Here is a 72089-nt window from a genome sequence, read left to right on the forward strand (position 1 = left end):
GTCAGGGTGGAAATCTGGGCAGAGTTATAGGCTCTTGGAATGGCCTGGAGGTGCAGAGGAAGAAAGAGACACAAAGAGAATCCTATAATTTGGGTGCAGAGAAAAGAGAGAACCACACAATTGGGTTACAGAGAAAGAAGTGAAGGAAATGGCAGTCATTGTGTGCATTTGTGTGTTGTTTTTATAAAATGAATTTTCTCTATCTATCAACAAACAGGGTAAAATAAATGTTCTCTATCTATCAACAAACATGGTTATATCAAGAAATAAAATTAAAATGATTTGAAGAGAAATCATCATTTCTATTTCTCTACTTTTCTAGAAGGCTCCAGACTGCAACAAGATTTAATTTAACAAACAAAAGGAAGCATATTTTAGAGTGGTCATACTTTTCATTCGAAAATCCTCTGAGGCTTTACCTGAAGCTCTGAATAGAGAGATAACTACTGTACAAAAGAAAAATTAAACTCCATTGTTTTCTATCTCCTGATAAATTTGTCTACTATGAGTTTAACTATTTTTTAATGAGGCGATTTTTTAACCATTTCACCGAAATCTGATGATACGATTTTTGGTGAGATCACAATGTTTCATTGTATTTTTGAGCACAAAAATGGATTCAATGTCCTGAAAAATCCCTTAAACATTTGGATTGTGCAAATTCAACAACTTAAAGCTAAAATTTCCCCTATTTCTAATCAGAAACTATGGTTTTAACAATTTCTACTCATATTTTGGGCAAAATCAACCAAAAAAAAATCAAAAGTGGTGTCATTAAACAACTGTGTTAATGCATTATCAGGTGACACCTTATTTCTAATTTTATCAGTACAAGTAAGATATTTAATATCACAATGTAGGGTTTGATTAATCTATTTCTGTACAAAATAAACCAGGTGAATATACTAAGTGAATACTTGGACGATGTAACTCTCCTTTTTTGTAATTATATAAGCCAGCATTTTCTCAAGTTCAATCAATCCTGTCAAACACCTAAACTGATTGTACTTTCAATGAACATGGAGTAGACTAACCTGTGTCACAAGGGCATAAAGTGGAAGTGTGATGTAACTACATAGAAACTGCACAGCAACCCTAGACACAAACACAAGCAACCCAAAGTAATCCTTATGAGATGATAATGGTATTGTCACCTAATTTACCTAATATTTATATACGGAAGAGCGACACATTTAAATATTCAAATCACAGAATGTGTCACCCTCAAGGTGGACAATGAAGGCTGGGTTTAATAAGGAAATTAAAGACTCAGTACAAACTGAGAGATAAGGTTCCATTTTTGCTGATGTCGTTTGACATTGAAAGTTTTGGGCCGAAAAGAATTCTGAGTAGACATAGAAAGCTTCAAAACCGCGTGAGTCTTCCAAAAAGACTTTTCCATAAATTCAGGGTTGAAAAACCTTTTCCATGCTAGTTCTTACATTCATTCTGATCTTGCATACTGTTTTTAAACATATCAATATTTATTGTATGCATACATTGCTTTTAGTCCATGAAAAAATAATTGCAGTCCTACTCTGCTTTCATTTGCAAAGCCATCATTCCAGGACTTGATGTAATGGCCATTTGATGATGTGGTAGAGAGTTAGAAGAGCAGTGTTGACACTATAGGTAGTGGTTATATGTGCTGGTTATAATGGACAAATCTCACAATAATGGTCTTGTATTTCTGTAACTCTGTTCTTGACATATTTAAGAACCTGCAGTTTCATGGCAATCTCCAAATTATTCTCTAGAATAGAGGTGAACTAAAGTCCATCTTTCTATATTCTAAAGAAGGAGGTCCTATCCCAACTCGGTCAGGGGGTGACGGCATCAGTTCAATGGTCAGGGTGGAAATCTGGGCAGAGTTATAGGCTCTTGGAATTGCCTGGAGGTGGCCCTATTGATTCAGCCTGGTCTTCACATGGACCAGGTACGACTTGAGAGTCCAAATTATACCCAGCAAAGTACTGCTATTAAAAAGTGTTCAAATTATACAAAATAGAATAAGGATTCAAAAATCTCCTTAATTGCTAGCAATAATAATCAAACTAATATGATGACTGTCACACCTGACTTTCATGACAATATGTAGTAGTGGTCAAACAGTGAAACTTTGTTACCTGTAAGATCTCAATAGCAGGCCATATACAAGTACTTGAAGACTAAAATTACCAAACTGGTCAGGAGAACCAACATCTAGAGCAAAGTAGGTGACAAGAGATTGTCCAAAATGATTGGCAGGATGGGCAATAACCACCAAAGAACGAACACTTCAAGCATGGGTAGATAACCAGGGCATTGGTCTATTGATGAGATCAAGCGAGTGTTAAGCAGAATCCACAGGGCTTGCATTTTTGCCTTGATCTGCCCCACCAAACTGTATCAGTTTCAAAGGAGTAAAACCCAATGCAAGGCCCAGGCCATTTTGGTAGAATAGCAACCTCTTGGACTGGGCAGCCCCTTTTGGTGTATGTTTCTCAAATCACTTGTAGAAAACACATTCCAAGATGATGGTGAAAAATCAAGATCACTCAAAAACTCGGGGAATGGTACCTAATGGGATCAAGGGAGTGTTACGCTGTCAACCAGCGTTATATTTTCAACCGGATCTGCAACACCCAAATAGTATTAGTTTCAAAGAGATAAGCCAACTGCAAGCCCTGCACAATTTTGGCAGAATAGCTACCTCACAGACCTGGCCCGTAGCACCTTGGCAGAAGGAAGTCTGCTCTAAACAGGGCAAAAACCTTTGGGAATTGTTTCTCAAAGCACTTCCAAAAAAAAAATCCTGGATGAGGGTGTAAAATCAAAGTACTAAGAGACTAGAGGAATAATAGTCACATCAAACAGCAGTACAAAGGGCCTATTAAAACGAAGTGGTCAACCAGCAACTGCGATCTATCATGATGCCAGAAGTATATAAACAAATTCCTAAAACCTTGAACTGTATTGGGAAGATATGTAGATCACCAGATAATGCAAACATATTTTTACAATCTAAATACTGAAATGGGCAGATGGATAAATCCCTAACTCTGCAGCTCGAGGTGTGTGATCAATGAGGCAGTAGCTAGGATGAACAACGCACTCAAAAAATGACCTTCAGTGAACCAGGACTTACAGCTCTGCCGCATTGACACAGAACCAGAGTTTATGATATTAACACGATTTCTCACACTTCGGGAAGACTTGGTTGATAGCAGGACGCACGCCACCTCTCAATTCGCGCGGAACCAGTGCTTGAAGATTTATATGGGCGTTCTCCCTAGCAGTGGCCAAGAAATCGCAGTAGCAGTGGCCAAGAAATCGCAGTGAAATGCATAACGAAAGTGTTCAGGTAGGGAATGACAGGGTTAGTGGGACGCATGTAGCACTGGAGCCCGGTTCAGCTGCGCGGATGAAACTATTCGACCCGATGCCAAATGAAATGCCCAAACCGTTTGGGCAACCCATTTGAATCAACGATCAACGGCTGAAATTGTTGCAATCGTCTAACATATAATCGTGTGGCTTACAAGATGACAGGTAGGCAAAGAGGGGAGTTGATTTCAGAGGGAAACGCCTTACGACGTAAATATATATAGGTAGGTATATGTGTTAATCCATTAAAACCACAAAAAATCATCAAGACTCATGACATGAGAATGAAGTGGGCAAATGAGCAGATACGTCCTTTTCCATATTCTTGAAAGGTGTAAAAATGTGGGACATTAAAAGTAGAATAGGGAGGAACATTAAATGCACCATGTGTCTGAATGCTAAAATCCCAACAAAGTCCCTTTCTTCTATGCGGAGTGGATGTTTTGTATTTTTTCAAAGCATTATGTGAGGGACAAGTAGAATCTTAAATCTGGGTGCACTTTCAATATATTAAATTTATAGTATTTACACTACGTTATCGTCGATAACGATCGAGTAAGGATGAATTGCAAAATAGTTTGGAAAAACAAACACTTACTAGGGTAGTTATTTGGATAGATGTTCACTTTATAATCCTTTTATATATATATATATATATATATATATATATAAGTTTTTTTAATATTTTATTTATTTTTAATTTTATTAATGTAAATAACTAATATAGATTTTCATACTTTTTGCTTAAAATATATGTAAATGGTTTGAAGTTAATGTATTTATGTATATTTGATGATTAATGTATTGATAACAAGTGATGAACCCTCTTACATAATGTGACATACGACTAGTTGAAAATGGCATCACCTTACTTTATGAGTGAGGGTGATGTACTTTCTAACCTAAATTAATGTTACTATGTGGTATGAGCTGAGGTGTTGTAGAAATGAAGGAGAGTGGTTATGGTAACATTTCAATCTGTATTGTGTTGGGCTATGATTCTTCAACACATGGATGGTGGGTTGGCAATGGCCATGATTCCACTTCCATCATTCTTTATGTCGACTTGGTCCTTAGAATTCATTGTCCTATACCTCTTAGCATTGATTGTCCTATGCCTCTATTGATTTAAGGCTTTAGGCCTATCGTTCTTGTTGTAGTGTGACTACTTTTCCTTTAGTGCAATTGTTTCTATTTGATCTTACTCTAGCTTGCCAAAGACGCTTTGAGTCGTGAAGAGTTTTTGGCACCTTAGCTTATCTTCAACTCTTTGGTCTACAACCCAGAGAGTGCAGTGTAAGCACATGGTCTAGCTCCCTAAGTTCAGAAACATCATTCCATAGAAGGAACAGTGTAGACACAATAGTAGTAGTCGCATAGGGTTGCTTGTATATCGAGCTCATTCACATGGCAAGACTTTAGGTTTTATTTTGAGAGAGTAGATCCTAATGGAGGTCAAAGAATAAATTCATGTGTTTGAGGTGAATCTTAGAATTTAGAGAGGTTTTCTATTAGATTTAGAATTAATATCAAATATTACTCATTGGGTGCTTGACCTCATGCATATAAATTCATTATTTGTTGATAATAGATTTATACTTGCGAATGCCAATCCTATTAGGTAGGGTAATCACAGATAAAAATTATCCAAAAGAAGAGATATAGGATGGTGCTCTACTAGAACGAAATGGGGGCACATCTCAAGAGAATTGAAGCCAAAATTTCTCTTTCTTTAGGTTTAAGTGGTTGCAACCAAGGGCACACCAAACCCATCGAGGTGGACACCTCCACTTCTACCTAGTTTTATTATGAATTTAGTTTCTTTGTCTATCTCGTTTGGCTATTTTTCTAGAAATTTTGAGTGTTCTCTTGTATGATCTAGTTAATAGTCAACCTATAGCTTCTCTTATGCATCAAACTTTGTATAATCAAGTCCTTATTGATCACTCTTTGTTTTGAAGATTTGGTCTAGATATAAAATTTATTTATTCTTGGATTGATAGCCCAATGTTTTTCTAGTTGTATGGTTTCCCATGTGGCAAGCAACTATCTAACAAGGTTTTGACATAATTGTAACTTTGTTTGTTTAATGGAATATTAACTTAAAAAAACAAGTGATGAAACCCATAAATACTAGTATAATATAATTCAATCGTTCATTTTATTAGTTAATTCTTAGATATTTAAAACATTTGCATTTAGGACATTCTGAAGAAAAAAATCATACCCTTTTGGTAATGATAGTGCACGAAAGCTAAAAACAACTCTTGAAAGTAACATTATCAAGTTGAATATCAAAATGAAAATAAAAACACCAAGTAAGTTACATGCCTTGGTATTAGTAGTGCACACAAGCTAAAAGCCAGCTCATCACAATAATACTACCAAATTGTATATGACCTTGAGAGTGTGGTGGGGTTGGTGTGTGTTAAGGAAAAGGGCAATGAAATGTCTAAATCATTAAAAAAAGCTGGGAGTGACCTAGGCTCAACCTAGTGAGGAAAAATAAAATAAAAACATAAGTGGTAAGAGGACTAATCACCTCAGAACAACTTTATCTACATATTGAAGTGCCCATGGACAATGACATAGAAAGTGGAGGAGATTGTGGGGATAGGAACTTTACTAAAACAAGCAGTATAGGTTGACCATTATGAGAGGACAACAAAATGTTTTTTTTGTTTTATAAATTTGTCCATATAATTTCATTAATCAAAAGGAGATTACATGGGGTTTACAATACCCCTGAAGGCTAGGTTTTCAAGAGAGACCAAAACCAAATTGTAAGAAGACATCTAGGTAAACATATTAACAAAAACAAAAGTATCACCCAACTTAAACCTGGTTTTAGGATTTACTTTTTTTCCTTCTCTTTTTTGTTACCTTCACCCACCCATTTGGCTAAGGAGTAACAATGGCTCTTGCTGGAGAATTGCCTTACAAGATGATATTGCTTCTTTTCAAATTTTGAAGAAACTGATTAGCAAGCTAGCTTTTCTACTCCCAATAAAATAGTAGTATTGTCTATTTCTTTGTGAAATACTAAAATTTTATTCTCTGACTCTCCTCAAGGTCCTCATCCAACTAAAAAATTTCATCATTTGAGTTATTCTCCTGCAAATATTAAGAATATCGCTCATATGTCTCTAGCATAAATATGTTAATAGCATTATTGAAAGATGCCTATTGTCTCCAAGTCTTTTTTTTTTCGGTGTGTTTGTTTCATTGCTCTATAAAGAACGTACTCGATTCTTATACAATTGGTGGTCTGATTTTGGCAATATAGTTGTAGCTGCAGCTCAGCTATCGTTTGTATTTGTATTTGTTTATGTTGATAAAAACGGTATTGTTTTATTGATGTGAATAAAAAGATATTTACTTAACATTGAATTTTAACGCATTTTGGTGTTTTATGAAAACTCAAAATTTTTCCTGCATGCTAGACATAGGGATGAGCATCTATCCAAAAGGAAGCCGAACAGGTCCATTACAATCAATTTAAGTCACCAACATCAAATTCAACGTTCATGGCAAATTGATTGATCCCAGTCATAAAACACATTTACATTTCAAATACAGCATAATTGTATCACATACTGACCTGAGAATACAGGGAGGATACTACACTGCCAGTCCTTGTCATAGACATTGTAAGTACGCTTCTTTTGAATTGAACAAACTATCACGTGAAAATAATATTTTACAGGTTATAATCAGGCACAAATAAACAAATCTGTTGACCTTCAACTTAGCTCCTCGCCAATGCAGGATAACGTCAGGTGACACTACTGAACCCACAAAAGTTAGTTTCTTCAACTAAATTAAGAGGGAGATTATATGTAGAGAACAAAGTAGGGCTGCTATCACACTGCTTATCATGAATCAATGTAACTGGACTGCTTGCAATGGGCAATGGCTCCTTGGATGGCACTTTGTCCCTCCATCAATGTACTCTCACTGCTATGGTTGGGAAGCTTCTGCTGCATGTCATAAAGGTCATTGTTGTTTCCGCTTACCCAAATGCTTGTAAACTACCTTCAGGTTACCAGATAAATATGAGAGGGAGATCTGTTTTTGAATACTCTCTGAACCCTGGCATCTGCCATCTTTCACTCTATTTTTGACTTTGGGTTCTCGAAAACTCCAGACCTAATTTTCTCACTAGACCTCTGTAAAATTTTAACATGAGGCTTGATCTTCTTCACATACTTCTAAACAATCTCCTTGGCTCTCTTCTTATCTCCAGCCATATTTTGACAAGTTTGTCCTTCTCCATGACCAAGGTTCTCTAATTTCCTCTGAAACCCATTGTTTCCATCCCTCTTGGCACTCTTAGTGAAAAGAGACACCATTGGTACTTCCACCACTTTTAATTTCACAATAAACTATCTACTCTGCTTGAGCATAGGGAAGTCCATACCAACAGCAGTTCCTGCATATTCAGTGCAAGGAGACTGCTAACCAATGTCATGCTTAGCCGACTTTCTTAGTCCAAACAAAGATATCTTTAGCTTGGTAGCAGTTTTGAGCAACCGGGGGGACTGAGTATTGACTACAGGGACGTCACTACAGGACTGCAGAGAGGAAATAGACTTTGTATCAATGTCTTATTCTAAAGGTTTAGGAGTTGGTTGGAGAAGAAGAAGCTAGCCTTGATGAAAAAAGTCATCTGCTGAAGAAATGCAGTGATTTGAGTAATGGGGATTGGCGCTGCAAATAGAGAAGTTGAACTCGATTGCATCTTCGCTATGATCCTCGTCTGACCTTGAGGACCTGGTGGGGTTGGTGGGTGTTGAGGAGAAGGGCAATGAAATGTCCAAGTCAAAAAATTCGGCCTCATCTGCATACAAAGGATGCTCATTATCATCAGAGAAATTATCCGAATAAGCCTCTAGCGAGCTTTCGGGATGGTATTTGCAGACGCTCATATAGTGCTTGTCCATTTGATATGGAGTGAAACCTTGGAAAGCTTTGATATTGGTCTCTATAGTTGCAGAGGTTCAAAGGATTCAGGTACTCCATCTGGATAAGTTGAAGGTGATATAATATATAAAGCATAGTTACCAAGTTCGAATTCGAATTCGATTCGATAGGAAAAAAATTCGAATAAAAAAAATTCAATTTGCAAAAAATTCGATAATAAACATCATAAAAACATTTTTTTTTATTAATTTTTTTTGAATTTATTTTGAATTATGAATATTTTTTTATTAATTTTAAATAATATAACAATCTTACAAATAAAATTATCTAAAAAATTTACTATTCATCTTTTCTCTCCAAAACATCAATCTTTCCATAAATAAAAACTAATTACTTAAAATTAAGTTACTTCACACATTTCGGTTTCCATGATTGAAAAACATATATTTTCTAATAACAATTTTACCTTCTATTTTGTTCTGCCTTTTTAACTTTTTATTTTCCTTCTTTATATATGCCATCTAAACTCTATTTATTTCTATTCATAGAACGTTGTAACAAAGAAAAAATAGGCTACTTTCACTTATTTTCTGTTTCTTTTTTAAGTTGAAGACTGAGAAAACAGATTTTTTCTAATTTCACTGATATTTTCAATTTTTGTTTTCTTTTTCTGCTGGTCATTTTTCTTCTCTATATTCCATCCCGCTTGTAACATCCCCAAAATAACTCAAGGTAAAATAAATTAGTTACGTATCGTAATTTCAAGAGTTACATATCAGTTACAAAACTGATTCTTGATATGTGTAAAAACTCGAGCAATGGAGGGAAGCCTCTAACAACTTATTCCTCCAACTACCGCACCTTTCAATAAATGTATAACTATGCTTCGAGGTATACGTGACACCACATTAATGACTGCGAAGTTTTGGGAAAGATGGCAACAAGAAAACTTTCTGCTAGATGTATTTGTTGTCATCTGGCAACTTTGGATGCCGGAGCATGCATTTCAAAGATCAGGCGTTGTGTTGGCGGCCATAAAGAAATCTCTGACAGAAGATGGAAGGAGGTTTTGCGTGAGAATGAACCATACACCAGGCGTTGGGTGGATTGTTCTTGGTAACTTGGTTTATTTAGAGATTACGCACATAATTGCAATTCTCTGTTGATTATATTGATATGCGCAGAGTTCTCTCGATTCTATGAATAGGCTTCTATTCTAGACTTATTCAGTGTAGATTGTCTAGATTTCATTTTGCCGTAAAATTCTGTGTTCTGGTAAGCAAGTGAATCATTCGTTCATGATATTGAGTTCACTATTTTAAAGGTTAACTTTCCTTTCTACGGTTGGGTTTATAAGTTAATAAGAAATTATCATTGATTTCTTAAAAACAGAGCTTCCCGCTCTTTTATTATCCACCTATTAGTGCTCGGATTTATATAGCGAGCAGATTTATTTAACAAGCTTAATGGATTGGGTCCATGTTAGAGTTTCCCTCCCCAAGGGAGGTTATTTCTCCGTGTTGCAAGTGATGGAAGCATGCAGTGGAAGCATGGAGAGAGCCACTAATGAGATAAGTATTTATGACAATCTTGGAAAATATAAGAGTTTATGTTAGTACGTGAAATGAGTATATGTCATTTTGCTTATAGAAATAGCTATTTGGGTAAGAAAACACATATTCAAACAATAGCTATTGCATTTTTGGCATATTAAAAAAAATAATAAAAAGTAAATATTGCATTCTTGGAGAAGAGAATGCGTATTAAAGAAATATAAGTAAATATTGCATTCTTGGCATATTAAAGAAATAGAAGTAAATATTGCATTCTTGGATAAGAGAATGCGTATTAAAGAAATATAAGTAAATATTGCATTCTTGGCATATTAAAGAAATAGAAGTAAATATTGCATTCTTGGAGAAGAGAATGCATATTAAAGAAATAGAAGTAAATATTGCATCTTTGGAAAAGAGAATGCATATTAAAGAAATAGAAGTTAATATTGCATTTATGGAAAGAAAGAATGCATATAAAAGAAGTAGAAGTTAAGTTGGATTTTATTGGAAGGGATATATGCTTTATTGCATTGGGATACTAGTTAATTTAGAAGTTTCTTGTGAGAAATTTATGCATTGCATGCATGATAGAAATTGCGATATATAGTGTCTTTTTAGGAAAAGAGAGCATTCTTCATGCACGGAAATAATAACTTTATAAGAGACCTTTTGAAAAACAAAGACAGAGATTCTTTCCTTAAAAGACACACATGAATAATGTCCATGCAAGAACCAGAATCCATACTTGTTTCATGACAAGAACATGGGTGGTGTGCTTAAGCATGGAAACAATAGTCGATCACATGCATGAAGATATAATGAATGTGTTATACATGTTAGTAGAACCAATGAGTTAGAACTCCTAAAGGGAATTATGCATTAATGTAAATAAACCTTGTGGAGGTCAAGCAATATTTACTTGGGTGCATGTACTAGTTAAATAGTATGTCATGTGTGCTCATGCATATGAGTAGATGTTAAAACATCTCTTTTAGAAGTTGATTATTGATTGATTAATATGACATCTAATCTTGTTGCCAAGCTTGTTGACAACTACATTGACAGGAAACGATGTCAGATGATGGTGCCAAAGGAAAGTGATGTTTAACATTATGGTAGGAAAAGGATTATTGGTCCATGCAGATGAGTTCGAGTTGCAGGAACATACATTGTTAGAACAATCATGCCACAAGGATTATTGTATGTGGCGGTATGTAAATGAAAGATTTACATGGAAATTGTATTAGCTTTTAGCTAGTTATGTGATAACTTAATGATAACTTATTGTAATGATTTTATAACAATGGTTAAGGGATGGAATCCCTTATAAGCCATTGAGTGAGGGGTGAAATCCCTCACGAGCGTTTAATAATAAGATTAAACGTTTTCACCCTACGGGGTTTCCAGGGTAAATTGGTGTTCAAATGGTGTGATTGCCTTTTGTGTCCATTGATAATGATGAGTCCTTGATGATGATGGTTCTTTATTTGATGTGACAACTATAATGTCTTAGTACATGATTATATAATATGTTTAAGGATATCAAGAAATGGATGCAAGGATTCATGAGACAGTTTATGTTATTACAGTGGTGGTGAAAGGTTATGCAATGGTTATGAAACTTACTGTCTTTGATGGCAATTTACTTGATGTAATAATGAATAGTATATCTACGGTTAATGATGATTTGTGGAGTTGTGAATTGATTAATTACTTGTGGTAATTGTATAAAAACTTCTAACTCCCTACTTTTACATGCGAGGTTATCGGGGTATATGACAAGTGGTATCAGAGCTAAAGGTTGCAGTACTGGCGCCTTTGGGAATTGGTAAGTGGAAAGGATATTGAGGTACGCCATCAATAGGCATTAACTCAGGTATGAGTTTAATCATTCACATATTGATTTACATAGTACACTATTTTTGGCATGATATGTGTGATTCATATTTATAACTGCTTTGAGTAGTAAGTAGTAAAGTTGTTGCATAACTACATTCATAACATTGGTTCCTCATGAGGGAAAAAGACAATGAAACTTTTGTCGCACTTACAAACAATATTGAACACTCATTGCACGTAAGAACAATATTGAATAGTCATTGAGGAAAGTGACAACGAACTACTAGCTTTTGATTTGCAAATATGGTAATAACAATGATACATTCATTAAACAAGATTGAAGTTACAATTAACAAAACTTAATGAGCCAATGCATGAATATAAATTAGGGGGAATATTCTTGAATAGGATAACAAATTGTTTTAAAAGGACATAAGAAGAACCCCCTTAGACTTGAAAGTAAACAATGATTCAAGTAGTGAGACTTGATTAACTAACTTTTGATTCAGTCTTGTCATAGATGCATTGGTAGTTGAGATTTGGTTAGTGTTGTATGACTAACCCATAGAACTTATATGCATTAATTGAATTGGACTTAAGATTATTACAATTTGAAAACTAGTGAAGGTTGATTGATGTCACATGCATGGAATGTGTGTATAAAGATTCTTACTCTCTCTCTGTGCTATAGTTCCAGTTGTTTATGAGAAGAGTTCTTAATTTTATTCACCATGGGAATGCATGATGAATAGTATATGCCTATGTCCTAATAGATTTAATGATGATTACCCTCTAATTAATTGAAATCCATTAGCATGGTATGTGTTTATGTTAATCATTGCTTGTTGGGAGATAAAAACCATTGGAGCCTCGATTTAATGATGGTTGAATTTATCTCTACTATAGGAATGATGGATTTCTTATGCATGTTGCATCCCAGTGTGAAGTTAATTGTAGAGGCATGTTCAGTGAGTAACATTTCTAGGACCCATTCATGGTATAATTACATGTGATAATTATTCATAAATAGACTACCTGTGTTAATACAGTTGTCAGTAAACTCTAACTACCTTCCCCAACTATAGATGCTTCCAAAGGAAAAGGAAGCAAGGAGAAGGAAGAAGACCGTGTTGTAGGGACAGACGAAGATGAGAAAAGAAAACGCTAAGTCTGGTGATGACCAGATAGCGCAAGCTTTGGGTGTCAGAATCTTGCAGAAGACTCCAAGTTTGGGGATGACTAGATAGCGCTCGATGTGCATGTGAGTATTCCCTTGACCATGCTTAAGGAGTTGGAAAATGAAAACTATAGTGTGTTGATGTTAATGATTTTCGTAATGTCTCCTTGAAGTCATTATTCTGAAATGGACACACAATAGTGTTATGATAGTTGTTGCATCTAGCATCAAGTGGTTTCTCTGGTGCATGTGTGACACTTAGGAGATCATGCTTCTAATTGCATAAGTAGAGCAATTGCTTCCGGTAAGGGTGGTTCAATTTGTTAGTTATGCATGTTGAACCAAGGAAAAGATAAGTAACTCTATTCTTTATAGAGAATAATCAGTTGTGTTTTATTAAATAGTTGGAAATATCATGGGGTTGATTTCTACACTAAAGATTGATTGTTTATATGTTTTCTTGGTAGAGAAAATATGATAATGATCGCAGTAAAGATTGATTATTTTATATGTTTTCTTAGTAAAGAAAATAGGTAGTTCCTCCTAGAAGGACTACATGTGAGTATTGTGTGAGAAATGTTTGTCTCCTGTCATTTTTCTTGGAATAAAATCCTTGCTAAATATAGCCAAGGTATCTTCTTAAAAGAAGATGAGGCATATAAACGTCCTGAGGACATAGCATGGAAGGTGGCCAAGTTTTCTTGAATTAAAACATGTATTTTTATTTGATAAAAGTTTCTGGGAAAATATATGTATGCTAATTGCATTATGATTCTAGTTAGTTTCTAAGTTCTAGTGAAATGATTGTGCATTACATGCATGATAAAGATAGCTAAAGATGTGCTTCTAGGCACATAGATATTCACTTCTAAATTTTTGAAGAAAGAGTATATTATATATATATATATATACATAAATATAGTTTCATTCTAAGAGTGTGCATACTTCATGCATGAAGATGAAGGATTTTGTGAGAGTTTTCTTGAAAATAAAATTAGAGGTTCTTTCCCTTAAAGACACATTAGAATAGTGTTCATGCAAGAAACAAAATCCTTACTTGTTTCATGAAAAGAACAATGTGCAATGAAGTAAAGTAATTGTGTCAGGAAAAGACATGTTGCATAATGGTAGCTATTGTGACTTTGGAATTATGACTCTGTGTGTACATAGAGGAAGTGATCATGTTAACTTTCTTGAAGACAATAATCTTTGAAGAGATTGTCTTGCTAGATAAGTTGTGTTGATTTCTTGATTTTGGATGGATAAGTAAATCTTGTTCTGTATCTTGATTTTTATGCATAAAGATGAATATCTTTAATAATTCCCTGAAAGGGATGAGGTTAAAATGACTTCCTTTAAGGAAGAGGTATGTAGTTTGTTGTATGAAATGATGGTAGTATTCTAGTGAAGGGAATATGTGTTGCATACATTAAAGAAGGGCTTATATGATAAGCAATGGTACGCACAAATATTAGTCATTGTGACAAGTGGTATATTATATTAATGACGCATGGCCAATGTTGGCCATAGTAAACGTAAGATAATACTCCATTAAGGACGATTTGAATTAAGACAACAGACTATGGAAAAATTGGAAATGTTTAGATTATTAACTCAACTGTTGTTGACATTTATACATTAATGAATATTTGCATATGCTTTTATGCATGACAATATTGTATGCATGAAAATGCTTGGAAATTGAATATGTGTTAACTGATGCATATTTATAACTAACATTGTTGATGGGATTAAGTAGTGGTAGCTTAATGGCAACAAGAAAATTCATCACGTAAATTGATGCAATGTGAATTGCAATCATAAATGAGAAAGAATGATGTTATATGATATGCATGAATTATGTTATTTGGGAAATTTGCATGCATACAACGTGTATGATAGATATGTTTCCCATCAATCTAGATGTTGTGGACCCATGATGAGGGATAAGTGTAAATGCATGGTGTACATGCATGTTTATTTTGTTAATGATAATGATTATATGGTTCATTATGTAAATTACTTTGGGAAAGATTGATAACAGAGAAATTTAACATGCAAGACAGTTGCAGATAGATGTGAAAGGCTAGAACGCCTTGGGTTGATGGCAGTTACCTGCCCAGAGGGGCTGATGGTACTTGTCTGCCCGGATTGTGAAAGGCTGGAATGCCTTGGGTTGATGGCAATTACCTGCCCGAAGGGGTTGATGGTACTTGTCTGCCCGGAGTTGGGATGATGGCAATTACCTGCCTGGAGGGGTTGATGGTACTTGTCTGCCCGGAGTTGGGTTAATGGCAGCTACCTGCCCGGAGGGGTTGATGGTACCTGTCTGCCCAGATTTCCTCTCCCTGGAATTCTTGAGCTGGTTGGCCAATGGAATTCCATGTTAGACCTGGTAAGGTCTCTATCAAAGAAACTGTCTAGATGTGAAAATGACTCGGTTTGGTTGTGGAAACCAGTTCCCATGGGTTGGGAATTCTTTAGTCTATTGTGATTTTCATGGCTAAAGGAATTAACTAATCAGTTGTATGTGATGTTAAAAATAAATTCTATATATAGTTGTGTGAAATGTGTTATGCACATTCAACAGGAATGAGTTTAATGTTCAATAAGAAGTTATTGGAAATTTTAATTCCTGTATCATTTTATTAATTTTGTGAAAGTCTTAGTAGGGGCTAAGACCATTTCCAAATGATGCAGTGATTGACTGTTTTGATGATTAGAGAGCTAGGTGCTCTTTTGGTACATCTAGAAGCACTTTGCGGATGCCTTAGTGAGAATTCGCTCAGTGTGCACGTGAGCAGTGATTTATCATTTGATGATTAGTGTTAGTGCTCTTTAAGTACTTGTAAAAGTACCGTGATTTAGAAATCATCTAGCATTGCACAATTGATTGTTAGTCAAACGTATTTCATTTGACTCAAAATATAGTGACTAATGTGATTGAATTTGTTAGTCATATATTACAGGAATTACTTACCATGGAGGGTTGAAGAGCTGTCCAACCACTATTAAAATGCTTACATGAAAGTATTCACGATTTTCAAGAATAGATGGTAAGTAATGGTAAGTTGACATAGAGAATTGATTATTATGAATGAATAAGGGCCAAGTGGTGGCGATTAGAAGTTGCATATTTTTGCAATTACGAACGCTTATGACTATTGAAGCTTATAACTAATGATATTTCTTATGACTATATCATTACTATTTTGTTTGTTGTCATTTCTTGGAATGAAAAACTTTGATTTTAAAGAGAAAGGATCACATTTTGTGTGGTTTAGATGATTATACAATGAGTAAAATCTCAAGTTCTCAATGAAAGATAAACACCGAGGACGGTGTTCCTGTTAAGGGGGGGAGTATGTAACATCCCCAAAATAACTCAAGGTAAAATAAATTAGTTACGTATCGTAATTTCAAGAGTTACATATCAGTTACAAAACTGATTCTTGATATGTGTAAAAACTCGAGCAATGGAGGGAAGCCTCTAACAACTTATTCCTCCAACTACCGCACCTTTCAATAAATGTATAACTATGCTTCGAGGTATACGTGACACCACATTAATGACTGCGAAGTTTTGGGAAAGATGGCAACAAGAAAACTTTCTGCTAGATGTATTTGTTGTCATCTGGCAACTTTGGATGCCGGAGCATGCATTTCAAAGATCAGGCGTTGAGTTTGTGTTGGCGGCCATAAAGAAATCTCTGACAGAAGATGGAAGGAGGTTTTGCGTGAGAATGAACCATACACCAGGCGTTGGGTGGATTGTTCTTGGTAACTTGGTTTATTTAGAGATTACGCACATAATTGCAATTCTCTGTTGATTATATTGATATGCGCAGAGTTCTCTCGATTCTATGAATAGGCTTCTATTCTAGACTTATTCAGTGTAGATTGTCTAGATTTCATTTTGTCGTAAAATTCTGTGTTCTGGTAAGCAAGTGAATCATTCGTTCATGATATTGAGTTCACTATTTTAAAGGTTAACTTTCCTTTCTACGGTTGGGTTTATAAGTTAATAAGAAATTAGCATTGATTTCTTAAAAACAGAGCTTCCCGCTCTTTTATTATCCACCTATTAGTGCTCGGATTTATATAGCGAGCAGATTTATTTAACAAGCTTAATGGATTGGGTCCATGTTAGAGTTTCCCTCCCCAAGGGAGGTTATTTCTCCGTGTTGCAAGTGATGGAAGCATGCAGTGGAAGCATGGAGAGAGCCACTAATGAGATAAGTATTTATGACAATCTTGGAAAATATAAGAGTTTATGTTAGTACGTGAAATGAGTATATGTCATTTTGCTTATAGAAATAGCTATTTGGGTAAGAAAACACATATTCAAACAATAGCTATTGCATTTTTGGCATATTAAAAAAATAATAAAAAGTAAATATTGCATTCTTGGAGAAGAGAATGCGTATTAAAGAAATATAAGTAAATATTGCATTCTTGGCATATTAAAGAAATAGAAGTAAATATTGCATTCTTGGATAAGAGAATGCGTATTAAAGAAATATAAGTAAATATTGCATTCTTGGCATATTAAAGAAATAGAAGTAAATATTGCATTCTTGGAGAAGAGAATGCATATTAAAGAAATAGAAGTAAATATTGCATCTTTGGAAAAGAGAATGCATATTAAAGAAATAGAAGTTAATATTGCATTTATGGAAAGAAAGAATGCATATAAAAGAAGTAGAAGTTAAGTTGGATTTTATTGGAAGGGATATATGCTTTATTGCATTGGGATACTAGTTAATTTAGAAGTTTCTTGTGAGAAATTTATGCATTGCATGCATGATAGAAATTGCGATATGATATGCTTTCTTGGCACATCGATAATCATTCTAACCTGCTTAAAGAAGAATGTATGTTTTATATACACAAATATAGTGTCTTTTTAGGAAAAGAGAGCATTCTTCATGCACGGAAATAATAACTTTATAAGAGACCTTTTGAAAAACAAAGATAGAGATTCTTTCCTTAAAAGACACACATGAATAATGTCCATGCAAGAACCAGAATCCATACTTGTTTCATGACAAGAACATGGATGGTGTGCTTAAGCATGGAAACAATAGTCGATTACATGCATGAAGATATAATGAATGTGTTATACATGTTAGTAGAACCAATGAGTTAGAACTCCTAAAGGGAATTATGCATTAATGTAAATAAACCTTGTGGAGGTCAAGCAATATTTACTTGGGTGCATGTACTAGTTAAATAGTATGTCATGTGTGCTCATGCATATGAGTAGATGTTAAAACATCTCTTTTAGAAGTTGATTATTGATTGATTAATATGACATCTAATCTTGTTGCCAAGCTTGTTGACAACTACATTGACAGGAAACGATGGCAGATGATGGTGCCAAAGGAAAGTGATGTTTAACATTATGGCAGGAAAAGGATTATTGGTCCATGCGGATGAGTTCGAGTTGCAGGACCATACATTGTTAGAACAATCATGCCACAAGGATTATTGTATGTGGCGGTATGTAAGTGAAAGATTTACATGGAAATTGTATTAGCTTTTAGCTAGTTATGTGATAACTTAATGATAACTTATTGTAATGATTTTATAACAATGGTTAAGGGATGGAATCCCTTATAAGCCATTGAGTGAGGGGTGAAATCCCTCACGAGCGTTTAATAATAAGATTAAACGTTTTCACCCTACGGGGTTTCCAGGGTAAATTGGTGTTCAAATGGTGTGATTGCCTTTTGTGTCCATTGATAATGATGAGTCCTTGATGATGATGGTTCTTTATTTGATGTGACAACTATAATGTCTTAGTACATGATTATATAATATGTTTAAGGATATCAAGAAATGGATGCAAGGATTCATGAGACAGTTTATGTTATTACAGTGGTGGTGAAAGGTTATGCAATGGTTATGAAACTTACTGTCTTTGATGGCAATTTACTTGATGTAATAACGAATAGTATATCTACGGTTAATGATGATTTGTGGAGTTGTGAATTGATTAATTACTTGTGGTAATTGTATAAAAACTTCTAACTCCCTACTTTTACATGCGAGGTTATCGGGGTATATGACAAGTGGTATCAGAGCTAAAGGTTGCAGTACTGGCGCCTTTGGGAATTGGTAAGTGGAAAGGATATTGAGGTACGCCATCAATAGGCATTAACTCAGGTATGAGTTTAATCATTCACATATTGATTTACATAGTACACTATTTTTGGCATGATATGTGTGATTCATATTTATAACTGCTTTGAGTAGTAAGTAGTAAAGTTGTTGCATAACTACATTCATAACATTGGTTCCTCATGAGGGAAAAAGACAATGAAACTTTTGTCGCACTTACAAACAATATTGAACACTCATTGCACGTAAGAACAATATTGAATAGTCATTGAGGAAAGTGACAACGAACTACTAGCTTTTGATTTGCAAATATGGTAATAACAATGATACATTCATTAAACAAGATTGAAGTTACAATTAACAAAACTTAATGAGCCAATGCATGAATATAAATTAGGGGGAATATTCTTGAATAGGATAACAAATTGTTTTAAAAGGACATAAGAAGAACCCCCTTAGACTTGAAAGTAAACAATGATTCAAGTAGTGAGACTTGATTAACTAACTTTTGATTCAGTCTTGTCATAGATGCATTGGTAGTTGAGATTTGGTTAGTGTTGTATGACTAACCCATAGAACTTATATGCATTAATTGAATTGGACTTAAGATTATTACAATTTGAAAACTAGTGAAGGTTGATTGATGTCACATGCATGGAATGTGTGTATAAAGATTCTTACTCTCTCTCTGTGCTATAGTTCCAGTTGTTTATGAGAAGAGTTCTTAATTTTATTCACCATGGGAATGCATGATGAATAGTATATGCCTATGTCCTAATAGATTTAATGATGATTACCCTCTAATTAATTGAAATCCATTAGCATGGTATGTGTTTATGTTAATCATTGCTTGTTGGGAGATAAAAACCATTGGAGCCTCAATTTAATGATGGTTGAATTTATCTCTACTATAGGAATGATGGATTTCTTATGCATGTTGCATCCCAGTGTGAAGTTAATTGTAGAGGCATGTTCAGTGAGTAACATTTCTAGGACCCATTCATGGTATAATTACATGTGATAATTATTCATAAATAGACTACCTGTGTTAATACAGTTGTCAGTAAACTCTAACTACCTTCCCCAACTATAGATGCTTCCAAAGGAAAAGGAAGCAAGGAGAAGGAAGAAGACCGTGTTGTAGGGACAGACGAAGATGGGAAAAGAAAACGCTAAGTCTGGTGATGACCAGATAGCGCAAGCTTTGGGTGTCAGAATCTTGCAGAAGACTCCAAGTTTGGGGATGACTAGATAGCGCTCGATGTGCATGTGAGTATTCCCTTGACCATGCTTAAGGAGTTGGAAAATGAAAACTATAGTGTGTTGATGTTAATGATTTTCGTAATGTCTCCTTGAAGTCATTATTCTGAAATGGACACACAATAGTGTTATGATAGTTGTTGCATCTAGCATCAAGTGGTTTCTCTGGTGCATGTGTGACACTTAGGAGATCATGCTTCTAATTGCATAAGTAGAGCAATTGCTTCCGGTAAGGGTGGTTCAATTTGTTAGTTATGCATGTTGAACCAAGGAAAAGATAAGTAACTCTATTCTTTATAGAGAATAATCAGTTGTGTTTTATTAAATAGTTGGAAATCTCATGGGGTTGATTTCTACACTAAAGATTGATTGTTTATATGTTTTCTTGGTAGAGAAAATATGATAATGATCGCAGTAAAGATTGATTATTTTATATGTTTTCTTAGTAAAGAAAATAGGTAGTTCCTCCTAGAAGGACTACATGTGAGTATTGTGTGAGAAATGTTTGTCTCCTGTCATTTTTCTTGGAATAAAATCCTTGCTAAATATAGCCAAGGTATCTTCTTAAAAGAAGATGAGGCATATAAACGTCCTGAGGACATAGCATGGAAGGTGGCCAAGTTTTCTTGAATTAAAACATGTATTTTTATTTGATAAAAGTTTCTGGGAAAATATATGTATGCTAATTGCATTATGATTCTAGTTAGTTTCTAAGTTCTAGTGAAATGATTGTGCATTACATGCATGATAAAGATAGCTAAAGATGTGCTTCTAGGCACATAGATATTCACTTCTAAATTTTTGAAGAAAGAGTATATTATATATATATATATATACATAAATATAGTTTCATTCTAAGAGTGTGCATACTTCATGCATGAAGATGAAGGATTTTGTGAGAGTTTTCTTGAAAATAAAATTAGAGGTTCTTTCCCTTAAAGACACATTAGAATAGTGTTCATGCAAGAAACAAAATCCTTACTTGTTTCATGAAAAGAACAATGTGCAATGAAGTAAAGTAATTGTGTCAGGAAAAGACATGTTGCATAATGGTAGCTATTGTGACTTTGGAATTATGACTCTGTGTGTACATAGAGGAAGTGATCATGTTAACTTTCTTGAAGACAATAATCTTTGAAGAGATTGTCTTGCTAGATAAGTTGTGTTGATTTCTTGATTTTGGATGGATAAGTAAATCTTGTTCTGTATCTTGATTTTTATGCATAAAGATGAATATCTTTAATAATTCCCTGAAAGGGATGAGGTTAAAATGACTTCCTTTAAGGAAGAGGTATGTAGTTTGTTGTATGAAATGATGGTAGTATTCTAGTGAAGGGAATACGTGTTGCATACATTAAAGAAGGGCTTATATGATAAGCAATGGTACGCACAAATATTAGTCATTGTGACAAGTGGTATATTATATTAATGACGCATGGCCAATGTTGGCCATAGTAAACGTAAGATAATACTCCATTAATGACGATTTGAATTAAGACAACAGACTATGGAAAAATTGGAAATGTTTAGATTATTAACTCAACTGTTGTTGACATTTATACATTAATGAATATTTGCATATGCTTTTATGCATGACAATATTGTATGCATGAAAATGCTTGGAAATTGAATATGTGTTAACTGATGCATATTTATAACTAACATTGTTGATGGGATTAAGTAGTGGTAGCTTAATGGCAACAAGAAAATTCATCACGTAAATTGATGCAATGTGAATTGCAATCATAAATGAGAAAGAATGATGTTATATGATATGCATGAATTATGTTATTTGGGAAATTTGCATGCATACAACGTGTATGATAGATATGTTTCCCATCAATATAGATGTTGTGGACCCATGATGAGGGATAAGTGTAAATGCATGGTGTACATGCATGTTTATTTTGTTAATGATAATGATTATATGGTTCATTATGTAAATTACTTTGGGAAAGATTGATAACAGAGAAATTTAACATGCCAGACAGTTGCAGATAGATGTGAAAGGCTAGAACGCCTTGGGTTGATGGCAGTTACCTGCCCAGAGGGGCTGATGGTACTTGTCTGCCCGGATTGTGAAAGGCTGGAATGCCTTGGGTTGATGGCAATTACCTGCCCGAAGGGGTTGATGGTACTTGTCTGCCCGGAGTTGGGATGATGGCAATTACCTGCCTGGAGGGGTTGATGGTACTTGTCTGCCCGGAGTTGGGTTAATGGCAGCTACCTGCCCGGAGGGGTTGATGGTACCTGTCTGCCCAGATTTCCTCTCCCTGGAATTCTTGAGCTGGTTGGCCAATGGAATTCCATGTTAGACCTGGTAAGGTCTCTATCAAAGAAACTGTCTAGATGTGAAAATGACTCGGTTTGGTTGTGGAAACCAGTTCCCATGGGTTGGGAATTCTTTAGTCTATTGTGATTTTCATGGCTAAAGGAATTAACTAATCAGTTGTATGTGATGTTAAAAATAAATTCTATATATAGTTGTGTGAAATGTGTTATGCACATTCAACAGGAATGAGTTTAATGTTCAATAAGAAGTTATTGGAAATTTTAATTCCTGTATCATTTTATTAATTTTGTGAAAGTCTTAGTAGGGGCTAAGACCATTTCCAAATGATGCAGTGATTGACTGTTTTGATGATTAGAGAGCTAGGTGCTCTTTTGGTACATCTAGAAGCACTTTGCGGATGCCTTAGTGAGAATTCGCTCAGTGTGCACGTGAGCAGTGATTTATCATTTGATGATTAGTGTTAGTGCTCTTTAAGTACTTGTAAAAGTACCGTGATTTAGAAATCATCTAGCATTGCACAATTGATTGTTAGTCAAACGTATTTCATTTGACTCAAAATATAGTGACTAATGTGATTGAATTTGTTAGTCATATATTACAGGAATTACTTACCATGGAGGGTTGAAGAGTTGTCCAACCACTATTAAAATGCTTACATGAAAGTATTCATGATTTTCAAGAATAGATGGTAAGTAATGGTAAGTTGACATAGAGAATTGATTATTATGAATGAATAAGGGCCAAGTGGTGGCGATTAGAAGTTGCATATTTTTGCAATTACGAACGCTTATGACTATTGAAGCTTATAACTAATGATATTTCTTATGACTATATCATTACTATTTTGTTTGTTGTCATTTCTTGGAATGAAAAACTTTGATTTTAAAGAGAAAGGATCACATTTTGTGTGGTTTAGATGATTATACAATGAGTAAAATCTCAAGTTCTCAATGAAAGATAAACACCGAGGACGGTGTTCCTGTTAAGGGGGGAGTATGTAACATCCCCAAAATAACTCAAGGTAAAATAAATTAGTTACGTATCGTAATTTCAAGAGTTACATATCAGTTACAAAACTGATTCTTGATATGTGTAAAAACTCGAGCAATGGAGGGAAGCCTCTAACAACTTATTCCTCCAACTATCGCACCTTTCAATAAATGTATAACTATGCTTCGAGGTATACGTGACACCACATTAATGACTGCGAAGTTTTGGGAAAGATGGCAACAAGAAAACTTTCTGCTAGATGTATTTGTTGTCATCTGGCAACTTTGGATGCCGGAGCATGCATTTCAAAGATCAGGCGTTGAGTTTGTGTTGGCGGCCATAAAGAAATCTCTGACAGAAGATGGAAGGAGGTTTTGCGTGAGAATGAACCATACACCAGGCGTTGGGTGGATTGTTCTTGGTAACTTGGTTTATTTAGAGATTACGCACATAATTGCAATTCTCTGTTGATTATATTGATATGCGCAGAGTTCTCTCGATTCTATGAATAGGCTTCTATTCTAGACTTATTCAGTGTAGATTGTCTAGATTTCATTTTGCCGTAAAATTCTGTGTTCTGGTAAGCAAGTGAATCATTCGTTCATGATATTGAGTTCACTATTTTAAAGGTTAACTTTCCTTTCTACGGTTGGGTTTATAAGTTAATAAGAAATTAGCATTGATTTCTTAAAAACAGAGCTTCCCGCTCTTTTATTATCCACCTATTAGTGCTCGGATTTATATAGCGAGCAGATTTATTTAACAAGCTTAATGGATTGGGTCCATGTTAGAGTTTCCCTCCCCAAGGGAGGTTATTTCTCCGTGTTGCAAGTGATGGAAGCATGCAGTGGAAGCATGGAGAGAGCCACTAATGAGATAAGTATTTATGACAATCTTGGAAAATATAAGAGTTTATGTTAGTACGTGAAATGAGTATATGTCATTTTGCTTATAGAAATAGCTATTTGGGTAAGAAAACACATATTCAAACAATAGCTATTGCATTTTTGGCATATTAAAAAAAATAATAAAAAGTAAATATTGCATTCTTGGAGAAGAGAATGCGTATTAAAGAAATATAAGTAAATATTGCATTCTTGGCATATTAAAGAAATAGAAGTAAATATTGCATTCTTGGATAAGAGAATGCGTATTAAAGAAATATAAGTAAATATTGCATTCTTGGCATATTAAAGAAATAGAAGTAAATATTGCATTCTTGGAGAAGAGAATGCATATTAAAGAAATAGAAGTAAATATTGCATCTTTGGAAAAGAGAATGCATATTAAAGAAATAGAAGTTAATATTGCATTTATGGAAAGAAAGAATGCATATAAAAGAAGTAGAAGTTAAGTTGGATTTTATTGGAAGGGATATATGCTTTATTGCATTGGGATACTAGTTAATTTAGAAGTTTCTTGTGAGAAATTTATGCATTGCATGCATGATAGAAATTGCGATATGATATGCTTTCTTGGCACATCGATAATCATTCTAACCTGCTTAAAGAAGAATGTATGTTTTATATACACAAATATAGTGTCTTTTTAGGAAAAGAGAGCATTCTTCATGCACGGAAATAATAACTTTATAAGAGACCTTTTGAAAAACAAAGATAGAGATTCTTTCCTTAAAAGACACACATGAATAATGTCCATGCAAGAACCAGAATCCATACTTGTTTCATGACAAGAACATGGGTGGTATGCTTAAGCCTGGAAACAATAGTCGATTACATGCATGAAGATATAATGAATGTGTTATACATGTTAGTAGAACCAATGAGTTAGAACTCCTAAAGGGAATTATGCATTAATGTAAATAAACCTTGTGGAGGTCAAGCAATATTTACTTGGGTGCATGTACTAGTTAAATAGTATGTCATGTGTGCTCATGCATATGAGTAGATGTTAAAACATCTCTTTTAGAAGTTGATTATTGATTGATTAATATGACATCTAATCTTGCTGCCAAGCTTGTTGATAACTACAATGACAGGAAACGATGGCAGATGATGGTGCCAAAGGAAAGTGATGTTTAACATTATGGCAGGAAAAGGATTATTGGTCCATGCGGATGAGTTCGAGTTGCAGGAACATACATTGTTAGAACAATCATGCCACAAGGATTATTGTATGTGGCGGTATGTAAGTGAAAGATTTACATGGAAATTGTATTAGCTTTTAGCTAGTTATGTGATAACTTAATGATAACTTATTGTAATGATTTTATAACAATGGTTAAGGGATGGAATCCCTTATAAGCCATTGAGTGAGGGGTGAAATCCCTCACGAGCGTTTAATAATAAGATTAAACGTTTTCACCCTACGGGGTTTCCAGGGTAAATTGGTGTTCAAATGGTGTGATTGCCTTTTGTGTCCATTGATAATGATGAGTCCTTGATGATGATGGTTCTTTATTTGATGTGACAACTATAATGTCTTAGTACATGATTATATAATATGTTTAAGGATATCAAGAAATGGATGCAAGGATTCATGAGACAGTTTATGTTATTACAGTGGTGGTGAAAGGTTATGCAATGGTTATGAAACTTACTGTCTTTGATGGCAATTTACTTGATGTAATAACGAATAGTATATCTACGGTTAATGATGATTTGTGGAGTTGTGAATTGATTAATTACTTGTGGTAATTGTATAAAAACTTCTAACTCCCTACTTTTACATGCGAGGTTATCGGGGTATATGACAAGTGGTATCAGAGCTAAAGGTTGCAGTACTGGCGCCTTTGGGAATTGGTAAGTGGAAAGGATATTGAGGTACGCCATCAATAGGCATTAACTCAGGTATGAGTTTAATCATTCACATATTGATTTACATAGTACACTATTTTTGGCATGATATGTGTGATTCATATTTATAACTTCTTTGAGTAGTAAGTAGTAAAGTTGTTGCATAACTACATTCATAACATTGGTTCCTCATGAGGGAAAAAGACAATGAAACTTTTGTCGCACTTACAAACAATATTGAACACTCATTGCACGTAAGAACAATATTGAATAGTCATTGAGGAAAGTGACAACGAACTACTAGCTTTTGATTTGCAAATATGGTAATAACAATGATACATTCATTAAACAAGATTGAAGTTACAATTAACAAAACTTAATGAGCCAATGCATGAATATAAATTAGGGGGAATATTCTTGAATAGGATAACAAATTGTTTTAAAAGGACATAAGAAGAACCCCCTTAGACTTGAAAGTAAACAATGATTCAAGTAGTGAGACTTGATTAACTAACTTTTGATTCAGTCTTGTCATAGATGCATTGGTAGTTGAGATTTGGTTAGTGTTGTATGACTAACCCATAGAACTTATATGCATTAATTGAATTGGACTTAAGATTATTACAATTTGAAAACTAGTGAAGGTTGATTGATGTCACATGCATGGAATGTGTGTATAAAGATTCTTACTCTCTCTCTGTGCTATAGTTCCAGTTGTTTATGAGAAGAGTTCTTAATTTTATTCACCATGGGAATGCATGATGAATAGTATATGCCTATGTCCTAATAGATTTAATGATGATTACCCTCTAATTAATTGAAATCCATTAGCATGGTATGTGTTTATGTTAATCATTGCTTGTTGGGAGATAAAAACCATTGGAGCCTCGATTTAATGATGGTTGAATTTATCTCTACTATAGGAATGATGGATTTCTTATGCATGTTGCATCCCAGTGTGAAGTTAATTGTAGAGGCATGTTCAGTGAGTAACATTTCTAGGACCCATTCATGGTATAATTACATGTGATAATTATTCATAAATAGACTACCTGTGTTAATACAGTTGTCAGTAAACTCTAACTACCTTCCCCAACTATAGATGCTTCCAAAGGAAAAGGAAGCAAGGAGAAGGAAGAAGACCGTGTTGTAGGGACAGACGGAGATGGGAAAAGAAAACGCTAAGTCTGGTGATGACCAGATAGCGCAAGCTTTGGGTGTCAGAATCTTGCAGAAGACTCCAAGTTTGGGGATGACTAGATAGCGCTCGATGTGCATGTGAGTATTCCCTTGACCATGCTTAAGGAGTTGGAAAATGATAACTATAGTGTGTTGATGTTAATGATTTTCGTAATGTCTCCTTGAAGTCATTATTCTGAAATGGACACACAGTAGTGTTATGATAGTTGTTGCATCTAGCATCAAGTGGTAACTCTGGTGCATGTGTGACACTTAGGAGATCATGCTTCTAATTGCATAAGTAGAGCAATTGCTTCCGGTAAGGGTGGTTCAATTTGTTAGTTATGCATGTTGAACCAAGGAAAAGATAAGTAACTCTATTCTTTATAGAGAATAATCAGTTGTGTTTTATTAAATAGTTGGAAATATCATGGGGTTGATTTCTACACTAAAGATTGATTGTTTATATGTTTTCTTGGTAGAGAAAATATGATAATGATTGCAGTAAAGATTGATTATTTTATATGTTTTCTTAGTAAAGAAAATAGGTAGTTCCTCCTAGAAGGACTACATGTGAGTATTGTGTGAGAAATGTTTGTCTCCTGTCATTTTTCTTGGAATAAAATCCTTGCTAAATATAGCCAAAGTATCTTCTTAAAAGAAGATGAGGCATATAAACGTCCTGAGGACATAGCATGGAAGGTGGCCAAGTTTTCTTGAATTAAAACATGTATTTTTATTTGATAAAAGTTTCTTGGAAAATATATGTATGCTAATTGCATTATGATTCTAGTTAGTTTCTAAGTTCTAGTGAAATGATTATGCATTACATGCATGATAAAGATAGCTAAAGATGTGCTTCTAGGCACATAGATATTCACTTCTAAATTTTTGAAGAAAGAGTATATTATATATATATATATATATATACATAAATATAGTTTCATTCTAAGAGTGTGCATACTTCATGCATGAAGATGAAGGATTTTGTGAGAGTTTTCTTGAAAATAAAATTAGAGGTTCTTTCCCTTAAAGACACATTAGAATAGTGTTCATGCAAGAAACAAAATCCTTACTTGTTTCATGAAAAGAACAATGTGCAATGAAGTAAAGTAATTGTGTCAGGAAAAGACATGTTGCATAATGGTAGCTATTGTGACTTTGGAATTATGACTCTGTGTGTACATAGAGGAAGTGATCATGTTATCTTTCTTGAAGACAATAATCTTTGAAGAGATTGTCTTGCTAGATAAGTTGTGTTGATTTCTTGATTTTGGATGGATAAGTAAATCTTGTTCTGTATCTTGATTTTTATGCATAAAGATGAATATCTTTAATAATTCCCTGAAAGGGATGAGGTTAAAATGACTTCCTTTAAGGAAGAGGTATGTAGTTTGTTGTATGAAATGATGGTAGTATTCTAGTGAAGGGAATATGTGTTGCATACATTAAAGAAGGGCTTATATGATAAGCAATGGTACGCACAAATATTAGTCATTGTGACAAGTGGTATATTATATTAATGACGCATGGCCAATGTTGGCCATAGTAAACGTAAGATAATACTCCATTAATGACGATTTGAATTAAGACAACAGACTATGGAAAAATTGGAAATGTTTAGATTATTAACTCAACTGTTGTTGACATTTATACATTAATGAATATTTGCATATGCTTTTATGCATGACAATATTGTATGCATGAAAATGCTTGGAAATTGAATATGTGTTAACTGATGCATATTTATAACTAAAATTGTTGATGGGATTAAGTAGTGGTAGCTTAATGGCAACAAGAAAATTCATCACGTAAATTGATGCAATGTGAATTGCAATCATAAATGAGAAAGAATGATGTTATATGATATGCATGAATTATGTTATTTGGGAAATTTGCATGCATACAACGTGTATGATAGATATGTTTCCCATCAATCTAGATGTTGTGGACCCATGATGAGGGATAAGTGTAAATGCATGGTGTACATGCATGTTTATTTTGTTAATGATAATGATTATATGGTTCATTATGTAAATTACTTTGGGAAAGATTGATAACAGAGAAATTTAACATGCCAGACAGTTGCAGATAGATGTGAAAGGCTAGAACGCCTTGGGTTGATGGCAGTTACCTGCCCAGAGGGGCTGATGGTACTTGTCTGCCCGGATTGTGAAAGGCTGGAATGCCTTGGGTTGATGGCAATTACCTGCCCGAAGGGGTTGATGGTACTTGTCTGCCCGGAGTTGGGATGATGGCAATTACCTGCCTGGAGGGGTTGATGGTACTTGTCTGCCCGGAGTTGGGTTAATGGCAGCTACCTGCCTGGAGGGGTTGATGGTACCTGTCTGCCCAGATTTCCTCTCCCTGGAATTCTTGAGTTGGTTGGCCAATGGAATTCCATGTTAGACCTGGTAAGGTCTCTATCAAAGAAACTGTCTGGATGTGAAAATGACTCGGTTTGGTTGTGGAAACCAGTTCCCATGGGTTGGGAATTCTTTAGTCTATTGTGATTTTCATGGCTAAAGGAATTAACTAATCACTTGTATGTGATGTTAAAAATAAATTCTATATATAGTTGTGTGAAATGTGTTATGCACATTCAACAGGAATGAGTTTAATGTTCAATAAGAAGTTATTGGAAATTTTAATTCCTGTATCATTTTATTAATTTTGTGAAAGTCTTAGTAGGGGCTAAGACCATTTCCAAATGATGCAGTGATTGACTGTTTTGATGATTAGAGAGCTAGGTGCTCTTTTGGTACATCTAGAAGCACTTTGTGGATGCCTTAGTGAGAATTCGCTCAGTGTGCACGTGAGCAGTGATTTATCATTTGATGATTAGTGTTAGTGCTCTTTAAGTACTTGTAAAAGTACCGTGATTTAGAAATCATCTAGCATTGCACAATTGATTGTTAGTCAAACGTATTTCATTTGACTCAAAATATAGTGACTAATGTGATTGAATTTGTTAGTCATATATTACAGGAATTACTTACCATGGAGGGTTGAAGAGCTGTCCAACCACTATTAAAATGCTTACATGAAAGTATTCACGATTTTCAAGAATAGATGGTAAGTAATGGTAAGTTGACATAGAGAATTGATTATTATGAATGAATAAGGGCCAAGTGGTGGCGATTAGAAGTTGCATATTTTTGCAATTACGAACGCTTATGACTATTGAAGCTTATAACTAATGATATTTCTTATGACTATATCATTACTATTTTGTTTGTTGTCATTTCTTGGAATGAAAAACTTTGATTTTAAAGAGAAAGGATCACATTTTGTGTGGTTTAGATGATTATACAATGAGTAAAATCTCAAGTTCTCAATGAAAGATAAACACCGAGGACGGTGTTCCTGTTAAGGGGGGGAGTATGTAACATCCCCAAAATAACTCAAGGTAAAATAAATTAGTTACGTATCGTAATTTCAAGAGTTACATATCAGTTACAAAACTGATTCTTGATATGTGTAAAAACTCGAGCAATGGAGGGAAGCCTCTAACAACTTATTCCTCCAACTACCGCACCTTTCAATAAATGTATAACTATGCTTCGAGGTATACGTGACACCACATTAATGACTGCGAAGTTTTGGGAAAGATGGCAACAAGAAAACTTTCTGCTAGATGTATTTGTTGTCATCTGGCAACTTTGGATGCCGGAGCATGCATTTCAAAGATCAGGCGTTGAGTTTGTGTTGGCGGCCATAAAGAAATCTCTGACAGAAGATGGAAGGAGGTTTTGCGTGAGAATGAACCATACACCAGGCGTTGGGTGGATTGTTCTTGGTAACTTGGTTTATTTAGAGATTACGCACATAATTGCAATTCTCTGTTGATTATATTGATATGCGCAGAGTTCTCTCGATTCTATGAATAGGCTTCTATTCTAGACTTATTCAGTGTAGATTGTCTAGATTTCATTTTGCCGTAAAATTCTGTGTTCTGGTAAGCAAGTGAATCATTCGTTCATGATATTGAGTTCACTATTTTAAAGGTTAACTTTCCTTTCTACGGTTGGGTTTATAAGTTAATAAGAAATTAGCATTGATTTCTTAAAAACAGAGCTTCCCGCTCTTTTATTATCCACCTATTAGTGCTCGGATTTATATAGCGAGCAGATTTATTTAACAAGCTTAATGGATTGGGTCCATGTTAGAGTTTCCCTCCCCAAGGGAGGTTATTTCTCCGTGTTGCAAGTGATGGAAGCATGCAGTGGAAGCATGGAGAGAGCCACTAATGAGATAAGTATTTATGACAATCTTGGAAAATATAAGAGTTTATGTTAGTACGTGAAATGAGTATATGTCATTTTGCTTATAGAAATAGCTATTTGGGTAAGAAAACACATATTCAAACAATAGCTATTGCATTTTTGGCATATTAAAAAAAATAATAAAAAGTAAATATTGCATTCTTGGAGAAGAGAATGCGTATTAAAGAAATATAAGTAAATATTGCATTCTTGGCATATTAAAGAAATAGAAGTAAATATTGCATTCTTGGATAAGAGAATGCGTATTAAAGAAATATAAGTAAATATTTCATTCTTGGCATATTAAAGAAATAGAAGTAAATATTGCATTCTTGGAGAAGAGAATGCATATTAAAGAAATAGAAGTAAATATTGCATCTTTGGAAAAGAGAATGCATATTAAAGAAATAGAAGTTAATATTGCATTTATGGAAAGAAAGAATGCATATAAAAGAAGTAGAAGTTAAGTTGGATTTTATTGGAAGGGATATATGCTTTATTGCATTGGGATACTAGTTAATTTAGAAGTTTCTTGTGAGAAATTTATGCATTGCATGCATGATAGAAATTGCGATATGATATGCTTTCTTGGCACATCGATAATCATTCTAACCTGCTTAAAGAAGAATGTATGTTTTATATACACAAATATAGTGTCTTTTTAGGAAAAGAGAGCATTCTTCATGCACGGAAATAATAACTTTATAAGAGACCTTTTGAAAAACAAAGATAGAGATTCTTTCCTTAAAAGACACACATGAATAATGTCCATGCAAGAACCAGAATCCATACTTGTTTCATGACAAGAACATGGATGGTGTGCTTAAGCATGGAAACAATAGTCGATTACATGCATGAAGATATAATGAATGTGTTATACATGTTAGTAGAACCAATGAGTTAGAACTCCTAAAGGGAATTATGCATTAATGTAAATAAACCTTGTGGAGGTCAAGCAATATTTACTTGGGTGCATGTACTAGTTAAATAGTATGTCATGTGTGCTCATGCATATGAGTAGATGTTAAAACATCTCTTTTAGAAGTTGATTATTGATTGATTAATATGACATCTAATCTTGTTGCCAAGCTTGTTGACAACTACATTGACAGGAAACGATGGCAGATGATGGTGCCAAAGGAAAGTGATGTTTAACATTATGGCAGGAAAAGGATTATTGGTCCATGCGGATGAGTTCGAGTTGCAGGAACATACATTGTTAGAACAATCATGCCACAAGGATTATTGTATGTGGCGGTATGTAAGTGAAAGATTTACATGGAAATTGTATTAGCTTTTAGCTAGTTATGTGATAACTTAATGATAACTTATTGTAATGATTTTATAACAATGGTTAAGGGATGGAATCCCTTATAAGCCATTGAGTGAGGGGTGAAATCCCTCACGAGCGTTTAATAATAAGATTAAACGTTTGCTGGTTTTCACCCTACGGGGTTTCCAGGGTAAATTGGTGTTCAAATGGTGTGATTTCCTTTTGTGTCCATTGATAATGATGAGTCCTTGATGATGATGGTTCTTTATTTGATGTGACAACTATAATGTCTTAGTACATGATTATATAATATGTTTAAGGATATCAAGAAATGGATGCAAGGATTCATGAGACAGTTTATGTTATTACAGTGGTGGTGAAAGGTTATGCAATGGTTATGAAACTTACTGTCTTTGATGGCAATTTACTTGATGTAATAACGAATAGTATATCTACGGTTAATGATGATTTGTGGAGTTGTGAATTGATTAATTACTTGTGGTAATTGTATAAAAACTTCTAACTCCCTACTTTTACATGCGAGGTTATCGGGGTATATGACACCGCTTTTATTTCTTTTTTCAAAGCATAACGAATGAATAATCTTTCTCTCCTTACCCATATACATTATTTTATGATGAAATATCTATTCAATGAAACTTGGTTGGAAATTTCTACTTATTAGATTGAATTACAAAGTAACGGCCTCCTCCTGTCTCACTCTGCTTCCCTCATTCGGTCCCTTACGTCTTGGGAGGAAAACCTTGCCACTGAAACCCTCTCAATTGGTAATGCTTTGGGGTTTGAATTTGTATCATTTACATCGATTTATTTATTTATTTATTGCTCTACTCCTCATAGAGAATTACAGAGATTACGACCATCTTCTATCCAAATATACAAGTAATAGTTGGACTGACTTTGAAATGGATGACTGTTTACTAACCCTAACTCCTTGTCATTTTCAGATTTCCATATATGTTAAGAAGGCATCCTACTCACAGAATTAACAAACTGCATTAACCCCACAATTAACCTTCAATGCAACGAATCGGATTGAATTTTTGCGAACTGTTCGGTGGATGAACCAAATCGGCGAATTCCCGTACTGTTTGCCCGAATTCGGGCGAACTTGGTAACTATGATATAAAGTGGAGGCCAACAACGTGGGCAATGCAAATGCATAGATTCATGTTGGAAATATTAATTCCAACCACCACATTAAACAAACTGACAACAACATGCTTGCCCAGTCAACCATTGCAAAGTTGTGATTTTGTTTGTAAGCAAAAGGACTCAAGTCAGAAACACAGCAGAGAAGCTCAGGAATTTAATAAATTTTGGTAAATAGATATGGGCAAACATTTACTCTGCTACTGTTGCACACTCCCCACAATGCCTACAAGTTCAGAAAATCATTTACTATGTAAAATCGTCCATGTTGCGTATTAAATATTTTCTCTGTCATGTAATTAATGTGAAATTTGTATGTTAAGATAAATATGCAAGTAAAAGTCATTTGTAATGTTGGGCATGTTGGGCAAGTTAGAGAGAGAGAGAGTCTGTGAGGTAGTGAAGAGAAAATCGTGGAGGAAATATTGGTGGGCCTGTGAAAACCAGTTTTACGGAGTTTTACAGAGGTTTACTCCGCAACCCAGTGATGCGTAAATCACAGTAAGTTTGTTGTGTTTTTAACTTTGAGCTGCAGCCTTCATTTATCAGGGGAATGTATTTATTTATGTTTTGACATATAATATGAAGTGTGCTTAGCTACGTTATGATTTTAATTTTACATAAGTAAATTTCTGCACCTCTTTTATTTTACTCAGTTTTGCTATGAGTGAACTTTGTGTTTTAATTAAGTCCCTGTGTGGTTGCGATATCCTCACCCAAACCTAAGATTTACCTTTCCACAACTGAAATTAACTTTGTCGACTTTGCTGCAACCGATTTCTGAGTTCCTTTGCACGTGTAAAATTTTCCTAACATGGTATCAGAGCAGGGTTAAATATTGTTAGTGTAAAAACAAGTGTTTTTACTAGCAATTAAAATTTGTTTTTGAGGGCAGAATTTTTGAAGGGTATTTACCAGCAGGTAGAAAGATTTTTTTTGCAATCGATTTCTGAGTTCCTTTGCCCTTGTAAAATTTGTCTAACATGGTATCAGAGCAGGGTTAAAAAGTGTTAGTGTAAAAACAAGTGTTTATACTAGAAATTAAAAAAAAATTTTGAGGGAAGTTAACTTTGCTGACTTTGCCGCAACTAATTTCTAAGTTGCTTTGCACATGTAAAATTTTTCTAACATGGTATCAGAGCGAGGTTAAATATTGTTAGTGTAAAAACAAGTACTTTTACTAGCAATTAAAAAAAAAAATTGAGGGCATAATTTTTTAAGGATATTTACCAGCACGTAGAAAGTTTTTTTGCAAAGTTCCTTTGTTTACACTCAAAAATGGAAACATCAAGCCCAAGCTTGACTAATCCTCAGATACCTCAGTTTAATGGAAAAAATTATGATTATTCGGCTATTACAATGAAGACCCTGTTTTCATCTCAAGACATTTGGGATTTGATGGAGAATGGTTTTCCAGAACCAGCAGATGCAGCAACATACAATGCCTTGTCTCAAGAAGAAATAGATTTGTTAAGGGACAATAGGAAGAAGGACTCAAAAGCTCTGTTCTATATTTTTCAAGCAGTTCATGAAAGTATTTTCGCAAGGGTTGCAGCAGCAACAAAGTCTAAGCAAACATGGGACACCATGTCAGAAAAAGTCAAGACAGCAAAACTACAAATGTTAAGAAGAGATTTTTAAACACTTTGTATGAAAGAGTCTAAGAATGTAGACTCATTTTTTACACATGTAATTGGGTTGGTTACTCCAATCATGTCTCATGGTGAGACACTTGAAGAAAGGAGAATAGTTAAGAAATGTTTGAGAAGTTTGCCAGCAAGGTTTGATGCCATTATTGTTGCAATAGAAGAGACAAAGGATCTCTCACAGTTCTCAGTGGATGAGCTTCATGCATCAATGATTTCTCATGAACATAGACTGAATAGAGCAACAAGCTCGTCATTGGAGCATGACTTCAAGACACAAGTTTCCTTTTGTCAAGGCTGAGGCAGAGCAAGATCATATACTAAAAGAAGAGGAAGAAGCCCACACAGAGGTGGAAGAAGCAGCGCTTCAAGCACAAGTGGAAGGGGCAACAATTAAAATCCAAGTCAAGGTTGAAGCCAAAATCAAGCACAAGGTTAGAGGTATGATAAATCTCAAGTTCGATGTCATTATTGTAAGAAGTATGGTCATTTTGAAAATGAATGTAGGAAGAAGCAATATGACATAGGTAACAAACCAAGTGTAAATTTCAAAAAAGAAAATAAGAACCATGATAGCATGTTTTTAGCTTGTAATGTAACATAAGAAAAACAAAGTGATATATGGTATCTAGATTCAGGGTGTAACAATCACATGTGAGGGAACATAGAAATGTTTTCCAATCTAGATGAAAGTGTGAAATCTGAAGTGACATTAGGGACTGATAGAGAAGTCTCTATCATGGGAAAAAGAAGACTTAATATCCTAACAAAGAAGGGAAAGAAGAAGTACATCTCAGATGTTTACTTTGTCCCCTATCTAAAGCATAACCTCATAAGCATTGGATAGCTCATGCAAAAGGGCTACAATGTCTTTTTCAAAAATGATGTGTGCACAATCTTAGATAAGCCTCCAAGCAGAAAACTGATTACAAAGGTTCAAATGACAAACAATAGAATGTTTCCCATAAAGATAAGATCAGATTTGAAGGAAGAAGGTGCACAAGCACAACTATCAATGAACTCACAAGAGGATGGAAGAAAAGAGGTAATTGTCACACAAGTGAATTATCAAGCAGAGGTCAAAGATGAAAATTGGTTATGGCATTTGAGGTTTGAACATCTCAACTTTGGAGGTTTGAATTTGCTACATAGGAAAGGCATGGCGAAGGGTTTGCCACTAATAGAAAAATCGAATAGGCTATGTGAATGATGTATCTTGGGCAAACAACATAGAGATAAATTTCCAGAAGGAAAGTCAGTAAGGGAAAAGGAACCTTTGAAGATTTTCCACTCATGTTTATGTGAACCAATGCAGACACCATCAATTGGTGGTAGCCACTATGTATTGACCTTCATAGATGACTACACAAGGAAGACATGGGTCTATCTCCTAAAACAAAAAAGTGAAGTGTTTGAGCACTTTCGCCAGTACAAGGCTCTTGTTGAGAAGCAAAGTGGACACTACATCAAAGTCCTTAGGAATGACAGAGGTGGCGAATACATCTCAAATGATTTCCTACATTTTGGTAGGGAACATGGAATTCACAAGCAATTTATAGCAAGATATACACCTCAGCAAAATGGTGTGGCAGAAAGGAATAATAGGGCCATTATGGAAATGCCGAGTATGTTGAAGGCAAAGCATTTTCCAAATGATTATTGCGCTGAAATTGTCAAATGTGTAGCATATATCTTGAATAGATGTCCGACCAAAAGCATCGAGAACATGGTTCGTGAAGAGGCATGGAGTGGAAAAGAGCATAGCGTCACTCACATTAGAGTTTTTGGATGTGTGGCTTATGCACATGTCCCGGATGAGTTGAGGAAGAAGTGGCACAACAAGGGGGAGAAATGTATATTTGTTGGATACAGTGATGAATCCAAAGCATACAAACTCTACCATCCATTAACCAAGAAGGTCATAATCAGTAGGGATGTGCAGTTCTTAGAAGAGGAAGAATGGGATGGAAGTATAGAAAAGACAGTCAATGTGAAAGCATGTATACCACATGAGGAAAAAGAGCAATTGACAACATCAAACAATTCCTCAACAGTGACTCCCTCTACTCCTATTCAAGCACAACAAAGAAGGAAGTAAGCAACATCGTCGACAAATAAAAAGACAACGTCACGTAGTCAAGCAAGCGCTTCTTCAAGCACGCCACAAAGCGCAACACCAAGTGACATGTCAAGCCCATCTTCAACAAACACAAGAAGACCAAAATTCATAAACTTAAATGAAATTTATGAGCAAGATGAAGTTGATAGCAGCACTGGTCTAAATTCATGATTTTTTTTGTTTTGTCATGTAGATGACCAAATCCATTTTGAAGATACAGTGAAAGAATAAAAATGGGTTGCAACAATGGAGGAAGAAATAGAAGCAATAGAAAGGAATGACACATGGGAGTTAGTGAACCTTCCGCAAGGAAAACAAGTCATTAGAGTGAAGTGGGTCTATAAGACCAAGAGCAATGTCAATGGGAAGATTGAAAGGCAGAAAGCAAGGCTAGTTATCAAAGGATACAAGCAAAAACATGGAAGAGATTATTCAGAGACGTTTGTGCGAGTCGCAAGGATGGAGATGGTGCATACAATTGAAGTGATTACCGCGCAACATAAATGGAAATTGTATCAAATAGACATAAAGTCAGCGTTCTTGAATTGAGTGCTAAAAGAGGAAGTGTATGTTGTGCAACCGCCTGGTTATGAGGTAGAAGGCCAAGAAGACAAAGTGTATCGGTTGAGGAAAGCTCTTTATGGGCTGAAGCAAGCACCGCGTGCATGGTATAGTAGGATAGATGCCTACTTGTTGGACAATGGTTTTGACAAATGTGATGGTGAGCCTACTCTCTACATCAAAGAGAATGATGGTAAGATTCTCATTGTTGTCTTATGTGTAGATGATTTAATTTTTACAAGCAGTGACGATTTCCTCATCGCTGATTTCAAACAAGTCATGAAAAATGAATTTGAAATGACTGACTTGGGGCTGTTAAGATATTTTTTGGGCATAGAAGTGAAGCAGACAAAAAATGACATTTTCATTTCTCAAGCAAAGTATGTAGCAGACATTTTGGAGAGGTTTAAAATGTAGAATAGCAAGCCCGCACCAACTCCAATGGTCATGGGGTTGAAGTTGAGCAAAGAAGATTGCAGCGACAATGTCAATCCGACATTATACAAAAGCATAATAGGCATCTTGATGTATTTGACCACCACTAGGCCGAATATAATGTATGCAGTGAGTTTGGTGTCCAGCTTCATGGAGACACCTAAGGAGACGCATTGGCAAGTAGCGAAAAGGATTCTAAGGTATGTCAATGGGACAAAGCAGTATGGCGTTTTGTACACCGCAACAGATGATTTTAGGCTGGTTGGTTACACGACAATGATTGGGCAAGAAGTGTCGATAACAAAAAGAGCACATCAGGATATGTTTTTCATTTGGGTTCCGGAGCCATTTCATGGGCTTCAAAGAAGTAGCCAATAGTTTCAATGTTAACAAAAGAAGCCGAATATGTCACTGCAACAACAACAGCGTGTCAGGCAGTTTGGATGAGAAGGATGTTGAGGGATCTTCACCACGACCAAGAGGGAGCGACAACTATTTTTTGTGATAACACATCCGCAATTGTATTATCAAAGAATTTGGTCTTTCATAAGAGGACCACGCATATTGATGCTAAATATCATTTTATCAGAGAGTTTATTAACAAAGATGAAATTGTGTTGGAGCACTGCAGGTCACAGGAACAATTTGCTGATATTTTCAAAAAGCCATTAGCACATGAAAGTTTTGTTTATCTCAAAGATTGCTTGGGAATTGTCAATGGAGGCAGTTGTTATTAAGGGGGAGTGTTGGAAATATTAATGCCAACCACCGCATTAAACAAACTAACAACCACCATGCTTGCCCAGTCAACCACTACACGGTTGTAATTTTGTTCATGCATTTAATAAATTTTGGTAAATAGATATGGGCAACCATTTACTCTCCGACTGTTGCCCACACTCCACAACACCTACAAGTTCAAAAAATCATTTACTATGTAAAATCGTCCATGTTGCATATTAAATATTTTATGTGTCATGTAATTAATGTAAAATTTGTATGTTAAGATAAATATGCGAGTAAAAGTCATTTGTAATGTTGAGCATGTTACGCAAGTTAAAGAACAAGAGTGTCTGAGGTAGTGAGGAGAAAATAGTGGAGGAAATATTGGTGGGCCCATGACAACTAGTTTTACCGAGTTTTATAGAAGTTTACTTCGCAACCTAGTGATGCCTAAATCGCAATAAGTTTGTCATGTTTTTTACTTCGAGCTGCAACCTCCATTTATCACGGCAATGTATTTCTTTATGTTTTGACATATAATATAAAGTGTGATGAATTGCAACCTCCATTTATCATGGCAATGTATTTCTTTATGTTTTGACATATAATATAAAGTGTGATGAATTGCGTTATGGTTTTAATTTTACACAAGTAAATTTCCGCAACCTCTTTTATTTTACTCTCTTTGTGAACTGTATGTTTTAATGAAGTGTGTGTGAAATTGCGATATCCTCGCCGAAACTTAACTTTACCTTTCCACCACAGAAGTTGACTTTGCCTACATTACCTTAACCGATTTATGAGTCCCTTTGTCCCGGTAAAATTTTTCTAACAATTCAATGCTTGTTTTCATTGAAATCCCCATTATCATATTGCTAGCGATTTTCATGGCTGAGTGTTAGGGTTTTGCGCTACCATGCAACGTCAGCAATAAAGGGAAACGGTTTTCCAAGCTGTATGATAGAGTGTTCAAATGCAGTGACTAAGCACATTATGAGGGATAACCCGAATCGATTTGTGAGAGTAAAATTTGTCCTTCTTGTTATATGGGCCGCCCACTGAATCTTCTAACCTATATCATGTACAAGATTTGTAGTGAGCACTGTCAGAATGGATAGGCGTGGGTTGCCATTACCTTCCTAAGTAATGGGCGGTGGTTTCCGAGAATAAATATCGGTGTCGCTGAGGACATATATTGCCTCTCCCAATACTCATGTCTCCTGGTCATGGCTATGCAAAGAATAGCGCTTTTATGCCTGCAGTTAGGCGTGGGGTTCAGGGTTTCCATTGGAGGTCTCTGTGAAAGTCGCTTCAAAGAACAATGAACTTAGAGGTTGCATGGTTTCAGAAATATTTTATACTCTGTATGTAGGGTATGGCGGAGACATGGAGAAGGTTGTATAAAGATGCACATTCGACGATGTACACCATTCCAAAGTTGGTGCAGAGACAACTGAACATTTTCGTAGGACTTTTATCCGATGTAGACCACGTCAACTTATACTCTAGGGACTTTTGCACATTGCCAACAGACAAAGGAGGCCATGGGGAAAGTAATATTCACAGCAGTGTGGGAAATTGCCTTTTATTAGGGATGAGGTTAGTAAAAGAAACCTGGTTTTGGGTGAGGGATGTTTTCCGTTTCAAATCTGATAGGAATTTTTTAATAACTTTTATAATTGGATGTTATAATATTTTTTAAATTAAATTTATTTAGGTATTTAAAAAACCTATTTTAAATAATAGAAAAATATCATTATATTATAGAAAAACGAAAAAACATCAAATAAAATCTATCTCTTAATTTCCATAAATGTTTAATTCATTTTATTTTTCACAGATGTTTTAAATTACTATGATTCCAATATTTTATAAGAGAAGATTACGAGGTTTGCAATACTATTATGACTACATGATTAAAGAAATAAAACCAAATATATATTGGTAACTATATGTGCTAATCCATTAAAACCACCAAAATTCATCAAGACTTATGACATGAGAATGAGGTGGGCAAATCAGCAGATACGTCATTCTCCATATTCTTGAAAGGTATAAAAGTGCGGGACATTAAAAGTAGAATAGCGAGGAAAAAATGCACCATGTGTCTGAACGCTAAAATCCCAACAAAGTCGCTTTCTTGTATGTGGAGTCGATATTTTCTATTTTTTCAATCTGCGTTGGGTTATGGATTTTTGCACCTGGATGGTGGAATGGTAATGTCCATGATTCTACTTCCATCATTTTTTATCTTGATCTGGTATTCAGCATTCATTGCCTTAATGCTTCTGTGCATTCATTAGTATATAGTGTGATTGCTTTTCTTTGCAATTGTTTCTATTCGAGCTTATTCCAGCTTGCCAAAAACCCTTTGAGTTTAGGCTTATTATTAGTGTTCTAGAGTGTTTTGCATCTTAGCTTATTTTAAGTTTTTTGGTCTACAACCCATCTTGCACTCCAAGCACATAGTCTAGCTCTCTAGGTTCAGAAATACCATTTTGCACTCCAAGCACATAGTCTAGCTCCTTAAGTTTAGAAATATGGTTCCCTAGAGGGAACAATGTAGACACAATAGTAGCAGTGGCAAAAGGGTTGGTTGTATCTCTAGCTAGTTCACATGGCAAGACATTAGCTAGTATTTTAGAGTAGATCTTAATGGAGGTCAAGGAAGAATTCATGTGTTTGAGGTGAATGTTACAATTTAGAGAGGTTGTCTATTAGATTTAGAAGTAATAACAAATATTACTCAGTGGGTGCTTGACCTGAAGCATACCCATGGCATACAAAATCATTATTTGTTGATAATAGATTTACACTGCTAATGCAAATCCTATTAGGTAGGAAAATCATGGATAAAAATGATCCAAAAGAAGAGATATAGGGTGGTGCTTCACTAGAACTAAACAGGGGCACATCTCAAGAGAATTGAAGCCGAAATTTCCCTTTCTTTAGGTCTAAGTGGTTGCAACCAAGGGCACACCAAACCCATGGAGGTGGACACCTCCACTTCCACCTAGTTTCATTATGAATTTAGTTTCTTTATCTATCTAGTTTGCATATTTTTCTAGAAATTTGAGTGTTCTAGTGTATGGTCTAGTTAATAGTCAACCTATAGCTTCCCTTATTCATTAAACTTTGTATAATCACGTCCTTATTGATTACACTTTTATTTTTGGAGATATGGTCTAGATATAAAATTTATTTATTTTTGGATTGATAGCCCAATGTTTTTCTAATTGTATGGTTTCCCATGTGGCAAGCCACTATCTAACAATGTTGTGACATGATTGTAACTTTGTTTAATAGAATATTAACTTTATAAAAAAAAAGTGATGAAACCCATAAACACTGGTATAATATAATTCAATTTCTTATTTTATTAGTTAATTCTTAGATATTTAAAACATTTGCATTAATTAGGATATTCTGAAGAAAAATAAATAAAAAAAATTATAAGCTTTTAGTAATGATAGTGCAGGAAAGCTGAAAACAACTCTTGAAAGTAACATTATCAAATTGAATATCAAAATGAAAATAAAAACACCAAGTTACCTGGCTTGGTAATCATGGTGCACAAAAGCTAAAAGTCAACTCATCACAATAATACTACCTAATTTTATATGAACGTGAGGGTATGGTGTGGTTGGTGTGTGTTGGGGAGAAGGGCAATGAAATGTCGAAGTCAATAAAAAGGTTGCCACTAACCTAGACTCAACTTAGCCACGAAAAAGAAAAGAAAAACATAAGTGTTGAGAGGAGGAATCACCTCAAAACAACTTTATCTATATATTGATGTGCCAATGGAAACTGCATGGACAAAAATATGGCAAGTGGGGCTATTTTGGGGATAGGCACTTTACTAAAACAAGTAGTATAGATTGACCATTATGAGAGGACTACAATTTGTTTTTCTTTTTTAAATTTATCCATATAATTTCATTAATCAAAAAAAGTTTACATGGGATTTACAATACCCCTGAAGATTAAGTTTTCAAGAGAGACCAAAACCAAATTGTAAGAAAACATCTAAATAAATAGATTAACAAAAACAAAACTTAACTCTAGTTTTAGGATTTACTTTTTTTCATTTTAGTTTTGGTTACTTTCACCCACCCATTCTGTTAAAAACTTAACTCTGATTTTAAGATTTACTTTTTTTCATTTTAATTTTGGTTACTTTCACCCACCCATTCTATTAAGGAGTAGCAATGGCTGGCTGGAAAATTCCCTCACAAGATGCTATTGCTTCAATGGCTGGCTGGAAAATTCCCTCACAAGATGCTATTGCTTCCTCTTCAAATTTTGAGGAAACTGGTTAACAAGCTCGCTTTAATACTCCCAATGAAATAGTAGTATTATCTATTTCTTTGTAAAGTGCTAAAATTTTTCTCTCCTCTCGCTTTAATACTCCCAATAAAATAATAGTGTTATCTATTTCTTTGTAAAGTGCTCAAATTTTACTCTCTTTAGGGTCCTCATCCAACCAAAAGATTTCATCATTTGATTCATGGTCAAATTTTACTCTCCTGAGAGTCCTCATCAACGAAAACTTTTCATCATTTGATTCATTGATTCACGGTGAAATTTTACTCTCCACGGGGTCCTCATCCAACGAAAACATTTCAACATTTGATTCATTGTCAAATTCATTGTCCTACAACTATTAAAAATATCGCTCAAATGTCTCTAGCATAAATATGTTAATAGCATTAGTGAAAGTGGCCTACTGTCTCGGAGTAAGTCTGTATTTTTCGTCGTGTTTGTTTCATTGCTCTAAATATGTTAATAGCATTAATGAAAGAGACCTACTGTTTCCGAGTAAGTCTGTTTTTTTCCACGTGTTTGTTGTTGAAATAATAATTTCAACTACAGAATTTTCCTTCTTTTGTGATGCGATCTTATCGCATATCGCAAATCGCATCTTCAGCATGATTGCCTTTTGTTACAACCTATGTTTTCTCCAATTGCGATAGTGCGATGCGATGCGATCGCATATCGCAGATCGCACTAATGTGTGTGTGCTCCACTTTTGTGTTTCGCCAAATGCAATTTCTGCGATGCGATCCAATTGAAGTCAACAATTAAGTACATGCCTGCAGCATGAATATACGTGAAGTAAAAGTTACATTATTGACCGCCGGTAAATGTCAGTAAAACAATAAATGCAATTTACTGTGGGTTGGTAATTTTTGGTGAAGTTTTTAATTTTATTTCAACGGGAGTATGGGCTCAAGTAATAGTTGGTAAAAGCATTTAATTTTTATTATTTCTTTTACGGAAGCGTGGGAAGTGAAAACGTGAAGTAAGTTCTTATTGTTGATATATATATGTAATGTTTTTTTTTGTTGTGTTGATGAGAGTGAAGAGGGAAGAACGCAGCAGTGCGAATGAGAATACACACCGCAGTGTAATTGTATTGTAATGCACAGCAGTGCGAAGTAAAAAAATAAAGCGCAGCAGCGTGAGAAAAATCTGTGTAATTTCCACACAGCAGTGAAAGTAATTTTTTCTGTAGTTGAAGTCTGTTTTTACAGCAGTGAATGTAGAAGAGATTCTTACACACAGTAGTGTAAAATCTCAGGAGGAGACAGAGTAATTTTCTTTTTGTTGTTGAAATTTTTTTTGTAAATCCCTCTGAGTGAAAGAGGATGAATATGTATCAGGCATTTTATGTTTAATGAATACAAATCTATTTGTGTGGGTATGTAATACTCTGTTCTCGGAATTATTTTTTATTGAAGCTTTCCTGTGCAAAAGATCCTGAGGAGAGAAACAGAGCCTTGTCTCTGTGTGTGTTCAGCTTGTGTGTTTTTTTGGGATTTTACCAGAAAAATCCACAACAGTGGTATCAGAGCTAGTCTAGGCTCTTTGAAGGTGTCAAAGAAGCTGAAGGAAGGTTTCTTGCTGCAGCAACTTCTCCAGAAAAGTGAAGTCTCAGGAAAAGAATCCAAGGTATTTCTCTTAAATACTTGACTGTATTTTGAAACATAGTTAAGAGTGCAAGAATGGCTAGCACCAGCACCAGCAATAGCATGGGTATGCAGCTCCCACTATTTGATGGCAAAAACTATGATTATTGGGCAATAACAATGAAAGCCTTGTTTGCTTCCTAAGACTTATGGGAAATAGTTGAGGATGGCTTTGAACAACCAGCAAATGAAAATGAGTTTAATGCATTAACTTAGGGAGAGAAAGATTTGTTGAAGAGCTACAAGAAGAAGGATTCAAAAGCCCTCTTCTTCTTGTATCAAGCAGTGCATGGAAGTGTGTTTCCAAGGCTAGCAGTCGCTAAAACATCCAAAGATGCATGGAAAACTCTCAAGACAGCCTATCAAGGCATGGAGAAAGTGAAGACAGCAAAGCTACAGTTGCTGAGGAAATATTTTGAGAATTTGTGCATGAAGGAGTCAGACGATATTGACTCATTCTTCACTCAAGTAATTGGCCTGGTCACACAAATAAGATCTCATGGAGAGATACTTGAAGAAAGGAGGATTGTGGAGAAACTATTGAGGTGCCTACCCTCAAGGTTCCATGTGATTGTCACCACCATAGAAAAGACAAAGGATCTCTCAAACTTTTCAGTTGATGAGCTTCATGCATCACTGATCACACATGAGCAGAGGTTGAGTAGAAATGAAAACTCATCTTTAGAGCAAGCCTTCAAGACCCAGATGTCCTTTGGAAGAGGAAGAGGTCAAGGCAGAGGAAACAAGAGAGGAAGAGGCAGAAGCCAGAACAGAGGTGGAAGGAACAATCCAGCGAATGCTCAAGGAAGAAGCAGCAATAGAAATTAGAACCAAGGTCAAGGCAGCACCCAACAAAGTGGACAACATCATGCTCAAGGACAAAGGTATGAAAAATCCAATGTCCAATGTTATTACTGTAAAAAATATGGGCACTATGCTAGTGAATGTAGGAAGAAGCAGCATGATGTGAGTAATAGATCTAGTGAAAATATTACTAGAGAAAATGTCAGCCAAGATAATGTCCTGTTAGCTTGTAACATGGCTGAAACAAATAGTGAAGACATATGGTTTCTAGACTCCGGTTGCAGCAACCATATGACAGGAAACTTAGCCCTGTTTTCTGCTTTAGATCAAAGCATGAAGTCACAAGTCACACTTGGGACCGATAGCAAAATTTCTGCTATGGGTAAAGGAGAAGTTAAAATATTTACAAAGCAAGGTGAAAAGAAAACCATAGCAGATGTCTATTATGTTCCTGGAATGAGATGTAACCTCTTAAGTATTGGACAACTTGTTCAAAAAGGTTACAATGTTTTCTTTGTAAATGATGTATGCACCATCATGGATATTGCACCCAGCAAAAGATGCATTGTTGAAGTGAAGATGACAAGGAACAGAATGTTCCCTCTCAGAATAAGAGCAGAATTGAAAAACAAAGAGGTAATTGCAGCAGTTTCCCAAGAGGCTCTCCAAAGTGTGCCAAAGGATGAAAATTGGTTGTGGCATTTGAGATTTGGACATCTCAACTTTGGAGGTCTTAACTTGCTGAGCAGAAAAGGAATGGTAAGAGGATTACCATTGATAGAGAAACCGAACAACCTTTGTGAAGGCTGCATATTGGGGAAACAACATAGAGAAAGTTTTCCTTCAGGGAAAAGCATAAGGGCAAAGGCACCCTTAGCAATTGTCCACTCAGATTTATGTGGACCAATGCAAACCCCATCTTTAGCAGGCAACCAATATTTTCTAACATTCATTGACGATTTTACAAGAAAGACTTGGGTTTATTTCTTGAAGAACAAATCGGAAGTGTTTGAAAAATTCCGAAATTTCAAAGCACTTGTGGAAAATCAAAGTGGGCTACGTATCAAAGTTTTGAGAACAGACAGAGGAGGTGAGTATATCTCCAAGGAATTCCTACGGTTTTGCAGAGAAAATGGAATTCATAAACAGTTTACAGCTAGGTACACCCCACAGCAAAATGGAGTTGCTGAAAGGAAGAACAAAACCATTATGGATATGGCGAGGAGCATGTTGAAGGCAAAGCATTTGCCAAATGATTATTGGGCTGAAGCCGTAAACTGTGCAATATATATTTTGAATAGGTGTCCTACAAAAGTTGTGATGAACAAAGTGTCGGAAGAAGCATGGAGTGGGATAAAGCAAGGAGTCACCCACATGAAAGTTTTTGGATGTGTGGCCTATGCACACATTCCAGATCAGCTAAGGAGGAAGTTGGACAGCAAAGGGGAGAAATGTATCTTCATCGGATACAGTGAGGAATCCAAGGCTTACAGGTTGTATATCCCATCCACCAAGAATTTCTTTGTGAGCAAAGATGTTCAGTTTATTGAGGAGGAAGCTTGGGATGGAAGCATAGAGAAAACAGTTAATGTTAAAAACTATTTGTCTCATGATGAGGATGATGAAGAGATGGCTGAAATGCACCCCCAAACAGCAGCGCCAACCCAAGGACAACAAAGAACACCTTTGAGGATAAATGAAAGTGCTTCTCCAAGCACACCACAAGGAGGAGATTCAAGTGCATCTTCAAGCACTTGCACACCAAGTGAAAGAGGTAAGAAGTTCAGAAACTTGAGTGACATTTATAATGAAGGAATGAATTCTTTGTTTGCATTATATTTTCATGTTGATGATCCTATTCATTTCGAAGAGGCAATTAAAGACAAGAAATGGATAGAAGCTATGGATGAGGAGATGAATGCCATAGAAAGAAACAAGACATGGGATTTGGTTGAGCTACCAAAAGGTAAAGAAGTCATTGGAGTTAAATGGGTCTATAAGACCAAGTGCAATGCTGAAGGCAAAATTGAAAGACACAAGGCAAGACTGGTTGTCAAAGGGTACAAGCAGCAGTATGGAAGAGACTATGAGGAGACTTTTGCACCAGTTGTAAGAATGGAAACTGTGAGAGCAGTGCTGTCTATAGCAGCACAAAACAAATGGAAAGTCTACCAAATGGACGTGAAGTCAGCATTCCGAAATGGAGTGTTAATGGAAGAGGTTTATGTTGAACAACCTCTAGGCTATGAGAAGAAAGGTGAAGAGCACAAAGTGTGCAAATTGAAGAAAGCACTCTATGGGCTGAAGCAAGCGCCAAGAGCATGGTACAGCAGGATAGATTCCTATCTATTGGAGAAACAATTTGAGAAATGTGAGGGAGAACCCACCCTCTACATCAAAGAAAAGGATGGTAAACTTTTGATTGTTGTCTTATATGTTGATGATGTGATTTTCACAGGTAATGATGATTATCTTATTGAGAATTTCAAATCAGTCATGAAAGAGGAATTTGAAATGACTGACATGGGTTTGCTGAGATACTTCTTAGGAATAGAAGTAGATCAAAATGAAAATGGGATTTTTATCTCATAGGCAAAATATGTAAAAGAAGTGTTGGAAAGATTTAATATGCAAGATTGCAAGGCAGCAATCACTCCCACAGTAATGGGATTAAAACTCAGCAAAGAGGACAACAGCAAGGATTTTGATCCTAGCTTATATAAAAGCATAGTTGGCAGCCTTATGTATTTAACTGCAACTAGGCTGGATATTATGCATGCTGTTAGTTTAATTTCCAGATTTATGGAGAAGCCAAAAGAAGCACATTGGCAAGCAGCAAAAAGAATTCTCAGGTATGTCAAAGGTACAAAAAGATTTGGCATTTTGTATACATTTTCAGAAAGTTCAGATTTAGTTGGCTACACCGATAGCGATTGGGCTGGAAGTGTGGATGATTGGAAAAGCACATCCAGTTATCTCTTTCACATGGGTTCAGGAGCCATTTCATGGGCTTCCAAGAAACAGCCAATCGTGGCGTTGTTTACAGCGGAAGCAGAGTACGTGGCAGCTACAGCAGCAGCGTGTCAAGCGGTTTGGATGAGAAGGATACTAAGAAGTCTATGCCAAGAGCAGGAAACAACAACAGTGATTTTCTACGACAATAGTTCAGCTATTGCGTTGTCCAAGAATTTTGTGTTTCACAAGCGAACAAAACACATTGATACAAGGTTCCATTACATCAGAGAATTGGTAAGCAATGGAGAAATTGTTTTACAACATTGCAGCACTCAAGAACAGGTTGCAGATATTCTAACCAAGCCATTAGACCAGAAAAGTTTTGAGTTTTTAAGGAAGCGTCTGGGTATGACTGAAAACCCATCAGTTGAAATTAAAGGGGAGTGTTGAAATAATAATTTCAACTGCAAAATTTTCCTTCTTTTGCGATGCGATCTTATCACATATCGCAAATCGCATCTTCAGCATGATTTCCTTTTGTTACAACCTATGTTTTCTCCGATTGCGATAGTGCGATGCGATGCGATCGCATATCGTAGATCGCACTAATGTGTGTGTGCTCCACTTTTGTGTTTCGCCAAATGCGATTTCTGCGATGCCATCCAATTGAAGTCAACGATTAAGTACATGCCTACAGCATGAATTTTATGTGAAGTAAAAGTTACATTATTGACCGCCGGTAAATGTCAGTAAAATAGTAAATGCAATTTACTGTGGGTTGGTAAGTTTTGGTGAAGTTTTTAATTTTATTTCAGCGGGAGTATGGGCTCAAGTAATAGTTGGTAAAAGCATTTAATTTTTATTATTTCTTTTACGGAAGCGTGGGAAGTGAAAGCGTGAAGTAAGTTCTTATTGTTGATATATATATGTAATGTTTTTTTTTGTTGTGTTGATGAGAGTGAAGAGGGAAGGACACAGTAGTGCGAATGAGAATACACACCGCAGTGTAATTGTATTGTAATGCATAGTAGTGCGAAGTAAAAAAATAAAACGCAGCAGCGTGAGAAAAATATGTGTAATTTCCACACAGCAGTGAAAGTAATTTTTTATGTAGTTGAAGTCTGTTTTTACAGCAGTGAATGTAGAAGAGATTCTTACACACAGCAGTGTAAAATCTCAGGAGGAGACAGAGTAATTTTCTTTTTGTTGTTGAATTTTTTTTTGTAAATCCCTCTGAGTGAAAGAGGATGAATATGTATCAGGCATTTTATGTTTAATGAATACAAATCTATTTGTGTGGGTATGTAATACTCTGTTCTCAGAATTATTTTTTATTGAAGCTTTCCTGTGCAAAAGATCCTGAGGAGAGAAACAGAGCATTGTCTCTGTGTGTGTTCAGCTTGTGTGTTTTTTTGGGATTTTACCAGAAAAATCCCCAACATTTGTTTCATTGCTCTATGAAGGAGGTACTCGATTCCTGTAAAATTGGTGATCTGAGTAGCTGGGCTATATGGTTTGTATTTATATTTGTTTAAGCGATAAAAATGGCGTTGTTTAATTTATGTGAATAATAAGATATTTACATAACACTGAATATTAATGCATTTTGGTGTTGTATGAAAACAAAAAAATTTGCCGACATGCTCACACGGTGATGAGCATCTATCCAAAAGGAAGCCGAACAGGTCCATTACAATCAATTTAAGTCACCAACATCAAATTCAACATTCATCGCAAATTAATTGATCTGAGTCATAAAACACATTTACATTTCAAATGCAGCATAACTGAATCACATACTGACCTGAGAATACAGGGAGGATACTACAATCCCACTCCTTTTCATAGACATTGTAAGTACACTTCTTTTGAATTGAACAAACTATCGCGCCAAAATAATATTTTACAGCTTATAAGTAGGCACAAATAAACAAATCCTTTCACCTTCACTTTAGTTCCTCACCAGTGCAGGATAAAGTCAAGTGACACTACTGAACTCACAAAAGTTAGTTTCTTTTAACTAAATTAAGAGGGTGATTATATGTAGAGAACAAAGTAGGGTTGCTATCACACTGCTTGTCATCGATCAATTTAACTGGACTGTTTGCAATGGGCAATGGCTCCTTGGATGGCACTTTGTACCTCCATCAATGTACTCTCACTGCTGTGATTGGGAAGCTTCCGCTGCATGTCAGAAGGACGCCGTTGTTTCCCCTTACCCAAGTGATTGTAAGCCACCTTCAGGTTACCAGATAAATATGAGAATGAGATCTGTTTCTGACTACTCTATGAACCCTGGCATCTACCATTTTTCACTCTATTTTTAACTCTCGATTTCTCCAAATCTCCAGACCTAATTTTCTCACTAGACCTCTGTAAAATTTTAACATGAGGCTTGATCTTCTTCACATACTTCTGAACAATCTCCTTGGCTCTCCCCTTATCTCCAGCCATATTTTGACAAGTCTGTCCTTCTCCATGACCAGAGTCCTCTAATTTCTTGTGAAACCCACTGTTGCCATCTACCTTGGGACTCTTATTTAAAAAAGACACCATTGGTACTTCCACCACTTTTAATTTCACAGTAAACAATCTACTCTACTTGGGCACATGAGAGTCCATACCAACAGCAGTACCTGCATATTCAGCACAAGGAGACTGCAAACCAATGTCATGCTTAGCCGAATTTCTCAATCCAAACAAAGATATCATTAGCTTGGTAACAGTTTTGAGCAACCTAGGGGACTGGGTATTGACTACAGGGACGTCACTAGAGGACTGCAGAGAGGCAATAGACTTTGTATCAATGTCATATTTTAAAGGTTTAGGCGTTGGTTGGAGGAGAAGCAGCTGGCCTTGACAAAACAAGTCATCTGCTGAAGAAATGCAGTGATTTGGGTATTGTGGACTAGCGCTGCGGGTAGAGAAGTTGAACTCGAATGCATCTTCGCTATGATCCTCGTCTGACGTTGAGGGTGTGGTGGGGTTGGTTTGTGTTGAGGAGAAGGGCAATGAAATGTCTAAGTCAAAAAATTCGGCCTCGTCTGCATACGAAGGATGCTCATGCTCATCAGAGAAATTATCTGAATAAGTCACTACAGGGATTCGGGATGGTATTTGGAGACACTCATATAGTGGTTGTCCATCTGATATGGAGTGAAACATTGGAAAGCTTTGATATTGGTCTCTACACTTGCAGAGGCTCAAAGGACTCGGGTACTCGAACTGGATAAGTTGAAGGTGATATCATATATAAAGTGGAGGCCTGCAGCGTGGGCAATGCAAATGCATAGATTCAATGCTTGTTTTTATTGAAATCCCCATTATCATAATGAGAGCTATTTTCGTGCCTCAGTGTTAGGGTTTTGCGCTACCAGGTAACGTCAGCAATAAAGGGAAGCGGTTTCCCAAAATCATGATAGAGTGTTCAAATGCATAAACTAACTACATTATGGGATACCCGTTATGGATTTCTGAGAGTAAAATTTGTCCTTCTTGTTCTATGGGCTGCCTATTGAATCTTCTAACATACAACTATATCGTGTTCAAGCTTTGTTAGAATGGATAGGCATGGGTATCATTACCGGTATACGTAATCGGCTGATAAATATCTGTGTCGCCGCAGACATATATCGACTCTCCCAGTACTCATATCTCCTGGTCGTTGCTATGCAAATAGTGGCACTTTTGTGCCTACAGTCATGGATGATGTGTTGGAATTTCTGATAATTCCAGAACAAATAAACAAAAAAAAATGCTCTTTTTCTTAACACAGAGAAACTAAAATTGTTTCTGGGAAGACAGAGTTTTACACACGCACAAAGAAACTTGTATTCATTAACAATGCTAACTGTTACAAAAAAGGTCTTAACACAAGAACGCTTCCGATGCAGTTCCAAAAAAAAAATTCACTCTCTCTCTCCTTGCAAATTGACACTACTGTGTGAAAAAAAAAATTATTCGCGCTGCTACGTATTACCTTTCATCTTTTAACAAAAAAAAAAGGACATAACTTTACGTTTCACTTGTGCTGTAAAAAAAAAACTACACCCGTGAATTAAAACAAATAAAAATAAATGCTTCACCTACATTTACCAACCACAGTAAATTTCATTAATTACTTCACTGATAAACGGTGGCTCGTTGATAAGTTATGCAACCAATTTGTCCTACGTTTGCCACCAATATCTTCCGAGCATCAAAAGTGTACAGTCTAGTCAACTGAGCTCTGTACGAATGGATGGAAATCTGTATGAATTAGTCAACTGAGCTCTGTGCGAATGGATGGAACTCTGTACGAATTCTTCAGGAGTAACTTGTTTCCCCCCTTCCGTTCCAAGCATGGAGATCAGTGCATCCATTGAAAGCCTGCCAATCCAATCGGACAGTTGTCGGCAAAATCGTGCGGCCCTTTCTTACCAAACTTTACGCGTCAGGGAAAGATTGTTTTTCAAAACCGCTCAGGCACGTGTCGGCTGATGAATGTGCTCGCTGCCCTCAGAGAAATACCACTATTTTGTGAAAAGCGGTGCGGGGAAATTTGGCGGTTTTGACCCTGCAGTTGAAAGTAACATTTCAACACTCCTCTTTAATTTCAACTGCTGGGTTATCAGTGATACCCAGACATTTCCTAAAAAACTCAAAACTTTTCTACCCCAATGGTTTGGTCAGAATATCTGCAACCTGCTCCTAAGTTCTACAGTGTACTAAAACAATTTCTCCATTGTTTATCAATTCCCTGATGTAATGAAACTTTGTGTCAATGTGTTTCGTTCTCTTATGAAACACAGAATTCTTGGATAATGCAATAGCTAAGCTATTGTCACAAAAAATCACAGTTCCTTTTGCTTGCTCTTGGCATAAACTCCTTAACATCCTTCTCATCCAAATTGCTTGACACGCTGCTACTGTAGCTGCCACATATTCTGCCTCTGCTGTAGACAACGCTACAATAGGCTGTTTTTTAGAAGCCCATGAAATGGCTCTTGAACCCATGTGGAAAACATAACCAGATGTGCTTTTCCAATCATCTACACTTAAAACCCAATCACTATCAGTGTATCCAATTAAATCTGAACATTCTGAAATAGTATATAAAATGCCAAACCTTTTAGTACCTTTAACATACCTCAGAATCCTTTTTGCTGCCTGCCAATGTGCTTCTTTTGGTCTCCCCATGAATCTGGAAATCAAACTAACAACATGCATTATATCTGGCCTAGTTGCAGTCAAATACATGAGGCTGCCAACTATGCTCTTGTACAAACTAGGATCAAAATCCTTGTTTTTGTCCTCTTTGCTGAGTTTTAATCCCATCACTGTGGGAGTGATTGCTGCTTTTCTTTCCTGCATATTAAATCTTTCCAACACTTCATTAACATATTTCGCTTGTGAAATAAAAATTCCATTTCCATTTTATTCTACTTCTATTCCTAAGAAGTATCTCAGCAAACCCATCTCAGTCATTTCAAATTCTTCTTTCATGACTATTTTGAAATTTTCAATAAGGTAGTCATCATTACCTGTGAAAATAACATCATCAACATATAACACAACAATTAGTATTTTACCATCCTTTTCTTTGATGTAGAGGGTGGGTTCTCCCTCACACTTTTCAAATCTATTTTCCAGTAGATAGGAATTTATCCTACTGTACCACGCTCTTGGTGCTTGCTTCAGCCCATAAAGAGCTTTCTTCAATCTGCATACTTTGTGCTCTTGGCCTTTCTTTTCATAGCCTAGAGGTTTTTCAATCTAAACCTCTTCCATTAACACTCCATTTAGGAATGTTGACTTCACGTCCATTTGGTAAACTTTCCACTTGTTTTGTACTGCTATGGACAACACTGCTCTCGTGGTTTCCATTCTCGCAACCGGTGCAAAAGTTTCCTCATAGTCTCTCCCATGCTGCTGCTTATATCCTTTGACAATAAGTCTTGCGTTGTGTCTTTATATTTTGCCTTCAGCATTACTTTTGGTCTTGTAAACCCATTTAACTCCAATGACTTCTTTTTCTTTTGGTAGTTCAACTAAATCCCATGTCTTGTTTCTTTCTATGGTATTGATCTCCTCATCCATAACTTCTATCCATTTCCTATCCTTAATAGCTTCTTCGAAATGAATAGAGTCATCAACATGACAATATAAAGCAAACAAAGAATTCATACCTTCATTTGTTGCCTCTTGTTCATAAATGTCACTTAAATTTCTGAACTTCTTACCTCTTTCATTTGGTGTACAAGTGCTTGAAGAAGCACTTGAATTTCCTCCTTGTGGTGTGCTTGGAGAAGCACTTTCATTTTACTCCTCAAGGGTGTCTCTTGCTGCCCTTGTGTTGGTGCTGCTGTTTGGGGATATATTTCAACCATTTCCTCATCATCTTCATCATAAGACAAAGAGTTTTTAACATTCATTGTTTTCTCTATGCTTCCATCCCAAACTTCTTCCTCAATGAACTGAACATCTCTACTCCCAATAAGCTTCTTGGTGGATGGGTTATACAACCTATAAGCTTTAGATTCCTCACTGTATCCAATGAAAATACATTTCTCCCCTTTGCTGTCCAACTTCTTCCTTAGTTGATCTGGAATGTGTGCATAAGCCACACATCCAAAAACTTTAATGTGGGTGACTCCTTGCTTTGTCCCACTCCATGCTTCTTCTGGCACTCTGTTCATGACTGCTTTTGTAGGGAATCTATTCAAGATATACACTGCACAGTGTACATTTTTAGCCCAATGATCATTTGGCAAATGCTTTTCCTTTAACATACTCCTCGCCATATCCATGATTGTCTTATTCTTCCTTTCAGCAACTCCATTTTGCTGTGGAGTGTACCTACTGGTAAACTGCTTATGAATTCCATTTTCTCTACAAAAACGTAGAAATTCTTTGGAGATATACTCACCTCCTCTATCAGTTCTTAGAACTTTGATATGCAGCCCACTTTGGTTTTCTACAAGTGCTTTGAAATTGCTAAATCTTTCAAACACTTCACTTTTGTTCTTCAGAAAATAAACCCAAATTTTTCTAGTAAAATCATCAATAAATGTTAGTATATAGTGGCTACTTGCAAGTGATGGAGTTTCCATCGGTCCACATAAATCTGAGTGGACAATCTCTAAGGGTGCTTTTGCCCTTATGCTTTTCCTAGATAAAAAACTTTTTCTGTGTTGTTTCCCCAAGATACAACCTTCAAAAAGGCTATCTGGGTTCTCTATCAATGGTAATCCTCTTACCATTCCTTTTCTATTCAACAAGTTAAGACCTCCAAAGTTGAGATGTCCAAATCTCAAATGCCACAACCAATTTTGCATCTTTTGGTTCGCTTTGGAAAGCCTCTTGTGTCACTGCTGCTATTTCTTCTCCATTTTTTAAATCTGCTTTCATTCTGAGAGGGAACATCCTGTTCCTTGTCATCTTCACTTCAACAATACATTGTTTGCTGGGTGATTTATCCATGATGGTGCATACATCATCCACAAATAAAACATTGTACCCCTTTTGAATAAGTTGTCCAATACTTAAGAAGTTACATTTCATTCCAGGAACATAATAAACATCTTCTATGGTTTTATTTTCACCTTTCCTTGTTAAGACATTTACTTCTCCTTTTCCCATAACATAAACTTTATTATCAGTCCCCAGTGTGACTTGTGACTTCACACTCTGATCTAACATAGAAAACAGGGCTATGTTTCCTATCATATGGTTACTGCAACTGGAGTCTAGGAACCATACATCTTCACTTTTTTCTTCAGTCATATTATAAGCTAAAAACAAATTATCTTGGTTGATATTTTCTCTAGTGAAATTTGCTTTAGTTCCATTACTCATATCATACTGCTTCTTCCTACATTCATTTGCATAATGCCCATATTTTTTACAATAGTGACATTGGACCTTGGATTTATCATACCTTTGTTCTTGAGAATGATGTTGTTCACTTTGTTGGCTACTGCCTTGGCCTTGGTTCTAATTTGGATTGCTGCCTCTTCCTTGAGCATTTGTTGGATTGTTTCTTCCACCTCTGTTTTGGCTTCTGCCTCTTCTTCTCTTGTTTCCTCTACCTTGACCTCTTCCTCTTCCAAAGAACATCTGGGTCTTAAAGGCATGCTCTAGAGATGAGTTTTCATTTCTACTCAATCTCTGCTCATGTGTCATCGGTGATGCATGTAGTTCATCAACTGAGAAGTTTGTGAGATCCTTTGTCTCTTCTATGGTGGTGACAATCACATCGAACCTTGAGGGTAGGATCCTCAATAGTTTCTCCACAATCCTCATTTCTTCAAGAATTTCTCCATGAGACCTTATCTGTGTGACCAGACCAATCACATGTGTAAAGAATGAGTCAATATTATCTGACTCCTTCATGCAGAGAGTCTCAAAATCTCTCCTCAGCAACTGTAGTTTTGCTGTCTTCACTTTCTCCATGCCTTGATAGGCTATCTTGAGAGTTTGCCATGCTTCTTTGGATCTTTTGGCTGCTGTTATCCTTGGAAACACACTCTCATGCACTACTTGATACAAAAAGTAAATGGCTTTAGAATCCTTCTTCTTATTGCTCTTCAACAGATCTTTCTCTCCCTAAGTCAAATTATTAAACTCATTTTCATCTGCTGGTTCTTCAAAACCATCCTCAACAAATTCCCATAAGTCTTGGGAAGCAAGAAAAGCTCTCATAGTTATTGCCCAATAGTCATAATTTTTTCCATTAAATTGTGGGAGCTGAGTATTACAGATACCCATGCTAGTGCTGGCTCCAGCCATTCTTGCACTCTTAACTATGCTTCAAAATACTTCAGTGTGTATTTAAAATAACTGACTGTCCTCAACAATAACACAAAAAACTAACTTGAGAAATACCTTGGACTCTTTCTTGACTGAGTCGTCACTCTGCTGGAGAAGCTGCTGCAAAAAGAAATCCTTCCTTCAGCTTCTTTGACACCTTCAAAGAGCTTGGACAAGCTCTGATACCATGTTGGAATTTCTCATAATTCCAGAACAAATAAACAGAGAAAAATGCTCTGTTTCTTAACACAGAGAAACTAAAATTGTTTCTAGGAAGACAGAGTTTTACACACGCACAAAGAAACTTGTATTCATTAACAATGCTGACTGTTACAAAAAAAGTCTTCCTCTAACAGAGTGATTAACACAAGAACGCTTCGGATGCAGTTCCAAAAAAAAATTCACTCTGTCTCTCCTTGCAAATTGACACTGCTGTGTGTAAAAAAAAAAAATTATTCGCGCTGCTGCGTATTACCTTTCATCTTTTAACAAAAGAAAAAGGACATAACTTTACATTTCACTTGTGCCGTAAAAAAAAACCTAAACCCGTGAATTAAAACAATAAAAATAAATGCTTCACCTACATTTACCAACTGCAGTAAATTTCATTAATTACTTCACTGATAAATGGTGAATCGTTGATAAGGTATGCAGCCAATTTGTCCTACATTTGCCACCAATATCTTCCAAGCATCAAAATTGTACAGTCTAGTCAACTGAGGTCTGTACAAATAGATGGAACTCTGTACGAATTCTTCAGGAGTAACTTGTTTCCCCCCTTTCGTTCCAAGCATGGAGATCAGTGCATCCATTGAAACCCTGCCAATCCAATCGGATGGTTGTCGGGAAAATCGCACGGCCCTTTCTTACCGAACTTCATGCACCAGGGAAAGGTTGTTTTGCAAAACCGCTCATGCACGTGTCGGTTGATGAATGTGCTTGCTGCCCTCGGAGAAATACCACTATTTCATGAAACGCGATGCGGGGAACTTTGGCGGTTTTGACCCTGCAGTTGAAAGTAACATTTCAACACGATGTAGGCGTGACGTTTAGCGTTTTCATTAGAGGTCTCTCTGAAAGTCGCTTCAAAGAACAATGAATTTAGAGGTTTCGTAGTTTCAGAAATATTGTATACCCAGTATGTGGGATATGGTGGAGACATGGAGGAGTCTAGATTAAGATGCACATCGACCTACAATGCACAACATTACAATGTTGGTGGAGAGAATTTTGGATAAAGATGCACATTCGTCGATGTACAGCATTCCAATGTTGGTGGAGAGACAGCTGAACTTTTTCTTAGGACTTTTACACATTGCCAACAGACAAAGGAGGCCATGGGGAAAGTAATATTCACACCATGGTGGGAAATTGCCTTTCAATAGGGATGTGGTTGGTAAAGAAACTGGTTTTGGGTTAGGGATTTTTTAATTTTTTAATAATCTATATAATTTAAATGTTAATTCCTTTTAATTAAATATATATATAAACACGAAAACATCAAATAAAATCTAACTCTTACTTTATTTTAATTTTCATAGGTGTTTTGCGTTAAGATGATTCCGGTCTTTTAAAAGATAGGATTATGAGGTTTGCAATACTATTATGATTACACCATTGAGGAAATAAAGTTAAAATTATATATATAATATATAGGTGTTAATCCATTAAAACCACAAAACTGCATCAACCCTATTGACATGAGAATGAAGTGGTCAATTGTGCAGATACGTCATTCTCCATTTTCTTGAAAAGTATAAAATTGTTGGACATTGAAAGTAGAATAGTGAGGAACATTAAATGCACCATGTGCTTGAACGCTAAAATCCCAACAAAGTCCCTTTCTTGTATGTGGAATCGATCTTTTATGTTATCTCAATGCATTATGTGAGGGACAAGTAGGATCTTAATTTTGATGCACTTTCAATATATTAAATTTGTATTATTAACACCATGTTATTAGTCCCTGCCATCTGGCAATGGCCAGGGACTATAGTAATCGATTATGCCCATCTTAGCATTAGTTCAGCTGTTTGTTAATTCGACTAATCACGCTATAACCAAAGTTTCTCGACGAAGACCGATTCGCCCTCCAAAGTTTTTCAATATAGATTTATTTTCCTTCTTATTTGGCCTCTTCCCGAGGCGGAAGAGGCTAGACTATATGTTATTTTGGTTTTAGACTGTTCATTTTTTTTAAATGTTTTAGCCTACATAACTAATGTTAACATTAGTTTGAAACATCAAAAGTTTGAGACATTAGTTTGAGTTGCTTGCTTGCAGTTGCTGGCAGGTAGTTACAAGTGTGTACAAAGATTAGTTACAAGTGTGTACAAAGATTACAGGTGTATGTGTGCATGTGTTACAGGTGGATGGAAGATCTGCGCCTCTTCCTAAAACTGTTTGAGCTATTTGAGCATCTCCTGGATGCTCTGGTCTTCATAGTAGTAGAGTTTGACAATATTCCTGTGCCAAATTGTTCCCAATGTCTCAACTTCTGCCTTCAATTCTCGATTTATCAGGTTATCAGGTTGACATGGTGGCCATTTTTGCAGGTCCAGAGCTTTTTGACAGCAACAGACTCACGATTACTCAGCTGAATTTGATACACTATATTGGAGCCACCATGACCAATAACGTGCTCCTCGTCCATGGATTCCAGAACTTCATGCTCATCAAAGTTGAGCTTGTGGAAGGATTTCATCTCCCAAAAGGTTCGGTTGTTGACCTTATTTTGAATCTCTGCGATGCAACCTGCATCCTCAATATAGACAATCGTTCCTGTTTTGGGACTCATTCAAACTTTTCTTTATGAAAATTGAAGATTGTTTTAGCTTTTTCTTTCCACTATCTGCAACATTAAGCTTCTTTGGGGATTTTTCCTGAAAGCATCACCATAGTTTTTTTTGCAAGATTAACACATAAACAATAGACTCAAAAATTAAGTACTCCTAGCATGATACTTTTCAAGGCTTGGTAGTGGTTTAATGCAGGAAATTCTTTTCTTAAGAAAAAATGATTGAGCTACTTTGATAACTTTCTAAAGAAGATTTGAAAACAATGCAGAAATATTTTTCTTTGAAAAAAATAATAGAGTTGCTTTGACAGTTTTCTAAAGAAGGAAAACAAGAGTTTACAGGAATACCATAACCCATGACAGGATGGCCAAGTTTTTCTTGAGCATATATGTGCGACGCTTGTCTAAATGAAGTGTCGTTTGTTCTGTATATGCATGCTATCATTATACATTCCCGAGCTAGGCTTATGGTTCAACAAGCAAAGGTTCGAGCTCGTCTCTTGCTTCTATACCAAGTTCGGCTCAGCAAAGATCATCCACAACGTCGGTTCAGCAAAGATCACCCACAACATTAGAGCGACTACAACCAGATAACCTCATAATACTAAAATCGTGTTTTGACCCAGGGGCGAACTGCTACTATTAGCATATTTTTCTACTACAATGAAATAATGAGGAGGTGAAATCTTATTAATGCAAAGCATTGAGCAGGTGGCGATAAAGGGCTCAAGTGTATGACATAGCACTGTCACCTGTTACATGTAAACAGAAGCGGCGGCAGGTAGGCATACATTAGCGGTGGACAATCAATATAAATGAGTGGTGGACAATATAATTTTCTTAGCATAAAATGTTTGAGAACATTTTAGAATTAATGTTACCATTACTTGATCGGGAGAAAAAATTTCCAAAGATTCCAGGCCTTGACCATAGAAGCCAGGGTTTCCAGCAAAGCTTTTGTTGTTGGTCTGGCTGATGAGCTCAATTGGCGCTAGTTCTGTTAAAGAATTCCTAGAGAAATCTACAGAACTGAGCTTCAGAGCAGCCAAGGTGTTGGGTATTTCTCCAGAAAGCATATTGTTGGAAAGATTCAGGGAATTAAGGACTTCATTATATGCAAGATTAATGGAAGACACAAACTTACAGTGTCCAATCTGAGCTGGTATGGGTCCTGAAAGATTATTTTCCAGCAAAGACATACCAATCAACAAGCTTAATTTCCCAATCTCAGAAGTTCCCAATCTGAGAAGGTACGATCAACTGCGACTGCGACTGCAAAACTTGCCCAATTTCTGCTGGCAAGTTCCCAGAGAACCCATTTCTGTGCGGATATAGCTCAGACAAATTCCTCGCATTCCCAATTGCTAGAGCGATCTCCCCTTCAAAAGAGTTGAAGCTGAGATCCAGGATCGAAAATCATACTCTTACAGTTCCCATGCAGTTCAGGGATCTTACAGTTCCCATGCGATTCAAGGATTTGGCCTGTAAATTCGTTATCAAGAACAAGAATACTCTGAAGCTTGCCTCCACTGCACAAATCTGAGGGAAGCGGGCCACTGAGCATGTTCCAATATTATATGCAAGCAATTGCTAAAGAACTTCACTACAATCTGTTCAATCTTCGCCGACTCTGCACTTTGAACCTTGAGAACTATGGGCCCAGACTGTGCACTACTCTTTGCAAAATTTCATGTTTTCTGCCTTCACACTGATCTGGTTGTCACATTATTCAGTATACATGCAGGTTGGCCTTCATCGAACGTGACAGAGAAGCCTCCCAATCTAGACATTTGGTATGCATGCACCCCAGATCCGGACGAAGGCATTTGATATGCATGCAAGTTAGCACTCATGGCATGAGATATACGTGGCTGTGTTGAGGCTTCTTTATAAAACAGGTGTATGAGTGACCGTTTCATGCCGTTGATATAATGTTGGTTAGATATAACATGGCCTAGACTATGTGTAATCTAATACTCGTCATGTGTAATCCGATACTCGTCACTTAGTTTATTAGAGTGTATAAGGAGCTTTAGTACTAATGTAACACACAAGCGTAGAAATATAAACTACGGCCTGTATATCTCCATGCACCTTGTTTGGCGAATATAAATATTTACTATTAGGGTCGTGGTTGCAATGTGAGTTGCCGAAAGAAATTAAGGATTGAGTATGACGGCCATTCTGCCTTACTGTCGAATCAAATCTCTTTTGTGCTCATCCAAATTGCCAATTTGCCTCATCGCAATTGGGGCTAGCATTATGACCCTCCTAGGGTGTTATGATCAAGTTGCTTTCCCGTCGTATCAAATCTCTTTTCTGATCGTCCAAATTGCCAATTTGATGGTGTTAATATGATGTCCGTCGCGAGAGATTCTAGACCTATCTATGAGAAAACCTTGAACCATTATTACCATCATGAAAACAGAATTGGCATTCAATACAGAAATTTCTTCGGTACAAGTCACTAGAAACATACATCTATTGGTGAGAGCACTACTCCATTGAAAACAAAAATAACCATACTCCGGAGACCCTCTATAATTGGTCATAGTCACCTACAAAATGTCTCACTGAAAAAATAATAATAACTTTATGTTATATTTTTAAGCTTATCATGTTACATTAAAAAAAATACAAAATAAATAATAGTTATTTTAGCTTAAAAAAATTAAAAATAATATTTCACTGTCACAAGTGGTTGACAGCATTACAAGTGGAATAAAATATTATAATTTGTTTTTATATTCTCGAACTTTTCTATTGTAGAATTAGTAGAATTTGAAATTTTTATGGCCGTAGCATGAGTTTGTTAACTATGTTGACCATGTCATAAGCTATGTTGAATAATAATATTTCGCAACAGGCCATTTGCATGTTATAAGTTTTAGGGACATTTGAAGCAATCTATGAAATTGCGTTGAATCACAAAATGACATAAATTTTATGATTGTGTGAAAATTTCATGAATGAACTATGCCAAGTCGAGCACCAACACCCTGCAAAAGTAAACTATAAAGTTGTGAACGTGCTACTAATCACATGAATTTATTGCAAAAGTTGAAGAGTTTTGGATGGGAACAAAAATTCCATGAAAAAACCACCTCAAACTTGATGGTCTACACACCACATCAAGACTTAAAAAAATGTGATGTGCCTGAGCCTTCTCTACAGCCATTAGAGGTTGTTCTGGATGATATTAATCCTGGCCTGCACACAGAATACGAACTGTTGTAAACAAGCTTGTAGACAGTACGCAAAAATGTCAAATGCTCAATCCTGATACTGTTAGATAAATATAGTAACGAGCAATCTTATAAGATCAAGCTAGTACGACACTAACATACTAATTACAGTTGAAATCTGTTATCAGTTTCACTGTAGTCCCATGCCCTTCGCCCTGATCCAATCAAACCAAAGCAGAGCGTAAGGATCTTCTTGATCTGCTGCTGGACATGGTCCTAGTGAGTATGCTAGTTCTTGTAGGTAATTTGCAGGATCAAGATAATAATCAACCGCATTAACAGCATCAAAATCGGGATCAATATATAGAAACAGAATCTATCTCTGTCTCTGCACTTGGCTTTGCTTATTTATCATGCGAATGGTGCTGTGACAAGCGCTACTTCTGGTGGCTCTAAACACTGCAACAATGCTTGCTTGATTAGACTTGGGATTGCTCGTAGGTCGCTAGCTTGTATTGCTGGCTGGTTGGCTTCTTGCATTTGCTTGCTAGATTGATTGATGATGCGTGGGGGAGGTTGGTCAATAGAAGGAGGTGGTTGATTGGACGGAAGGAAGCTTTCCACAGTGAATCGAAAGCCCACCAGCAGGAGGAACCTACCTGCTTGAGATAGATAGTGTTGCTTGCATTAGATCAAAGATCTTGCTACCCGCCTAAAATATTCTCTCCACCTGTTCTCCTATATTGTGCTACCTGCCTTACTGATCTATGAATTTATACCTTCCGTCGATGCTGCACGTCTTTCTCTCTTGCTACCCAACCTACAAACCTGAATGCAAAGAACTACCCGCTGATCAAGATATTGTGTACCCATCAATCTATCTCTTCTTGTGAACTTCCCACGATGATCAACTTGATGGCTGCAGCAATCTTTCTGGAGGGCCAGGCAGGCCCTACATCACTAGCCAACAGGAGATGACTAACTAGTCATACTTCACTCGTTAACTCCATGCAAGCTTCATAATCACTAACAGATTGCTGATAGCCTCAATAAAAATTGTATGACATATGCACAAAATCACTTGTAGCATTCACCAGACCATGCTTCCGGGGTGGGTCTACTGATTCATGCAGTGATTTCCAATGAATACTCGGCATCCGTATGGATTTCCTTTTTAGTGCATTATCCTTTATGCAATAGGTCGCACCTTGGTGAGTTCCATTCAATGGTACAGTAGGGCGTGCAAACTCGCCCAAACCTGCTGCACACATTGTCTTCCATGACTATTCTTCCACATCTATCATGTTGACGGAGCCTACTTGGTTCTTCCGGCAAAACTTCAAGCCAACGTCAAATCACTTGCAACACTGATTTCTTTCTTGCTGCAACTAACAAGAGCATATGGCAAGGACTAGCTGCCCCATAGCCCGTCTTGTTATTAATAAAGATCGACTAAGAATGAATAGCAAAACCAATAACAAAGACATAGACACTTATGAGGGTATTTATTTAGATAGATGTTTACTTTATAATCCTTTGAAAATCTGTATATATATTATACAAGTGCTTTTAATTTTATTAATATAAAGATTTTTTCATACTTCGTTTAAAATATATGTAAATGGTATGAGGTTATAGAATCTATATATATATTTGATGATTATATATGTAAATGGTATGAGGTTATAGAATCTATATATTTGATTATTAATGTATTGATAACAAGTGGGGAAACCCTTCTAGAAAAGGTGCGGTGCGGTTGGACGAGTTAAGGGTGGTATCATTTTACTCTATAAGTGATATTTTATGTGAATTAATGTTGTTATGTAGTATGAGTTGAAGTGTTGTAGAAATGAAGGAGAGTGGTTACATTAAGGTTCTGATTTGTATGTGGTTACCGATTTTTGCACACATGGATGATGGGATGACTGTGGTCATGATTTCAATTCCATCATTTTCAATGTTGACTAGGTCCTTAGCATTCATTTCCCTTTCTCTCTATCAATTTATGGCTTTAGGCCTATCATTGAAGGTGTAGTGTAATTGCTTTTCCTTCATTGAGATTGTTTCTATTAGAGCTTACTCTAGCTTGTCAAAGACACTATGAGTGGTTGAGAGTTTTTTGCACCTTAGCTTATTCTGAACTCTTTGGTATATAATCCATCGTGGAATGCAAGCACATATTGTGGCTCCCCAAGTTAAGAAACATGGTTTCATAGAGGGAACAATGTAGACACAATAATGTAGCCTCAAACGATTATGTGGATCTCAAGCTCACTCACATGCACAAACTTAAACTCATATTTTTAGAGAGTAGACCCTCATGGAGGTAGAGGAAGAAATTAGCGAGTTTGAGGAAAATGTTGTAGTTTAGAGATGTTGTCTATTAGATTCAATAGCAATGACATATATTACTGAGTGCGTGCTTGACTTGGGGCATACCCATGGCAGAGGAAACCATTATTTGTTAATAATATATTTATACTAGCGAATGAAAATGCTACTAGGTAGGGTAATCATCAATAGAATGATCCCAAAGAAGATATATTGTTGAGGTTGGACAGGGTGGTGCTCCACTATAATGAAATGGGGGCACATCTCTAGAAAATTGAAGCCCATAATGCTCTTTCTCTAGGTCCAAGTGGTTGTAGCCAAGGGGAGCTTCTGCTCTAGCTTCCAGAGATAAAGGTACATGGACATCCATCTGATCTCCGTCGAAGTCTGCATTAAATCCCCCACAAATCGATGGATGTAAACGAATGGCACATCCTTCTACTAAAATAGGTTGAAACGCTTGTATTCCCAATTTGTGTAAGGTAGGTGCTCGATTCAACAATATGGGATGTCCTTGCATAACCTCTTGAAGTACTTTCCATACAATGGGTCCCTTGTATAACCAAGTCTTTAGAACACTCTTTGTTTTTAGAGATTTGGTCTAGATATACAATTTATTTTCATACTAATTGTGTGATGTTTTTTTAGTTGTATTGATCCGAATCTTGGGGGGAGGCCCCCAAGATCTAAAATATTGAAATGGATCTTGGGGGAGAGGCCCCCAAGATCTAAAAAATTGAAATGTGGAAGATATCGATGATTTAAAATCAACTATTTTTTTTTCTAATTTTTTGTGACGGGGGAAAAGTTGCAGCACAAATATGATATTCTAGAGTGTCGAGCTAAGGATTTCCAACACATGGGAAGATGCAAAATGGTCATTCTATTTCCAAAAACAAGTTATAATAAATATTATGAGTTATATTGACCGACTTATCTCCATTTTAATTCTGGAGCAGCATTCGGAGCATGTTCGCTTTGGAGATGTGCCCTCCCACCCCAGGCTATGTAGGCACCTGCTACTTTATCAGCAACCAACATCATGGTTATGGGTCAACCACACAAAATCCTTGTTGTCAAAGTCCATTTTCTAGGCCGCACACTGTTAGTATCATAGTTGGTCACAAGCATTACAGGGTATCTCTATCCTCGGATCTTCGTTTGTCATGGTTATGGGTCATCCACAAACCTACACTTCATCGAAGTCTATTTTCTAGGCCGCACACTGTTAGTGTCACAGTTGGTCACAAGCATTACAGGGTATCTCTATCATCGGATCTTCATTCATCATGGTTATGGGTCATCCACAAACTCACACTTCATAGAAGTCCATTTGCTAGGTCGCACATTGTTAGTATCACAGTTGGTCACAAGCATTACAGGGTATCTCTATCCTCGGATCTTTGTTCATCATGGTTATGGGTTAACAACATAAAACCCTTCTCTTCAGTGGCCCTTCATATTCAACAAAGGCTTCACACGAGAAAACTTTACACAATGGGAACCATTGCTTCTTAAGGAGGGAGGAATGATCCGAATTAAAAATGGCATCAACCCATGGTATTCATCCACCCATGTTATTCATCCACCCATGGAATTTACCCATGGTATTGTAAGTGGCATCCACCCATGCTATTTTAAGTGACATCCACCCATGGTATTAATTCATCCATGGTATTCATTCACCCATGGTATTGTGACATCCACCCATGGTATTCATTCACCCATGGAATTGATCCGTGGTATTGTAACTGAAAAATACTATAAGTAACAAGTCACATTTTGTGAAAGGACAAATTGTCCACCACAATGTAGTCTTTACGAGGCCCCCAAGATCTGAAAGATTGAAATGGATCTTGGGGGAGAGGCCTCGAATATCTAAAAAATTGAAATGCCAGAAGAAAAAGAGGAGAATGCCGAATAAACAAAACCACAAAGAAACTTTTTATTAAGATAGATAATAACTGTGAAGACTACATTGTGGTGGACAATTTCTATTTTTACAAAATGCGACTTGTTACTTATAGTATTTTTCAGTTATAATACCACAGGTCAATTCCATGGGTGAATGAATACCATGGGTGGATGTCACAATACCACGGGTCAATTCCATGGGTGGATGTCACAATACCATGGGAAAATACCATGGGTGGATGTCACTTACAATATCATGGGCGGATAAATACCATGGGTGGATGCCACTTACAATACCATGGGTAAATTCCATGGTTGGATGAATACCATGGGTTGATGCCATTTTTTATTCGGATCATTCCTCCATCCTTAAGAAGCAATGGTCCCCCTTTCGTAAAGTTCCCTTGTGTGAAGCCTTTGTTGAATATGAAGGGCCACTAAAGAGAAGGGTTTTATATGGCTAACCCATAACCATGATAAATAAAGATATGAGGATAGAGATACCCTGTAATGCTTGTGACCAACTGTGATACTGACAATGTTCAGCCTAGCAAATGGACTTCTATGAAGTGTGGGTTTGTGGATGACCCATAACCATGATGAATGAAGATCCAAGGATAGAGATACCCTGTAATGGTTGTAACCAACTGTGATACTGATAGTGTGCAGCCTAGAAAATGGACTTCGATGAAGTGTGGGTTTGTGGATGACCCATAACCATGAAAAACGAAGATCCGAGGATAGCGATACCCTGTAATGCTTGTGACCAACTTTGATACTAACAGTGTGCGACCTAGCAAATGGACTTCGATGACAATGATTTTTTGTGGTTGACCCATAACCGTGATGTTGGTTGTTGATGAAGTAGCAGGTGCCTACATAGCCTGGGGTGATAGGGCACGTCTCCAAAGAACCCATGTCAAATGTTACTATGTTGAAACTGATGAATGTGAAGCAGGTTCCTACTAAAGCGGGGTGGGAGGGCACGTCTCCAAAGGAAACTCACTCTGAATGTTGCTCCAGAATTAAAATGGACATAATTCGGTCAATATAACTCAGAATATTTATTATAACCTATTTTTGGAAATAGAAGGACCATTTTGCATCTTCCCACGTGATGGAAATCCTTATATGGACACTCTAGAATCTCAGATTCGCACGGCAACTTTTCCGCCATCACAAAAATTCTGAAAAAAATTAGTTGATTTTAAATCCGCGATATTGCCCACATCTGGACTCCAATTTCGCCGATTTTTTTTTTTAATTTGGGTATTGTTTTGCAAGGAATGTAGATCTATTATTTGTTTTTGTAAATTTTGCACCAAAAATTTCAGATCTGATCTACAAACTCGCCACCCAAAAACATTCCTACAAAAAAATGAAAAAAGAAAAATTCTTCCTGCTTGCCCCAAAAAAATACTCTATGGAGGACGTAGCACACGTGTGAAGTTTATTGAATATTGCTGCAAATTTTGAAACTGAAGTATGCATCAAACCCCCATTCCCATGGAATCATAACCTGCTATGATACCACTAATCTGGATCTTGGGGGAAGGCCCCCAAGATCTAAAAGATTGAAATGGATCTTTGGGGAGAAGCCCCCAAGATCTGAAAAATTGAAATGCCAGAAGAAAAAGAGGAGAATGCCCCATAAAGAAACCACAAAGAAACTTTTTATTAAAATAGATAATAACTGTAAAGACTACATTTTGGTGGACAATCTGTCCTTTTACAAAATGTGACTTGTTACTTATAGTATTTTTCAGTTAAAATACCACGAGTCAATTCTATGGGTGAATGAATACCATGGGTGGATGTCACAATACCACAAATAAATTCCATGGGTGAATGAATACCATGGGTGGATGTCACAATATCATTGGAAAATACCATGGGTGAATGAATACCATGGGTGGATGTCACTTACAATACCATGGCTGGATGCCACTTACAATACCATGGGTAAATTCCACTGGTGGATGAATAACATGGGTGGATGAATACCATGGGTTGATGCCATTTTTTATGCGGATCATGTGTGGTTTCTCATATGGCAAGCCACTAGAAGACATGGTTGTGACGCAATTGTAACTTTCTTTGTTTAATGGAATATTAACTTACAAAAAAATCAAGTGATGAAACCGATAAACACTCGTATAATATAATTCAATTATTCATTTGATTACTTAATTCTTAGATATTTAAAACATTTACATTTAAGACATTTTGAAAAATAAATTATACACTTTTGGTAGTCATAGTGCACGAAAGCTAAAACAACTCTTCAAAGTAACATTATCAAATTGAATATAAAGATGAAACAAAAAAAACCAAGTAAGTTACATTCTTTGGTAATTGTAGTGCACACAAACTAAGAAATGACTCATCATAGTAATACCAACAAATTGTATATCAAAAAATAAAATAAAATTATTGATCATGAGTGGGATAGAGAGAAATATATGGAAAAATGCAACATTGTTATAATATTATATTTTCTCAATATTTTCGTATACCTCACCTTCAACACAAAAGTGAGGGGAAATATTTGGAAAAACATAATATTATAATAATATTATGTTTTCCCAATATTTCCTCCCACCTTCATCCTTGATACTCTCACCATGAACTAAAAATATTAACAACAAAGTATGTAATATCTACTCTATAATTACTAAAATTATGAACTAGAAACAACAATCAATTCGAGTATGTAATATATACTCTATATGTAATATCTGCTCTATAATTTAAGAAATATAAAAGACCAAATACAACCTAATTAAATTAAAGACGCTATAAGCACATCTTAATGTTATTAGCTTAATGTTGTTAGATGAGAATATCATCTTTATTATAGTAATGACTACTTCTAAGAAATGCAACTTAGCTTCTTAGAAATGCAACCTTTTTTCTATTTTCTTTTCTTTTTCTTTCCTTTCTTTTTTTTTTCTTACCAATGTGGAAAAACCTATCAAACTCAGTTAGTCAAACCAACAATGAGGACAGCCATCTCTGGATGCTATCTGTGATTGTTGGCTGACTCATCACTATTATCAAGGAAAACCACGTCACCTTTTACATAACCCCGCAGGTGGTCCCCACATGGGGGCAGGCTCTCACTCCTGCCAGATGCCTCTGGGTCTTGGGCCGTTAACCTGTTTCCTTATGTCCAAGGAAGACGAGCTCTTAGCGAAACATAAGCAGTTTTACGGCATACTCCAGGCCGGTTCTTAGAAATGCAACTTATCTTTTACTACAAAATATAATTTGTTTTGAAAGATAAATTAACATATAATTTTGTAATAACATAATTGTCCGTATCTTTACCATTATTTGATAGCTTCTTTATGATTAGACATTTCATCTTTTAACCCTCGTGGTTGTGACCAAATGTAATTGGAAATTCCTATGCTCAATTTGGATATACAAAAGCATGCCTAGACTTTAATATGAACTATGCTCCAAAAATAACTTCAATAACAACAAATAAACCTCATTAATCTTCCTAAGTTACACATTGAAATGATATAAAGGATATAGATATAGAGATTTGATATTGTAAGAACAAAATCTAACTATACGTAGACACATGCATATACTCAAATTTAATTTTAATTCCTTTTTTAGAAGTTATTTCATCAAATTGAATGTTTGTTCCTATTTCAAAGAATTACTTGGTTT

Source organism: Pinus tabuliformis, chromosome 5_2 (genome assembly GCF_031772625.1).
Source record: "Pinus tabuliformis cultivar Carrire ecotype Pingquan chromosome 5_2, CPIR1, whole genome shotgun sequence".
Classification (NCBI taxonomy): domain Eukaryota; kingdom Viridiplantae; phylum Streptophyta; class Pinopsida; order Pinales; family Pinaceae; genus Pinus; species Pinus tabuliformis.